Source organism: Catharus ustulatus, chromosome 7, assembly GCF_009819885.2.
Source record: "Catharus ustulatus isolate bCatUst1 chromosome 7, bCatUst1.pri.v2, whole genome shotgun sequence".
NCBI lineage: Eukaryota > Metazoa > Chordata > Aves > Passeriformes > Turdidae > Catharus > Catharus ustulatus.
Genome location: NC_046227.1, coordinates 9,654,358 through 9,715,305, shown reverse-complemented (window position 1 = coordinate 9,715,305; position 60,948 = coordinate 9,654,358). Strand labels below are relative to the sequence as shown.

At 40.1% G+C, this 60,948-nt stretch overlaps 1 protein-coding gene across 7 annotated transcripts; it reads right to left on the bottom strand.

Annotated features, from left to right (window-relative positions):
* Window positions 1-899: 899 nt before the first annotated feature.
* Window positions 900-35,048, bottom strand: SLC39A10 (solute carrier family 39 member 10). Of its 7 annotated transcripts, XM_033064128.2 has the most exons (12): window positions 34,891-35,048; window positions 33,523-33,677; window positions 20,659-21,732; window positions 19,431-19,632; window positions 15,317-15,486; window positions 14,156-14,380; window positions 12,741-12,861; window positions 11,114-11,482; window positions 9,231-9,311; window positions 7,356-7,546; window positions 3,942-4,110; window positions 900-3,050 (listed from the first exon to the last, which is right to left on the bottom strand). In XM_033064128.2, the coding sequence occupies exons 2-11, from the start codon at window positions 33,532-33,534 to the stop codon at window positions 3,952-3,954; spliced, it is 2,604 nt and encodes an 867-aa protein (XP_032920019.1). In that variant the 5' UTR covers window positions 33,535-33,677; window positions 34,891-35,048; the 3' UTR covers window positions 900-3,050; window positions 3,942-3,951. The 7 variants fall into 7 exon arrangements, with proteins under 7 accessions (XP_032920019.1, XP_032920017.1, XP_032920023.1 ...); XM_033064126.2 differs by having other exon boundaries at window positions 900-4,110; XM_033064132.2 differs by having other exon boundaries at window positions 900-4,110; window positions 15,317-15,369.
* Between the last annotated feature and the right edge of the window lie 25,900 nt (window positions 35,049-60,948).

The window sequence follows — 60,948 nt, the reverse complement described above, 5'->3', positions numbered from 1 at the left end:
ACACAACTGCTATTTGACACCATTCTTACACAGGTGTGCAAAGCCACATACCACCTTACCCTAACCTTCCACTGTTATCCATGTTAGTATTTTCACTTTCCCTCCCGAGTTTTTACTGTACTTTATTGTGTTGTAGCTCCAGTCTAGTGTAATGACTTTTCCACTTCAGAATGTTTTAAGGATTTTTTTTGGGGGGGGAGTTGCATTTTTTCTGTTTCCTGAAGCAGCATTTTGTGACTGTACAATCAGTTTATGTATCTCCTACTTCCTCCAGCTTTTATCAATTTTCAGCTCCTTGGTCAGTTTGTCCAGTTTGTAAGGCAGGTACAGTCCAGTGCTACCATGGTTCAGGAGAAAGAAAAAGGCACAGCTGTAGGCAACTGGATATTGTTAGTTCTAAGCTAGTAACTTTTACTGCAGTAAGAGAGGGAATTCTGCTGAGGAAGGCACTTGCAGCAATGCCACAGAATGTGAAGCAAGAATAATGAGAAGAGTTTACAGTTAGTAAAACTCAGACATGCTCTGGGCAGACCATGCTTCTGAAGAATGGGAGTCAGACTTGCCCAGGATGGGCAGCTTTCTCTGTAAGAGCTATGGACCTTTTCCCTGAGCAATCCAGAGTCTGCAGGATCAGCTAGAAGATCACAGTAGCTTTCCATGGAATTCCCCCAATCCACTATTCTTGTTTTCAGTATTGCTCCTACCTGACTGACCTAGAAGTTTGGAACAGAGTATTTATGTTGGCTTTTAATTGTTTAAGCAACTCTGTTAAGCAAAGTATTTTGACACCTTCCTTTTCAGAATTTATTTTAGGGGCTTGTAGTGATGTCTGCTGAACTGAAAGGAATATTAAAACACAAAAGTAATCACACCTTAGAAAAGTCAACAAAAATATCTGCTCCTTGAATAATTTTTTTTTATTTTCTGAAGGCTCCTTATGTATAAGGAACATACATAAAATGAACACAACACTGTTGACAATGAACAAAACAGCATTTGATAATTTCCAGCTTTATAAAATTTTTAAAAAATGATTTAGTTATAACAAAAAAACACAATAGCTCAGCAAGTTATCTTATTGGACCATTATCACATTTTAAACCATAGACTCAGTTGTTAATGGGGAGAGGAAAGAAAAAAATAATTAAAAAAATAATCACACTGCATCTAGCAACTACAACATTTTCTAAGCATAATCACAGCGGATTGAGTGCAATGTGATTTACATCAGAATTCATATGGGATGTCACACAGTGACAGCATTGTAATATACAAGTAACATTTATGCCCTCCAACAAATACAAGTTAAATGAGACTCTGGATTCAAGCAAAATGGAATGTTGAAGCCAAGTAGAAATGTAGTGGAATTCAGATTGTCTGTAACGTGACTCAAAAGTGTACATTAGAATCATCTGGAATTCAATACTGGTGGAAACATAGAGAAGTCACAGCTGTTACACTGCTCTGTTACATTTGCAATAAATACTAGAAAATAAAAGTAAATCTATATTCCATGAAAAATACAGTACCTACCTTCAATGACCATGTTTTTCCCTTGTCTGAAGATGGTCTTGGAAGGAAGTTAACTATTTTTCTACAGAAGCAGTGTATTGAGCTACAACCACATTCCAACTAATACAACAGTAAATATACTACTGGAAATTCAGAAATCTTCATTTAAAAAAGAATTAAGAGAAATAAACCTTAAAAAATGATTTGACAAAATATCAGTTCAGCTGCATAATGACCCCCTTATATTTCAGAATTAACAGAAAAGAAAAAACTTAAGTCAGTCGGTTTAACACAAAAGAAACAGGGATTCTTTAAACTCAGATCTTCAGAAGGTATCCAGGAAGTTTTGTCTCATTGACTGAGTATGGGCACTATGCAAAAATGTCATCCAGGAGTTCTACACTGCAGAAATTCAGCAATCTGAAGCTAACAACAGTGTGTTTGCTAATCAGGGTTCTACAATAAACATGTTTAAAGAAGAAAAAAAAGAAAACCTGAGTTCAGAACATCAAATGGCTGCATGTCTGAACTCTGGGCTTTTGGCTTCTTCACTGAAGAAACTGCACCCTTCTTTGAAATGGACCCTTAATACTGTTTCCTGATACTGCATTAGGAAGAAATACTGGCAACCAACTGATACCTTTAAAATACATGAGCTGCTCTCAGTAAAAGCTAAACTGACCAATGAAGCTTCCAAAGTAAAGGGCCACAGGAAACACAGGAACTTGAAATGGAATGCAGATACCCACTGGCTCTCATTAAAGGTGTTAGGATTAGTGCTTTAGCAGCTACACTGGCACCAAGCAGACCAGAACTTTAAAACTTACTGCACATAGGCAAACTACAGCTTTTACCTGGCATACACAGAAGAGAGACAAACTGGATGTTTTAAAAAAAAAAAGCTACTACCATGCTTAGGACTGGTACTACAGAATCAACTTGCACTCCCCACAAACTCACAATTCTTTTTTTTTTTAAGGAGATGGGTACAAGAAGAACTAACTCATGTCTGGCAATAAATGCCTGTCAGCACAATCTGATCTAGGACAGCTGGTCCCAGCAAGTTAAGGCCCAAATTTTCAGTCTATTCTTCTAAATGACACATACCATGGTTCTACCACATCTGCTTTTTAATAATCTAATTTAAATACCAAAATTGTAAAAAAATATCATAGAAATGAACTCATTTATACTGGAAGTAGAAATCTTCTTACATATTCTTTACTGCCAGAAATGGCTGGTGTCACAATGTCTGACATCAAGGCATTGTAGGAACAGATTTGATGCGCTGTTACAGTATTGTAAATACCCTACCAGTACAACATACGCAGAGCATAATTTAACCCTTGTGTCCAGCTTCAGGAACTAGCATCTTGCACCTTGGTTTAACATGAAGAGAAGAAAACAGTCCAAAATAATCGTTTAAAAAAATGAAGAAATTCCCACATGGATTCTCTTGTTAAAACAGTTTGCACAAATTCACAGCCACATTTCTTCAGTAGTTTATGCTGCAAGTGGCACACAATACATGTTAGCGTCTGTAAGAAAGAACCAGAAAGAGCTCAATAACTCCAAGGTCAGGGATTTCCCCAGGCTAACACTAATTCTACTGCATTTTGCATTTTCCTAATAATATCAAGGAACAAACATCAAATAAATCTCAGTTGGGGAAAAACATCATCGATCTGACCCTCAACAGAAGTTACCTTTTGCAGAGTACATGGCAGCAGCCTGCCTTCTTACACAGGAGCTTTGCAATGATGGAGTGCAGCTTAACACAGCTTGTAAGGATTTAAACAGTGTTTAGGCTTGGGTTTTCCTTTTTAAACATTTAACCCAGCAAAGTGGTTTCCATGTCCTGCTGTAAGATTGAATACTTCAGGCCACCACTATGCAGAAAAATCAGCACAGGATTAACAGGTGTATGTACAGAGGTGCCCACACACGTGTATGTGTGCACATCTGTTCTATCTGTATAGATCTAGACATACATAGAGACAGCAATGCGCTATTCAAGACTCATGTGGCACTAAAAGTTTCCTTGGGTTCCTTGCACAGGTGTGAGTTTCAGCTGTAACATCATCTGGGTTCTGCCCAAGTGCACTAATGGAATGGTATTTTCCCAAATGAGATCTTTCCCTGTACTTTTTCTTTCTTAAGCAAGCAGTGCTCCCTATACAGCACCCCGACCTTGGCCCTTATTTCTCAGATTTAACATTTCCTAAACGTCGCTCACTTGAGTTTAGGAGTTGTGTTGGGTAAGCTCATCTGATGGGATTAGAGAAAAGCAGAAGCTACTCTAGGCAGAAAGGAATCTCCTGTCCTTGTGTAAGCAGTGCAAGCACCAGGTGTCCTCTGAGCAGTGTGCACACAGCCACACAGTGCAGACTCAAAGCCAGACAGCAACAGATTGGAACCACAGTGATTACCAGCATCAGGTCAAAACTGGATGTCAAGGACAATTTTGTCTTCATAGAGGGCAATCACCAGCATGATGGCAAATCCAAGAAGCAGGCCTAGATTCTGAAGAATAAACTGCCCCACAGGACAGTAACCATGCTCTTCATTATCTCCATCTCCATGAAGCATTTCTGGAAGCTGAAAGATACAAAGCAATTTAGAAAGTTATTTCACCTCTACTCCATTTATACGTGGACAAGTTTACAGGATGATATTGTCAAGGATAAACACTCCAGGGTTCAGCTATAAAAGCAATATACTAAGACTCAGCTTAAAATCTACTGAACAGCCACATTCAATAAAAACATGATCATGTGAAGTATTTACAAAACAAATTAAAAATGCCTTTCCTTGAACTTTCACCCGATCATTCATGAAATTAAACATTAAGTTCCTCAAGATAGGGCACAGCCCAGTATTCTTTGAGTTCTGCTCTTTTAATTTTAAAAAAATTCAAGTAATGCTCAAATAAACATATGACTTTGATGAACTTAGCCATTCATCTGTCATGCTTACACATATCCACATACACATTCCTTTTAAATATGGGAATGACAGCTATAAGCAATTCAAGAGAAACTTTATGTGCAGATATAAGAACTTATGAAAGTTCTGTACTTTCTAGAAATTGCTCACCTGTGAGGAAAAGTCACAGGATGGACAAAATCAACTGATAGCAGTGCTCTTGGAAATGTTAAAATAAAATTTGGTGGTTTACAAAGCCACCCACATAGAACAGAAATAAAATATTTACAAGAAAATTAATTCAAGAAAGCAGGAGGTAAATGTTAAGATTGGTTACTGAGAGATGCTTCTGCCTGAATTAAGGTGCAAATGAGACCATACGCTAAAGTCGAGAGTCAGGACTTTGTTTAACAGCAAATATGAGGCACAGAGAGAGAGAAGTAGGGAAGAGAGAGGAGGGAGAGGAGAAAGGAAGACTGAGAGAGAAAGATGAAGCAGAAGACAGTCACCACCTATGGATCCAGCCAGCATTCCCCTGGTCCTCTTCACCCTGGCTTCCCCAGGGTGGCTGTCCTGAAGTCACTCAAAATTTCTCACCATTTACACGTTTTAGCAGACAAAGGCTCGATGCTCCTTGGCTACACAGTTCTTATTCTACTGGTTAAATGATTCTCTCACTTCCAAAGCCAATTAGTCCCATTCCAGTCTCTCTTTTCCTCTGAGTGGGTGCCTCCCATCTGGAGTGCTGGGCTGTGGTCTCCCCTTGCTGGGCCCAGACAGAGCTCATTTTCAGCAGAGCTGCTTTGCCTGGTGCCTACATTCTTCTCCCCAGCCTTGTTTACTTCTCCTTAGGCCTGGGATAACTGGACAATAGTCCCACCTTAACCTTATCTAAAGTCAGGACTATACTCAGCAGGGTGGGATTCTGTGGTGGCAGAGGAGCAGCAGTTCCTTCTCTGCACAGTTTGCTACAGTGGGCAAAGTCCAAAATCCTTCAGTGGTTTAACAGTGTTTGAGGCACTTGTGATCTTTAAGTCTCTCACTGCAATTCCTTCAAGGAATTACTAAGACTCACTTAGTACAAAAAATGATGATATGAAGGAAATGGAAACTATTGCTCTTCACTGGATCAGCTAGAACAGTTTTGGTTATTCCACGAACTTGAAAACTGCTCAATAGACAATGACGTCAGTGCTGCTAAAACCCCAAATATATTACCCATCTTGTCTTGTATTACTCTATTTCTAAAAGATACATAAACCTGATAATTAATTTGACCCACTGAGTATTTAAATACAAAAAACCCCCAACAAACCCCCTAAAAAGCCCCTCCAATTGGTGTGAAAAATGTTTAAATGGGTGTTACATATACACCAGGCAGCTCAACAGCAAGCATCACTCCAAATTACAAAGTGCTGTTAAGTCATTAAGACTAAAAGACTTCACCTTAGCATTACTGTTAAGGGCTTTAACACTCTGGATATTTACTCTGACAGCATGTGTAAAGATGACTGAACTTTTTGTTTTATTGGCTACTGATGTGACCAGTTTCAGGGACCACATGAAGAACGGTCCTGTCAATTAAAAAACCCACTCTTTCAAAGTTGAAAGCTTATGCTTGTCAGTATTAGAGATAAAAGGAACAAAAACTGCAACAGATAAATTTGTTTCCCAGTAAGATGAAATTAAGTTGGACTATTCAATGTACCCATTTAAACCAAAACAGGAGTGTCAGGAAGGAGGACATTATGATTACTCTTAAAAGTTATCATCAAATGAAATTTCATGAAAGAACATGGAAAACCCGGAGGATTTTGAAACACCTGAGTTTAGGTTGTACTGGAGAGGAATATCCTTATCATTGAAACCCATGTAATTAGACAAAGTTCAGGACAGTTAGATGCAAAAATGCCAAAAGGTTCATCCTCAATGGGCTGGTGTATGGAATGGATAGAAAACTGCACCTCTGTGTAGAAAACTGCACCTCTGTGAACCTCAGCTCACAGATAGGAGGAATCAAAAACTGTACTTATTGTGTGCCAGGTAACAAGGTCTGTGAGAAGGAGGCTGATGATGCAAACACCAAGACAAAACTCTGGTTCAGTTTCAAGTGTCTCTTGCAGAGCTTTCCTGCTGTTGTTGAGTCAGACCATGGGACTTTGACTCTTTGGTTACTACTATAACAGCTGAGGGAAAGAAAAAGGAATGAAGGAATGAAAGTACTGCCTTTCTTTACCCATGACATCAGTCAAAGGACAGGAAATAAGTATCGGACACAGAGCTTACAAGGAAGTGATATTTCAGGCATTAAAGGCTACTAAAGAACACCTAAAGTTGCAAGAAGATCACTCTACCCAGACATTCTATTTAACAATTCAACTGAAAAGTACTTGTTCACCTATTAGTAGATTAGAATGACTTTATAACAACAGAGTATTTACAAATTAAAGTCTCCATAATGTAGTGGAGAGCATTAAAAGTAACTCAAAACTGAAAAATTATCTCATCACCTTTGGCCTGAGAAAGACAAGCAGTGAGAAAATTGCCTTATTTAAATGAAACTCTGCACAGCTTAGAGGAGAGAGATCAGGACTGAATCTGGGCTGGTAACACGTGCACAGCCATACTGCTACCTGAAGGGTCTGATCTATGCTGTACACACACTAAGGATAATGCACCTGTGTGTTCCTGAAGCAGCAGCATTTTCTCACCAGGTAATTTTTTTAGAAGCTACTCACCACAACAGCTCTGGATTACCAGCTGCTCATAGTAAAAGGTCAGCCTGAACTTTCCAGAACTGTACCCATGATGATGAAATCTCAGTGGAGAACAAACCTGAACAGCAGGCTGAGGTGCAGCAGCACAGAAGTGCCGGGTTTCCTGTGAGAACCCCCCGAGCCCCGCCCCAGCAGCCGTACCATGTCGACCAGGGCCACGTAGAGGAACATGCCGGCGGTGACGGCGAAGATCCAGAGGGTGATGTTGTTGGCGTACTGGCCCACGGCCGTGCCGATCAGCATGCCGATGTAGGCCATCATGGCCGACAGCAGGTTGTACACGATGGCCTGCTTCACTGTCATCCCTGCCTTCAGCAGCACCGCAAAGTCACCTGTGGGGACAGCACGGGCTCGGCGTCAGCGCTGCTGCGAGCAGCCAGAGAAACACACCTCAGCAAACAGAGCTGCTGCAGGGGCTGACACACAGCCACAGCCCTGGAGGAACTGCGCTTATGCACAGAGAGCCCTTGACTAAAATATGATTTACAGGTGCCCGTTCATCATGCAGACTGTCAGAAAGGTAGCAGTGATTAATTGTGAAGGGTGAATGGAGGAGTCTAGGCCTGCTCTTCCCATTGGCAACACACCTGTGTGGCACACACCTTTACTTCTCAGTTCTTCATGGCACATAAAACCAGAGGTTTAGTTTGGATCAATACCTGTGAAAATTCCTCTTAGCTATACACTCCTCATTATGCAAATCCACGAAGAGGATAATGAGGTATTTGTCCCCACAGAAGGTGACAATGAATTTGAATTTGAGCACTAGCAGGAGTTACATTCACAAAGAATGACTTCACTTCCATGCTGAATCAGTTTTCTGGTTGAAGACATGCCAGGGTAATGTGTTTTATTCTGAATTCTGGACAGCTCTGCTAGATTAGGTGCTAAAAGTAGATATTGTGTAAAAATCTAGACTTCAGTCTTGTAATTGGATCTAACAGTTTTACTCCAAACTGGATTCTCGTGATTGTATGAAGTGTAAGATGATCTACAGACCTGAGGGCAATTAACACATGCCTGAAAATATTTGCCTAATCTAGAATCAAAACATACAAAAATTTTAAAAAATCAAAAAATATGTATAAACTACTCACCAAGGTGAATACACAAGTATACAAGGTTAATTTCATCATGCTATGCTGTCAAGTTCTAAGCACTGCAATCCTTCATATACTGCAGCAGCTTCACTTAACTAATGATTGTACAGCACAGGTGTCAAACCACAAACATCTGCTCTATTATTTCCCACCTGTGCCCATGATTTACCTATAGCTCAGGAGCTGCCTATATAAAATACTTTCCCTCATCACCTCTAAGGTTTCTGGAGGTACTTGCTTAGCCTCACTTGATCATTCAGAGCCAGCAGCTCTTCAAGTCAGCGAGCTGTGAGTACAGACATAGCTCAGTCTAGCACAGCTTCACATCAGTGGAAAACCAGAAGATTCCTCCTGTCTCTGGCTGCTCTTTCTAAACTCTCAGGGTGCAGTAAATTTTCATGCAATGTGAAAACAACAGGTTTCATCATGGTTAGCTGCCTCCAGGAGAAATGCTTCAATTAGGGGGGAAGAATCAGTGGCACTGGCAACAGTGCCTACAGGCTTTACCCCAAATGGCCACACCAGCTGAACTTGGCCACAGTTGGAACAAAGCCTCTTCTGAAGTGCCCCACTTGGAATTTCACTTATGTAAACCTGTGTTTACTTATGTGACTTAACTTTGTGTAATGCCACACAGAGTAGTGTGAAACTCAATAAAAAGCAGAGCTATGTAAAATGTATGCTCCTAAGAACATTTTAAAAACATGCTCAAAAAGCTTCACAGAAGTGCTGTAACCAGACACTACCAATATAATCCTGTAGCAGTACCTACTCTGAAGTACTATTTCTCCCTCACCCTCTGAAGTTCTCGTCACTGCTGCAGCTTCTGCACTGCATTGTGCTTATCACAGTATCACAACAGCTTTTGGATAAGGATTTTGTACAGATGGAGCAGAGAGTTTCTACACTTAGTTACCTAATTCATGGGGAAGCTCGTGACAAAATACTGCTATAGATGTACTAATTCCTCCTGTCAGTCCAGCACTAAAAGCTGCTCCTAGAAAAAAAAAAAGAAAAAAAATTAAAATTATATTTCACTATTTTCAGATCAGAAAATCAATTGACTTTGCAGAGCTGACACTCTTCTGTTAGAATGCACACTAATATTTTTAAGTATGTCTGTATCCTGTGTGTACATAAATGGAAAATATTGGAAGCACCCTGGATGTGCATTACCACTGCAGGCTTCATTACTCATTTATCTGAATGACAAAGCCTGGAGAGGAGAACACAACTGGCTAAAAATGAGACATAAAGGCAGTAAGCTAATAAATAGCACCACTTTTATACTCTTAGAACTCTCAAGTACATGAGAGCAGTTAGGAATGCACATGAGCAAGAGCTGGGCTCTCTCCAGCTCGGAAATCCAAGCTAATATTTAACCCATAACCTCTCTAGCTCTTTTCCACTGATTTTTAGAGTACATATCAGCAATATTAGTAAGCCAAACCTGGAAAATAATAGGGATAAAAACATTGCCAAAAATATCTTTCAGTACTTTTGCATAAGCTAATTGAATTCAGTCAACTTTAAGTTCATACCTTAAATAATTCTGAGATGAGAAAACTGGTATTAAATTTCTGTACTGTAGCAGAGAAAAGCACAAAAAGAGCCTGCAGTGAGCACTGAAAACAGGCAGCATAGAGCAGAAAGAGAAGACACAATCTGAAGACAGAGGGGAAATTTAACTTTCCTCTTGATTCCTCATAGCTTGTTATATTAAAAAGATGAGCATGCTTTTCTAAAATCTACATTTTACCAGATTCAGCTGTTGACCCAGGAATATTTAGAAATGGAGGTTCAATACTGTGAAGTTCTCAACAGAAGGTGTGGTAATTGTTTTTGGCCTTAGAAACCATTGTCTAAATGTCTTACCTGTTTAATGTGAAAGTGAAGCATAAAGTTAATTTCTAAGGAGTTTCTTTAGAAGTTGTCAGAAGAAAGTGAAGAAACTGCAGTAGATTCCATAGTTAACTAGAGACCCTGACCAATGCTTATCCCCATCCTTCAAAATGGGTGTGTCCCTTCTGCTATTGGTTCAGAACCCTGTGTACTCTTACTCTTAAGCAGTTACTTTAGTAAAAAATCAAGTGTGCACTTGAATCCTCTCACCATCATACTGACTTGTATATCCAAGTTAATACACTTTACAATTCCAATCCCATTTAGAGCACTGTGTGACTCCAAGTTGATTTAATAAATCTAATAAAATCTGTTTGTTACTTCAGTTTCTTCTGCACTTGGCTAGAAATAAATCCGTACTGACCATGAGCCAAAATAATACATTGCTTAAACAAAAATTAAATTATCCTAAGTAATACTTTTAAAATGTTATTCCTATAACCTGATTCACAGTGTTTTCTTTTTTGCAAATATTGTGTAATTCTATGTATTAACAATAATAGAAATAATATTACTATTGTTGCTAGTAAATACCATTCTAAATAACACTGAAAGGCATTTATTTGTAATTCTAAGGCAACTGAGACTCAAACAATAAATGTGGGTTACTGTGCTCCATAAATCCCAAGGTTTGTCTGCACCAATCTCTCCTTGGCAGATTGTGACTGTCACTGCTACTGATACAATAATTTTAGTGGAAATAGCACAGAATATTAACAGAAGGGAAACTATTACAATTGACAGTCTTTTAATTTCTGCTCTGCAGGAGACTGAACAATGGCAGTAACCACAGGTGCTAACTGCAAGCCTTACCTGTGATCACTGATAAATCAAATATTAGCAGAGTTACTAAAGGTAAGGAGAAACTGTTGAGAAATACTCAGTGCTTTTGCTTACCGATTGCTAAGCCATCACTAAAGTTGTGAATGCCATCTCCCATAATTACCATCCAAGCAATATTAGCTATCCCAGTATCTTTCAGGTCTTTTCCAGAATGACAGTGGCCATGGGAATGATGGGAATGTTTGTGATGCCAGTGGTGACTGTGTTTTCTAGCTATCATTTTATCTTCGCCATGGCTGTCATACTCGGAATCGTGCAGCTCGTGCTCTTGGGCGCTGTGGGAGACGTCGTTGTGAGAGTGGCGCAGGTTGTTGTCCTCTTCCACAGACAGGTAGTTTTTGGCAGGGGGCTCCAGCTGCCCATCCAAGTCAGTGAGTTCAGTTTCATTCAGTCGATCTTCGGACAAAACTGAGTCGTCTGCTCCTGCATTGAAACAGAGAGAGACATGGAGTCAATTCCTGTTTAACCCTTCAACTAAGGGTTAACTGCTCTGGGAAAGCAAAACAAGTATTTTAACACATCCCAGAGTCTAGTAACTTTGTGTCAGCATTCTATCCGAAACAAAAGTCTGTAATTGAGACATTTTTTCACAAATTTGCATGTACAATATATGAAGTCTCCACTACAAGGCAGCAGCAGTGCATCCATGGCACTCAAAGCCAGTTTCAGCCCAGCCCACGCTCGTGCCTGTAATTTTGTACTAACAAAGTTTATGGTTCAACACTGACAAAGGAGAGTTGCCAGAATGATGATCATGTCTTAGAGCTGTAGATGGGATCTGAATGGCTCAGGAAACCCTACCCAGCCCTGCCTGCACATGCCCTTACAGGTCACAGCACAGCCTCCACTGTCATGCAGGCATTTCAAATGTATGTTGCAACCCTTGCACTGCTGAAGGACTTTCCATGTTCTGTGTCACTGCGCCAAATCCCTTCTGAGATTGTTTGAATGGAGAAGGCTGCAGTCCTAACTCTCCCCTCTACAAACCAATCAAATTAAACTAATTTGTACAAATACAAACTCGTATCGGTTCTTCATCAACAAATTAATTCTGCAGTCATGCAGGCAACAGAACTGTAAGGTTATGAAGCAAAGCCTTTGCCCTTCTCTCCCCGTGAGAAGAAATATAGAGCATTTATTCTGGTACACACAGCATGAGCATTCACAGTCTGTCACGAACGAACAGTGTGCAGAAGTTGTTTTGGATACTTGAGGAATATTCAGGATACTCTGTTGTATTTATGGAAAGAAACAGATTTTGTTTATCTGTACTGGTCAGATGCTGGAGTCTTCAAAGTGGAATAGATATCCCCATTCATTGTGTGGGTGTGAATTTTTGCCAGGGCTGAGCTAGTCAGGCACAGCTTAACCAAAACACACCCTGAAAACAAACAAACAAACAAACAAACTCCCAAAGACCCACAGCCACCCAAACCACAACTGCTTCAGAAGTCTGAGAACCATCTATATGGCATATTAGGAAATGTTCAGAGTACTCTCAGATCTAAGGAAAACAAAACAAAAGAAGATTTAATAGGGAAAAGCCTATTAAGTCTTATTAACAATGATTTGCATAATAGCAGCAAAACTGTACAAGAGGTTACATGCTACACACCATGCCCCAGTAACATGCTCTGACTTTGGATCTCCCAGTCAGAGAATTCTGACAGTAACTGCCTACCTGCAAGGGGTTTCAGCTGAAGCCAGTCAGCATCTGGCCTGTTATTTAATTTGTGATCAGAAAGTTTCCTTCCAATTGGTGATTCTTCAGTCTGGTTTTTTTTGCACCATTTCTGCTTACTCTGCAACAGAAAACAGGTAACCTCTGGTTTGTAAAAGGACATTGATGGAAAAAACAGGATGCTGTCCAAAAACCTCTTCTAAATAGGCCAAGCTACTCTCTCTTACCTTGCATGACAGAAATATGTTACTTCAGAATATTGATCTTTATAAGGCTCACCAACAATCCCTATCCTAGCGAGAGTTAGCTACTTACCATGGAATCTCACTCCCAAACACAGAGATACATTTCATTTTAGTAAGAGGGCATATTCTGACAAGGATTGCTCTCACAGCCCACAAATACTTCCACACAGCTATTAGATTTGTTCAAGAAAGCAAACATGCAGCAAGAACAGCTCCTCTAATTTGTTCAACTTTACTTTTTTTGTTTTACAGTCCTATAACGTCCTTGTATTTGTTTCCCTTTAAGAAACCAAGTTTTCTTCTCTATCTGCAGCCGATGCAGCAGATCCCAAAGCAGCCTAGGGGATTTAATTGTTTTATTAATCTCAAGGAAGATATGCCCAATGTAACAGTTTTCATCCTTTTATCTGAAGGTCTAAGAAATGCCTCCTCCAACACAGAAAATATTTTGTTTCCTGTCCAGCTCAGACAGCAAGTCTGATATGATAACAGAGAAACTGAAAAGTTTTCACGGTCATTTTGGGAGAAGCCAGTTGGAGTTTCACCATGGTAATTTTCTCCTCAAAGCTGAATGACAAAGGCAAAGGCTAAAACTCAATTTCCATGCACACTCAGACTCCCCAGGGTACTTGCTCTCCTTCTACACTCCTATCATAAATACAGAATGCCCCCAGCACTAACAATCCAATAATTTTTTGAGAAATGAGTTAAAATTTGATGAGCAATTTACAGAAAGCAGGAGGTCTGAAAATTTTAGCATTTTTCTGATGTGGAAAACCTGGATACTTCTGTTACACTGGCATCTATTAGGTAAGAGCATACTGCTAAATTTCTTGTCAATTGTCTGACAATTAACCAGATCTTTCTTACATGATGCTTTCTCCTGTTCTTGCAAAAAAAAAACCCCAAAATCCAGGAAGCTTTAGAGGAAGAGCTACAAACTCTTTTACTTAGATCTACCTCCAAATGTAGCTGCCAGAAAGCTGCAGCTTCCTCCATCAGATTTCTACACTGTTTTCCCAAGTTACCTTGCTGAGAAAAGCAGCTTCTTTAGGAAAGGGATCCCTCACATAACACCAGACAGAATACAGAGCAGCAGCAGCAGCACTCGTTCACAGAGCAAACACAACTCCTCAGCAGTCACAAGGCAGCTTTAATTCCAGTACCTACCTTTTGTTTGTTGTAATGTTTGTACATTCTTATACAATGCTCAATGATGAAGAGAACATAAATGCCCCCAAGTGCCAAGAGCCCTTTGAGCACAGGATCGTTCTCCTCCAGAAAGCCCTCGGAGTGCGCGGCGTGCGCGTGGCCGTGGCCGTGCCGGTGCGAGCGCCGGTGCTCGTGCACGTGGCCTTGGCCATGGTGGTGGCTGTGGTTGTGGCCTCCGTGGGACTGGTGGGAGAGACAGCAGTGACACCACTGGGGCAACCAGGACACTGAAATGGCACTGGGCCAGAAAAAACAACAGAACCCCACCCCCCCCCCCCCCTTTTTTGGCTTTTCTTCACACTAACACATTTTGCCATGTAAGTTTTTCAATAGACTATTACCCTAATCAGTAAAAAATATTCCTCTGGGAAATTTTTTTTTTCTGAGGGGGTAGATAATGTGGCTTCAGCTTTCTCTCACAATGCTGAAGATCAGACTAACACTCAGAAATATCACAAGGAATTCTTACACTCCCAATAGCAACCAAGCTTTATGACATTTTTAACTATTACAGTCAATTACAGCCTAAATTCAGATCTGAAATGTGAATTTAAAAAATCCTAACACCATGACCAAAAATGTGCATTAGAATTACACAAAGAAAACATGTAAATATTAGTCTTTGTCCTAAGCAACCGAGGTAGCAAAATTTTAGAAAACATTTCCACTTTTAAGAATTACAGTACACCATCATGAATTAAAAGCTGCTTACCTTCCTTGGGCAATTGCCTGATTCAGTACACTAAGAGGTTACTTTCTCCCTCAAATCTAGAACAGGCAGGTTAATCCCCAGGAAATACTTTTAGGTGGTACTGATACACAACTATCAGTAAACAAGAGATAGCAATACTGCTAATTTTAAAATATTCTTGTTGGGCTCATGAGTGTTTTACAATAGCATGACATCAGTTCAACAATGAATACACAACTACTTTTCTCCACCTTATTTTTAGAGAAACACATTTCCTTCCTTTCTGTCAGCAGAAAGTCTTCCACAGTGGTGACCTTCACAGTCAATTCAATCTACAGGTGCACCAGTGAACATTTCTTTATTGACACTATCAAAAAATTCTCGACTCATTTACAATTAAAAATAAAAGGTAAGGAGACCATACTTACATGTGGCAAGAGATGGAGCAGTGCATCTCCACTCATTGTTCCTACAGCCAGAGCTACCAAGAAAGTTAGAAGAAATTTGAAGCACCATTGGTTAATGATGGGAACCAAGATCACACCTAGCAAGGAAAGCAGGCTAATGACGGTGATAGAGATGATACCACAAAACCAGGCTGTGGGAAGAAATGAACACAGAAGGGTTATCAGAACAACACCTGGAAAACTTTTAAGGCTGATTAATGACTTTCAACTATATTTTAAAAAGGTGACTTTCCTTTAACCTAAGTTGTGTGATTGTTCATTCAAAAGGTGCTGAAAAATATAAAGGCAGTGCTGAAGTCCACAGCAAAACCAAAAATACACAGGTTTATTCACAGCACAGTATAACGTAGTGAGACATCAGAAGACAGTTAGCTAAAAAAGAGCCCAGAAATTCTTCCTGATTGTTAGTTCCAGGCTTAGTTTTGTAGCCCTTCATGAAACAAAAAGCAAAAGGTTTCATACTGGAACCATCTCTGCTACTTAACTTACTGGGGCTCTACAAGCACTAATGTGTATGTAACAGTTGTTTTTAATACAGTTCTGATGCAAAATTTTTAGGGATTCTGTATATCTCCTCATTTTGGAGTCACGTGTTTAGTTTGGCACTATTTATTTCACCTGATTTTTTGTAACACACACTTATTCATGAGAAGATTCAACCTTTGGCAGAGGAACTCTAAAACTGAATGCTACAGTAAGAGCTGGAAAAGCTGAAAGCAACTTGCTACCACCAAATAGCAGCATTTATTTTCTTTGAGAATCTCTACTGTTGCCATTAGGAGAAGAAGTGATAATGGAATGTGGTACAACCAACATATTCCTGTTAATTAGGGAAGATGTGAGAATTTCTACATGACATTGAAAAGAAAGAATTAGAGAAGAAACAGATCTTGTAAACAAAGAGACATGGCTCTTGTAGACGGCATCTCATTTTAATAAAATATTTTCTTTAGATTTTAGCACAAAGGCGCTGATTTTCTTCCACGGGGTTTTTCCTAGCTCCACTTTTAATCAAAAAGTCTACACAATTTGCCAACTTTAATGTAAGTTACAACTCCTGATTCAAAATCACTGACATTTCCACATTTCAGAGCACAATTTGACTTTCCTTGCGTCTGTGAGGGTCCACAAATAGGGGAAAACATCCTGGAAAATGGGGCAGGATATGGGTGAGAGGAGAAGAAAAGAGTAACAAGTATGTTGTAGCTGCTCAGTGCCAACATCAGGGTGAAACACCACAAGAATTCAGTTTGTACCAAACTCACTATGGAGCAGGTTTGACATGACTTTGCCAACAGAAGTGTGGCTGCTGCAGGCTCGGTCGGGTTCCATACCAAGGCTCACATCATCTGCTGCTTTAAATTTTATTTTGGGATATTCACTCTTACAGCGTCTGTGGCTGTCATTCCACAACACTGCACAAAAGGAAACAATTCAACTAAAATGCAAGGGGTACAAGACCACATCCACTGGGAGAAAATGACTGGGAAAAGCTTTGGACTTTCTGAGGTGTGCACTGAGAGACATGAGTACTGAGACCAGAGAAAAAGAGAATTGGTGATAAGGCAAAGTCTGCAGTCAGATGAGGAACTGAAAGACTGAGGTTGGAAAACAGGAATACAAAAGTAGGTCAAAAGTTGAGGCAAGACCCTGATGACCAAAATACTGCTACAGCCTTGGCTGATCCCCAGAGCACTCTAGCCACCTGCACTGGCCTGACAGGCTCTGCAGAAAATCCAGGATATGGAGCTGTCTCTCAATGCTCAATCAAGCACGCATGCACAAGCAGCCCAAATAAAAATGACACAGCCACTGGGCAGGACACTGTCCAAGCTGGACACTCTGGTGTTAAGTGCCAGGTTAGATGATCAACAGCCTTACATGGAGAAAAAAGGAAAAGGCTTAAGTTTCATCTGTCACAGCAGGTTTGGCAGATACACCTCTGAGGGGCTGGAATACTCTTATGGATGATACAGGACCTAAACATGGCACCATGATTAAGATAAGGCACATGAGATTAGAATATGGAATCTGTGCCCCTCTTGGATCGAGCTCCAGGGAGCACTGGCATCTGCACAGGCAGAATTACAACTTGTATCTGATCTGAGACACTGCTAATCAACAGCTCTAAGCTATCTCCATCTTTAAACAAAGCACTCCCTGTTTACTTGTGTGACTTCTGTTGGCTTCATTCATAGCAGGGTGTGCCTATCCTTTTCAGTTATTTAGGGGCCTCAGTGGTGACAATGCCCCCTCTTAGAGCAGGTACACTGTGACAGCTCAGTTTTTAAGTTTTTGTCCATCACTTAATTAAATTATTTTGCTTTAGTAGCAGAGAGGTAATGGAAACCTCACAGGTTGGTATCAATGAAAGAAGCAGCACTGGCCTGGTAAGATTGTTTGAAAGTTTTAACTAAAACTGAAGTAAACCACAGAAAGCTCATGTTTAAAAGTGACTGCAACCTTCTAGCTTTGGTGAATACTTATATCTAAAAATGTTTGTATTAGCTCAGATGGGCACACACTTTCATTTTATAGGTTAAGTTACTCTATGACTGACATTTGTCCTACACCTCCCACAATCCCCATATTCCAGTTAGGATTTCATTTTTTTTTACTCATTTCCTTATGTAAGGAGGAACAATTACTATTACATGAACTGAAATCTTGCTGTAATTAATACAAGAGAATACAGGAAATTGTTATGAAGAATGATTTATCATTATCTAATCAAGCTGATCTGTTCTGCAGGTTACTGTTTGAGAGCCAAATCAATGAGTTAGAACCCAAGTTTTTACAACTAACTGGCAAAGGTGTTATTTATACTCAAGGTATCAGATGCCATAAAACATGTTAAACGTTCACAATAAGCTTCACTAGTTTTGCAAATTAAGTCTCTTAAAACATTAAAGGTCTTCAAGTTGTGTTATTAATGAACTCCCTTTCTCATTACAGAGAAATAAAATGCAATCTTTCAAAAAGAAGCACTCATCTGTAGAAGCTTCCTAATTAAACTAGTTCAAAGCATGTGCAACATGACAGTTTTGTATAGGATTTCAACATTTTAATTGGCAGAAAATGCTTAGAGTTACTCTAGCAATGCTCCTGGTAATAAGGCAGGGGTCAGCTCTTACTCCACTGAGACCACACCACAAAGCAATCTGCTGTTGTACAAAACACCCTCTGTATCTGCTTTACAGCAATCTCTGAACAGCTAACAAGGCAGCAGATGTATCACTAGAGGAGATTTATCTAAAAGAAGTGAATTATTTTAATGACCCTGGAATTGGTAAGAAAGATTACCAGCAATATATTCTTCCCAACAGTTATTAACATCTATGAGAATGCAGTTATTTCAGACATTATTTCTAATAATGCTAATATGCACCTATGTACTAATCAATATTCACATCACCAATACTTTTAGTTTCAAAATACAGACATTATACCCAAGATTTTTTAGATGTTTAATATTTCTATGCAACTATCATAAAATATTTTTATGCAAACATCAACAGTTCCATTATAATTTATAAAAGATAGCAGTGGTAAACATGTATTTGAAAAGTACATTCAGTTATGAAATCACAATGGATTCTACCCTTAAAGTAACAGCTCTAACAGTAGTAGAAATATTTAACTGAGAACTATGGTGATAAGAAGTCTACTCAGTTACAAAGGCACACACAGTTCCTCAAGGTACACACAAAAAAATTTAAAACTGGCAACAGAGGATTTTGATGGACCACTTCTTGTGTGCTTAGAGAGAAATAGTCAAAAAAGGGAAGTGTGAGAAATGGCAATTTAAATGCTCTTGTACTTGCTTATGCCATTTTTTAAGTTCACCAAAAATTCTGCATGTCAATTCTACAGATCTGTATCACTGCTAAAATACAAAAGTAGTAACACCTAAAATCTTATTTTCTAGTGAATGAATTGTAATGAAAATATTGTTCTCTATTCCTGGACTGATACGTCCAGGTCAAATTTATTAAGAAATTTAGTACCAAAGTAACACTGCAACTTTCCAACTATGAGATAAACACCTCAGTCCCACTAAGAAAGAGACACCTACCTGATGCACCTATTTTATCTTTATTCTCTGTTGATGCATTTTTATTTCTTGCCAAATCTTCCAGCTCATCATAATGTACAATACAAAGCCTTCTCTCAATCTGGTAGAGCAAAGCAGGACACATGTACACGAAGAGCTCAGGAGATATTAGGGAGCTGGCTTCCAGACCATAGTATCGTAGCAGCTGTGTGGCATTTAAGCACTGCAAGAAAATTGTACAAACAAATTAAATATAAAAGCGTCTATTTTCACTTAGGGAAAATGCACAGTATTTTTTGAGAACACAAACAAGGCAGAAACTTTGGTCCAAATGTTCCACCAGTGCTAAAACATGTCTTAAACTGATCTAAGTGGTTTATGAGAGAAAGAAACAGTAAAAATATCTGCACTGCAAACTCGAGTCTCCAAGCACCTACATAACTTTTGGTAAATGTCAATGAAAAGCAGTTTCCATATTCTTTACACAGTACAAGCAATGAAGAAAGAGTAACAGGTGAGGAGTGGGAAAATGCAAATCCAAAATAGGTTTTTCAACACTTCTGTTTACCTACCAACCTTTTGTGTTTTGAGTTTCACTTTTCAATATAGTTTGAAACCTTGAAGTTCGCACTCCCTCCATCCTTCCAGTTTAAAATGATGACTTTACAAGGTCCTGCATTTGTGGTTAACTGTAAGGGGAAGGGATTTATGGTGCTGGCAGAAATAACACATGCTGAAGGACAAAACAGAAGAGCTTCCACTGAGCACAGTGCTACTGAAGCTACATCTGCAATTGCTTTTTAATCTCTTAGGACAAAGATATCAGAAGTGGGCTGAAAAGATGCAGGTATTTTAGGAAAGAGTGTCTGTCCAGTTTTCAAACATGTTTATCATCTCAGATTCAGAGAGAAGTCCAAAAAAGGCATGTGTGGTGGCATTATTCCGGAATATTAGGAAAGGAAAAACCTCACCTATAAGCAAGGCATCTCAGAAAGCTGTACAGATCAACTTCATACAGATAAATAGGCACAACAGTAGGTCTCTGAGAAAAGATGGGTGATGGGCACACAGAAATGATAACTCAAAAGTAAGCTCAGAACTGTGGCAGTGACCTCTAGTACTGTCACTCTGCTTACCTGTATTACACTACGGTCCCAAACGTGCCTCTCTGTTATTTGTGGGTATGCATCTTCAATTATTATGTGACAGCACTGAAACTCAACTTACCAGCTCTCCATTTCCTACTCACCTCTTCATGCTTGTGCTCGTCTTCGCCGTGATCCTTGTGACCACGTGCCGCAGGAAGAGCGTGTTTCCTCACACTGATCTGCTTGTGCGAGGCCTCTCGCTTGCTGGTGTGGCGGTGCCCGGCGGCACTGCCCAAAGCGCCCTCCTGGTGTCCGTGGCTGGCAGAGCGGTCACCGCCGTGCTCGTGGTGGTGCACATGCAGGTGGGAGGTGTCATGGACATGGTCGTGTTTGTGAACGCGATTGTGCTCGTACTGATCGCCGGGATCGTGCTCCGGGGCGTAATCCCACGTGGCATCTCCTGACGTCTCACTGATCTTCTTCTGCTTCTTCTTCTGTTTGCGTTGTTTCCGTTCTGGCTGATCCTGAGTGGTGTTCGTGTCTGTGGAGGGCTCGTGGCTCTGCTCGGTGTGCTCGCTGTGACTGACGGAGTCATTGCGCGAGTGGCGCGTGCCGTTGTGCTCGTGCCGGTGCGGGCGCGAGTGGTGGTGGTGGTGGTGGCGGCGGCTTTGGTTGTGAACGTGTTTGCCATCCTCCTTCACCGAGGGCACCGCCACGTCTCTCTCAGCGTCACATTTGTGATTTCTCTTTGCAGACACACCAGCCGTGGTCTGGTTTTCTGAATCTGAGTGGCTGTGAGCATGGTTATGAGGATGAAAATGCTTTCCTTCCTGTACTTCCAAAGCATACAAGTGAGAAACATGATCATGGCCAATATCATCATGATTTATCATCACTACTTTTACCTCTCCCAAACCAAGGCTTATTAACAGTTTTTCCAGGCCAAAAAAAGATAATCTTCCATTTTCACCATAGCGATCAAAAATCTTTTCAATGTAGTATTTTTGTTCATTTTCTGCTTCCAACGTTGAAAATTTACTGGGCATAGATTCTGTTCCTCCATTCTGGAAGTATGATTCATTTGAGATCTGATAGTCATTATGGTCGTGTACACGATCCTTTTTGGGACCACTGTTATGTCCATCTCCATGGCAATGATTGCACTGATGAAAAATAAATGTCAGCAAACAAATGATGCAAAATTTTGTGTGCATGTGTACCTTCATCTCTGTTTCCTACGAGAAACACAAAGGGAAGCACTTAGCTGTAAAAGCAATCTCTGTGTCAATTTATATGGCATATCAGTGTGGTACTTATGCCAACTGAATCACAAAACTTTTTAGATATTTGCAATAAAAGAATAGCTATTGCAGTAGTTTTACTGCAGAAATCATATTAATGTACTTTTCTCATCCAACACTAAGACAGACTCTGTATTTCAGAGATGTGGTTTTACAAACCCTACTTACAGGAGGCAATGATAAGAAAAAGATTAACAACATTTACAGTCAATCATATCAGAATATTTTTGTGCATGTTTTCAGAGGCATCTGTACTTATGATAACTTATAGTATTGAAAATCTTGATAAAACACAAGCTACAAAAGAATGAAAATTATTAAAAAATAACAATGCTGTGTTTTCCTGTTCACAGGGGTGACACAGGTAGGTAACACAGTTGAAAACCCATGCACCATTTGTTCTCTTCTGTGCTGCTAAAGTGCCTCCACTAAACACACTCTGCACAATTCTGAAATCACCCATTACCAATGTAAAAATAAGTCGTCATTAACCAACTTCAATATGTTGCTTAAATGTTCTTATTTTTAGTACTTTTCACTTACATTGTAGTACTGACTTCAAAGATCTACGTGGACATCCAGATAAAAGTAGGGTTATATGGACAACACCTGCTTATGTAACTCAATACTGTTAATGCTGCCAACTGGTGAGCTGAAAGCAGCTAGTGCGGATATTTAGAAATTATTTAGAAATTACTGAGACCATGTGGTTTTCAATTTATTGCTACATGTAAAAAACTTACAATTCAACACCAGGTTATGAAGGAGACACTGCAAAAGCTGATCTTGTGTTCAGAATTGAAAACAATTCACCATTTTACACTGCAGCAAATGCAGGGATGAAAGGGGACAGGAAACGGTCAGCTGTGCTTTAAGCTCTTGACACTGCCAGTGGTTTTAGTTCCTGATGTGCTCCTTGACTCAAGTTGTCACTGGCCCTGCACTCCCAGACATGAGTGACCTGCTCAGCACATCCTGAAGTGCCACTGACTCTCACATGAGACAGGAGAAATTTGGTTGTCCTTCCCAAGCCCCCCACAGCTGCTCACTAAAATGTGCTTTGTGAATCCAGCCAGGAAAGTGCTCTGCAGCAAACCACAAATATTTGAAATTTCACTTTCCCAGAATACCAGCTTGCTCTTCTGTGCTTAAACACTTGTGTCCTGGTAACCATATTACTGCATACACACACGAAAAAAAAAAATCTATTGGAAGCTCCTATACTTGTAACAGGTTGGCAGGGAAAAGGAAGGAGCTTCTAAGGACTTCATATGGCAAATGTGTCAACACAAAAGACTGGGGAAAAACCTTTCTCCTGTTAACCTTTACAAACCCAAAATATGAACATTCACTTTACACTGCAGCTTCAAAGACCTGCAGAATTTTTTAAAAAGGCAAAACTCTCTTTTGCAATGCTGTCCCATTTAAAAATATAAGCCCAGAAGAGTATCTGTCAAATGGAGGCACCTGCATCAAAATTGATTCCACGGACATTAGATAGGTCAATGGCTACTCACTGTACATTAGTGGTTTATTTTTATAAACAACTATTCAATCATCAGTCTGGACTGACCGTGGTTTGTCTCCAGTTCAATCCCCTATATTCCAGTTACTGATTTCAGGGCTGTGATAAACTTTTTCAAGTAGTTCAGTACGCTAAGTTTATCCCCAAAATTTACTGAAATATTATTTTCGTATATTAATATATATATTAAGTAATACTACTTTTGTAGGTAAGACACCTTTTCTCCCCCTTTGCCACACAATGGTAATACAATCAGAACAAGCAAAGTTAAATTCTCATTTAAACAAGCATGATCCAGACTAAAATATCTCCACCAGGAAATTCATGACTAAAGCATGCTCATAATCCTTTTCACAACCTCATGATCTTTTCCATGTGACTGTCTCATACAATACTACTAATACATTACTTGGAAACTTTAGTCATGCATCCCTAATTGTGGTGTTTAGCTTTGAATGGTACCTTTTCTCCATGCCCTAGTGGTTAAAATAGTTTGTAACCTATGACTGTGATTCACTGCTGAAAAACAAGAGCTGAACAGTATCAGACCAGTTTCAAAATAGATTACTTTGTCTTTTTTCAGTTAAAAAGTAATAACCTTAGCACATTATTTTTTATCTTGTATAATATTCTGTATCTTCCATTGAAAATCTTGTTACAGAACAGATACTTAAAAACCAAATGTACTGGTAATAAAAAGTTTCCAAAGAACAACCCGAAAGAATTAATTCTTTCTATCTTTTTTAATAAGTTTCATTATTGTCTAGGCAACTGTAAATAGCTGTCATGTTTAACCTGTCAGGCAGTACTCATATGTGTATAGTACTGGAAAGCTGAAGTTCTATACACTTCAGTGGCACAAAATTGTATATAGCTGATCTCATTATAGGAACATTAAGACTCTCAAATCTCCTCAAGAGACCATGGAAGAGCAGCCTGAGGACAAGGTTGCACCAAATTTGGAAAAGATTCTGCCTATTACTGCTGTCAGCCTTTGCTTAATTCTGTTCACTGATTTGATTCCCTGCTGCCTCCCCTTCACAGGGGCAGGAACACGATCCTGGGCAGACAGGAGGGGAAACAACTCCAAACTGTGGGTTGGTAAGAAACTACAGCACCCGTACAGGGCAGGGCTGAAATAACAGCACCTGCTGCACTTCCCTGAGCTTCAACAAGAGCAAGCTGAGCCCTTCCTGACACCTCAGGCAACGGGACGAGCCCACCCCAAGCCAAGCTCCAAAATTAGAAGATGTACATTTGCAGGGGCAAAGATGAAGTGTGTCCCATCAGAGGGCATTTCAGAAAGGCATGGGGTGCTGCCCAGGGCACCCCATCCCCTCCACATGCAGCAGGGCAAGAGATCATTCCCAGCAAATGGAGAACTGATTGAACATCCACATGCACACAGGCTTCAGGTGAAAGCACCTGGGCGTAAGTACAGTTGCCTGCTCTGCATGGAAAACTCAGCACATCTCTGTGCAAACCAGTCTGCTAGACTGCTTCAGCTACTTAAGCAAAGGCACCTGTGATCAGAGTTGGGTTTGGTTTTGTTTCTTTTAAAAATCTTTATTTCATTCAATTTCCCTTGGATATTTTGTTTATTTATCACCAACTGTTTCACTGAGACTAGAAAACTAGTTCAAGAGTTAGGCTTTACTTAAAACAACAAACTTGGATTCAAGTAATGTGGTCATACAAAATTCAAATTCAAATGAAAGCCACATCTGTTATTCCAGCATTTGCAGCCCACGTAGCACAGCATTTTTTCAGTGTACAGTGCTGACTAGAATATTTCAAGTGCCCAACTTTCTTCCCCCTAAACCTTTTTCTTGTCTACTCCCAACAATTTTAATAACCTGAAATATTTGTAATATAAATGCACTGATTTTTTCCCTTCCCACGCTCCTTCCCAAGTAATTTCAGTTTTGTTCCCTTGTTGTTCAACTTTCTTATCCTTGTTTTCTCTGAAGAATGTTCTGCTCATCTACGAAAAACAACTTTGACTCCTCTAAGTTATTCTGCTTGAATGCCACAGAGAGCAAAGTGCCTTAACAAGATTTCATACGAGTTCCACAACAAACACATGCTCCAGCTAAGACAAGGGAGAACCCAGAGAGACAAGAGGTGCTAAAAATAAGGGCAAAGCAATATTAACAAAGTAAAGCATTCTCGCTGTGAGGCACTGCAAATTCAGCACTTGTGTAATTCATTTCTGTTAAGAACTTCTCAGAGCAACAGCTCTGTGAGAAATGCCAATTTCTTAAAAAGAGAAAAGTTTCTTGAAATAATTATTGACTACACAAAGACAGTTTTTCTTACAAGTCCTAGAAATTTAATTTATTTGCTATATTCACTCCAATGCAGAGACTTGTATGCAGTTTCCCCTCCATCCTGAACTGAGCAATACTTCATGCAAATATTCAGTTAAAAATAGGCTGAATCTGAAAATCCAAATGAATCTACTCTACATTTTTTAAATTTCACATTTTTAACAAATAGTAGAATACAAAATCCTATTAATCTAGCACACATTTTTAAGGTAAGTTTTTTTTTTAATTATTGTGAAATTAATATATGGTTGTTACTGAAAGACATTTTAAGAAAGCCATAAAGCCATTTTAACTAAAAAAATAAAAAACTGGTTTTGTTCTATCAGTCCTAAGCTGACATTAGCTTCTGCTAATGGAAACAGGAAAACATGCAACAGAGCAATAAAGTTAAAATTAACCATTTCAAACTTTAGTTCTCACCCATCTCCTGTATTTTCTTCCTTCTTCAATTTCAGTGAAACAGGTTTGTGGATTTCAGTAAAACTCATTCATTTGAAAACCTATAGCCCAGTAGGAGGGGCACTTTGTGAGAACAGACCATTAACTAATTGATCCAAGCCCTATTTGCTAAGTTAATACCAGATAAGACTTAAAGAGTACAGAAAGCATTTATGCATAACTGAACACACCGTGAATACTTCCTAAAAATGTGAACTGTGAAGAATTTGAAAAGCCAAGTCCCAGAGATAATAAAATTATCTTGAATTAATACAGTAGCAATCTACCAGCTCAGTTATCCAGAAAGGAGCATTTATTCTGAACATAAAAAAACTGGACAGCCTTCTCTGAAGGGTCAGTTATTTGTAAGAAATTGCTGAGTACAGGATCCTTCTCAGAGCTCAAAAGAATATAAAACTTCAGAATACTTGGAAGTTCTTTAAGTATTAGCTCTGCTCACGAAAAATTAAGTTGCAGTCTTTCATGTATAAATTGGATGTAGTCCATGAAGCACCTATTAATGCACAGAATTTATAACAGAGCTAATTTGCTTTTGTGCCAATATTCTGTATTGAATATGCTGTTCAATTAGATCCTATTAAGCTACCAACCAGTGCTTTTAAGACTGAAATACTTGAAAAGATGAACCAGTTACAGCTGCATTTTAATATTTCATTTTTCTTCTGAAAGTAAGCAAATTGTTTTGGTTAGAATCAAGCCTGAAGTTCAACAAATATTTTAAGATGGTGTTGCACTTAAAGCAGCAGTGCTGCCCTCCCCCACTGCTTCACTCTCTCCTTCCCATTCCCACAAAATCATTTTGGATACCAGCACATTTGTTTGCTGATCTGTTCACTGTGCAGCTGTACAACTAGATTCTGCTGAAAAACAGCCTAGAAAAAGAAAAAAAAAGATTATTTTCAAGACAGATTGCTTTTCCTATCTGGTTCATTGTGCAGCTGCACAAACACCGCAGTCCACACAAAAAAAGAGCCACCCAGCTTTAGGTGGGAACACCAGTTACTGATCTGGTTGATCTGCAGTCTAACAGTATTTTGATAGAGCACAAATAAAACAACTGGTCACCTCAGAATGCACTCAAGTAACATTGAAACATATTTCCTATTGAAAACCATTTGAAAATAATTTCTCCAACTTTCCCTTCAGAACAGAATATTTCTAATAAAGCTTCTAAAAATTAATAAGTATTTCTAAAAGCACTTGCAGTACTTTTATTGTCCTTTTAACTTACACCACTATAACTATTTTGTCCTTGCACTACATTGTAGTACTTGTGGTATGTTAGAAGGCATTAAAGGCATGTCTTTGATGAGTGTTTAATATCTACATCATTATAATAAATCTCTCTCCATCACTGCTACAATCCAAAAAGGAATTATGCATGCCTACTGCTAAGCCAGTGACGTCTCTCACTTGAAAAAAACAGAAAAACAAATTTATAAAAGTTGTCAATTATGGAAGTCCACTTAAAAATGTGCTAGGCCAAATTAGTGCTCAATTGTGAAGGTCATTGCTAGAATGAAGAGGTTTCAAATTATACACCACTGAATCAAATCTCTATTTTTAAAAAAGAGATTTAGTTAATGGACTAGTATCAGCTCTGCCAACATGCCACTCAAATTCTTAGCAAAGTTTCTCCATCAAGAGAACAAACCAGGAGAACTGCTGCTCCTAGCAGGCAGCTACTGGAACCAGTAACAGTAGTGATGTCCCAAATGTGTCTCTGGTCAATAACTGTGGGAGACAAAGGAGTCTGTGAAGACGTCTTTGCAGATTCAGAAGTAACACTTAACCAGTCTGAGACAGGACATAAAATAGTTGTACATATTTCAACAGGCAAATCCACCAAGAAGATGTCCAGCTGAACCAATCAGTGTCATTTTCACCACATTCCAGGTGACACCTCAACAGAATTTATACCATTTCCCAGCCATCATTGATTTTAACCAAAATTATTCTGAAAGCATTTATTTTAACCAAAATTATTCTGGTTTCTCATTACAGGTTTTTGTGGTGATGGAGGCAGCCATTCAAGCTGATACAAATACTGACTGGCTTTAAAAAATCACTCACCACAAACTATAAGCTGTTGAGAGTATTAACTCGGAAGGAACACAAGTTTAAGGTGAAATAATGAAAATTTTAATACCCAATATTAGTGCAAGATGAAGAGACAGAAGGGGGCAAGGAAGCACCATGTTACTGGTAATATGTGAGGCAGGAATGTTAAGGGTCTGGCATTGTTTATTGTCAAGGGAAGTAAAAGTGAAGCAAACCGTAAGTGCATGTCCAGAATAAAAAACTGCAGTGCATGTGAGGCATCAAACTGGTATTTCACTATTACTCAATCACTGCTTGATTGAATACAAGGAACTCCTGTATGACACTTTTCATAGAATATGGGAAAAATTCAGCAAAAATTGTGGGGTTTTCCCACTGTTGATATACATTCCTTTTACATGTAGAACAATGTACTCCTCTAGGTGTTTCACTCTGAGAATATTTTGCTTATAAAATATAATTAATCCTTTGTCTTTTCCAATTTACTGTTAACAATTAAGCTACAGTAAGGGAGAAAATTCCAGTACATTAGCTTATTTATAGAAACTCTCAGGATTTTCCACAAATTAGTGGCAATTTGCCTTTTTCAACTTTATTCCGGTTTTAAGAACTCAACAACAGTAAAATAACAGGCTGGAAAATATTTTACATCACTCACCGTTAACTGTTTACTGCAATTAATCTGAATCACAAAACTTGATACAAGAGAAACAGTAAGAATTTGCTATACTTTCTGCATTTTTATTAAAGCATCTCATCTGTTCTTTTAGGAGCCTGCATTAACCCCTCACATTCCTCTCCCTACTACTGAACAAAGTTAGTTAGAAAAAGCCAGTGTAAGAATTTTTGCCTAAAGCCACCAAAAAATGAACTTCTGGGACTCTGTATCACACTCTGCAAGACACAGATGCATAAATTTAGACTACACACTTTACAAAACTCAATCTCTTATCTGGAGTACAAAGACAGCAACTCAATGAAAAAATAACTAGTTATGGGCATACTACAATGGAAAGCAAAGTTTTGTATATACATCCTGCTGCAGCCACTGTGTATTTATTTACTGAATGTATGGTCTGGGAGCAAGTGAACCCTGTTAATATAATGCAATGCCTCTGCTGGACAATTGCCTCAAAGGACAGTTCAGAGCAGCAAGGATGGAAATCCATCCTGTTTATGTATTGTAGCAGACATCAAATAAATAGGAATATTTTATATTTAGCATAAAAACTTAGTATTGCAAGGCAACCACATCATTTGGACTGCAGCCAAGTAGCATTTCTCAAGTTTTCATGTATGCTACTACAATTTTGAACTGTACTTTTTGGCTGAGATACTGTCTTCTAGAGGTGGATGTTGCAGGCCAGCACAAAAAAAAAAAAGCTTCTGTTTTCTGCACTGGACAATATATACAGCGTAATATGATGCAGTTTGCATTTCATGGAATCAGAGCGCTTATCAGGGTAATGGAGCTCAGATGGAACTTGACAGGAATGGTTACAGAAATTGCACAGAGCCCAGAGAAGAAATGTAGCCATGGTGTGAAACGGAGTGCAATCTTTCACTGGACACTGAAGCAGCTTTTCTGGACTGCTCGTACAAGATACAAATGAAGGAGGACTGAGAAGCAGCCCTGGCTCACTGCTCCCCCTTGCAGGAACCTCACTTGGGGCATTACTAGTTATTTTGCAAGAGGACTTGAACCGAACTGCCAGCCGTATGACAATGGCTATCATGAACAATCCTAGATGGAATTCAGTGCTACTCAATCCTGTTTAAAATGCAAATCAATATTAACAAAGACATTACTAAAAAATAATCAACGAAAAGAATAATGTTGAACAATGTCTACTGAAAGAGACTACCTTGAAGATTACATACATTTTCCTTTGTTTTTCTTTGATGCTCCAATCTCAGTATGGCTGCATGCTATTATCAGCAATTAGCTTGTTTAAAGAGTAAATATATGACATGACCAGCTGTAAATAATTTATAATTTACAGTTATCTTTAAGAATTCAAGTTATTAGTTTTGTCCATTAATAAACATCACCCTAGAGAGCTATTTATGAATGTGATCTAAGTCAGGTAATCTAGAGATCTGCATTTTATATAGAAATTGTATGACAACACCTGCCTGGAATTCATGTTGGGTCACAGTGGTCTTTACCAGGAGCTGTGATTGCTAACTATTTCTAAAGCATTTATAACCTATATGCAGAAACACAGCACAAAGTCTCTTTTTATTGTATTTACAATTTTATGCAAATTCTGCATAAAACTTCCTTCATACATTTTTAGCCTGAAGAGCATTTTATCTCACGTATGCAACCACAATATAGATTGATGACTTTCAGACATGATCAATTATACATCAACTTCCAGTATTACGCAGACCTCCCAAATCTAGATTGGTTTAGCTACCTCAGTGACTTCAGAACTGTGTCTTTATCACTTATTATTCAGACTTACTCACACTTACTCAGAACTGTACTAATCACTTAAGCACCAAGTTGAACGCTTATACAATTTTCTGTACCTCCCAACAGTCCAGAAACTCACTCTCTCATTTTAAGTCCTCTGTTAATATTGTTAATATTCCACATTTTGTATAGACATGCTACTTTGTTTAATACTGACTTGTGACTGCCAACACAGAACAAAAAGAGGGGCAGATTTCTCTCACAAACTTCATGAAGCTACAGAGGTGGTGACAGCCAGATGAGAATGATGCTCCTGGGTCACTGCGAGAGAAAGCTGAGTCATTCCTCCTCTGCAGCAATGGAAAAAGCAGCCAGGAAACGTAAAGAGAGATGATGAGGCAGCACAAAGTGATAGGAGAACATTTCCAGTCTAATGAATCATGTCCCCCAGGATGGGTACAACACCCTACATATAATTCCAACATCCCCTTCTTCTCAGAAGCTTTTGAGACTGACATCAGCGAACATCTTCCAAGTCTTTTATGCTGCTTTCCGGGTATTAAAACCTGTACAGACTTTGCACTATCACAAGAGGTAACAAAAGCGACTTCAAACAAGTATTTTTTAACTTCTTTACTCCTCGGATTTTTATTGCATCCAAAATGCCTGGAGCAATGGCACTGATTCAAGAGCACCAAAATACTCTGAATAGGGGGACTGACGCAGCACATACCTTTCTCTCCTTTAGAAGGTTACACTGTGGCAGGACATGGTTTCCAGTATTTCAATCAGGTTTTGAAATTTAGAAAAAAAAATGGTTTTGTTAGCTTTGCCTAATTGGTACACATTTCCTTACCAGACCTTATTAGGTGTACATTCAAGTAATATCTCAGTTGCAATTAAAGAATGATGTAAGTGCAGTCTTAATTCTTTTTCCATTAAGTGTTACTTCGGGCCTTTATCAGCAAGATAAAATTACTAGTTTCATTTAAGATAGCTTCAGTAGCCCACCCCCAAAGATAATATATTTCAGATGATAAAATTGTTTTAAATAATTGCTATCTAAATTAAGTTGGACTCCCACAGTAAACCAGGAAGTTATACAGATTTTCTTCACATTAGAATAGAAATTGCTTCCCGAAAGGCATAAATTCTCAATATTCACAGAACTCACCCTGCACCTAGAGCTCAGTCCTGTGAAAAGCATACCTGCCTAAGGAACAGAACTGCCATTAAACTTGGCTTCACAGAAACATCTACTGGCATTTTTAAATGTGTTACAAAAAGATACATTTGACAATTCTGAAAACAATATGCTATGAAATACCAAATGTTCTGACATTGGTGATCATCAAACTGAGAAGAGAATTGAGTGAGATTTTCTCATTCTGGTCTCATTTTCACTGCTGGCAGATGCAGTTATGTCTGTCCATCCCTCCTACTGTCCAACAGCTGGAACAGATGCCACAATCCTTCCACCAAGATTCACTACAGTAAAGAACCAAATCGTAACTTACAGAAAAACCTTCATGGTGTTTGGTTTATAAGCAGCTTGTGTAATTTCAATCAGCACTGCCACCTGATGAAAACATGTAAATGTTCTCAAACTGATTTACTTTATCCCTGATTTATCAAGTGCCCATCATACATTCAAAACAAACTTCCACTTCCGTAAAAAACTGTGACAGAGACAGGAATAAGTCTTTACAATAGGCACAATCAGGATCAAACGACTTTGAAACTGGACAGCTAAGGCAAACAAGTCCAAACACACTTCCTTTAGGACCATGTACAAGTTTGAAGTCCATGTGATCTGGGCACTACTTAAAAAGTCTCTTCAGACTTCAACTGGCCATGGCTTTGCAGAAAATCTATTATGAATAGAAAGAGTAAAGTACAGTTGCTTGACTTACTTAGTGAAGACCAGGCAGGAAACCTATACCATGTTGGATATATTAAGTTTGCCATATGCATGTATCTATCTCGCTTGTGCAAATCAAAATAACGACGGTCAGCACGTGCTTTTTCACATCAAGTAAACCTTTTAGAACTTGTCCAAATTACCCTGTTGGTCCAATTTCATTATTTTCTTGCAATGGGAAAAACATCCATTAAGACAAAGCCGGAGAGCATATCTGAGTAACTTTAAACCACAACTCTGCTGTAATTGCACTTTTTGTGACTGACTGGATATATGCTGCAAACTTAATATCTGGGTTTTATGTAATCCAACCTGGAAAGCACAAAGACCTACACAAATACTAACTGAAACAAAGCTCATTGTTTTGGAGAATTTTGCTTTTAACGTAGCCAGAATCTCATCATAGGGCCTATTCCAGATAGGTAACAGGGTATAACCCTCTACACCCACTCATGGATACTGAGGTAATGCCATATGGAACTGCCACCATTAATCCCATCAAACACACACATTTAATTCACTGTCAGTCTATCTATCTAGGTCCTATTCTGCTTTAGAAATAGACTGCATGGCTGCATACTCTTTTTCTTTGAAGTACGAATTAAAAGTAGTTTAAAGCAAAAATGCTGCAGGACACCACCACTAATTCTACTTTAACCATTAACTTAGCACAAGGATTTAGCTGGTAAAGTATAGTGACACTGGTCAATGTTCTTGGGGGCCACAGAGCTTTTTCCAGTTACTGTCTTACATTACCATGCCAGACTATTAGCCTATAGAGTGACCATCAGTCTCTCACTTTGGAGTTGCATAGCATGCCTCAGTCCGAACTCCTATTTCTCTGCATGTCTGAAGCAAAGCATGTTATTCAGCAAAGGAAATCAAGAGTGCATTCTCTGTTAAAATCAAATTTAGAAAATCTCATGATACCTTTTTCATATAGAAAGTTTTCTATTTTTATGTCACTGTGTCAGTTACTACTACCCAAAGGGATACAAGAACATACCCGCTGGAACATGCCAGGAATTACTTTTGTTAACTAGATGACAACTGCTTCCGCTCCTCTGAAAACTAACCAGGTCTTCCAGTGTGCATTTCTCAGTTCTGTACCAGGCTCGAGGTTATCACACGTTCCCTTGGTGTTACGGTACAAGATCCTACCTTAATAAAAAAAAACACATTATGATTGCTACTGTCAGACATACAGCATTAGAAGTGCTAGAAACCAGAAGTATTTCTACTCAGGTAACTCTTCTCAGAGTTTTAACAGCTAGCAGGCATGAACACTTCTACAGAGAGGCCCAAAAACGACAAAGATAGCTAGAGATTTTAAAGAGCAATTTTATTCCGCAGTTTCAACGTTAAGTCTGTATTTCCAAAGGATGCAGCATAAGCAGCAGAGATGGTTGAGAACAGGAAATCAGTGTTTTTCATTCACCATTTCTGTGTCTGTACAGTACAGTGACAAAGCCTCCTGACCCTTCCGCCCTTACCCCGGTTTAAGGTTACGTGCCGGTCACAGCCCCAGTGATTTTTCCGCAGCTATTAACGCTAGATCCCAACAGTAAGCCCTGCAAAATTTAATCGCGTGGCTCGCTCATCACCCCCCGCCGCGGCAGTGCCCCCCGACGCCGCCAAGTGCTGCGGGGCCGCTCGGAGCCCGCCCGGAGCCCGCGGGGCCGCAGCGCCCACGCCGGGCGGGCAGCGCCGCCGCTTCCCCCCGCACCCGCGGCCTCCACGTGGCCGCACCGAGGGCGAGCGAGCGAGCTCGGCAGGGCCGGGCGCGCCCAAAGCCGCACTCCCGGCAGGAAGGCTGCCACAGGGAAGTGGGAGAGCGGGCACCGGGCAGCTCCGCGCGGCTCCAACCCGCCGGGACACCGGGGCCCACCGCGCCCCCCACCCCCTTTCTCCCTCCGCCCGAGCAGCCCGGGCAGCCGCAGCCCCGCCGCCGCGTCCCGGGCCCCCCGTTCCGGGCGCGGGGGCGGGAGGATTTACCTGCCGCATGGTCGCCTCCCGAGCAGAGGAAGAAAGGGGGTGGGGGGATGCGCCAGGGCCGCGGCGGCGCCTCGTGCTCCGCCGCCCCGGGGGGAGCCCGGGCGCGGCCCCCCCGCCCGCCGCCCCCCGGCCCCCCGCGCCCACCCGCGGCCTCGCGCCCGCCGCCACGTGATGAGGCGGCCGCGCCGCCGCGCGCCCCTCTCGCTGCTCCGCATCGCGGGCGAGCTCCTGTCCGCTGCCGCCGCTCGGTCCCCGCTGCGGCTCCTCGCCCGCACCGCCGCCCCCCCGCCCCGCCGCGGCCCGGGCCGGCCGCCACCCGCTCCGCGGCGCCGGGCGGCTGTGGGGGAGGGCATGTAAACAAATGGGGTTTTATAGCTACCTCACTCGAGTGCCGTGTGCATCTCCCTCTCCGCTCGGTACCAAACCGCCGCGGCGCCTCCTCCTCCTCCTCCTGCCGCTCCGCCGGCGCTATTCACAGAGCCGGCTACGCCGCGCTCGCCCTGCACACGCGGCCCCGCAGCCCGCGCTGCCCAATGCGCAGCCATTTCCTCCAGCGCTACGAAAGTGGCGTAGCGGCGCTGCCCGCCCGCCCCTCGCTGCGGCGGCTCCGCGCACGGCCCGGCCATGGCCGCGGGCCCGGGCAGCGCCGGAGGGAGCCCCGCGGGCCCGGGGCAGCGCGGCCGCCGCCCGTGTCCCGGCCGAGGCACCCCGGGCCGGGCGCCTCGGGGGCACCCGCGGGGCCGGGGCCGGGGCCGAGCTGCCGCCTCTGCAGCCGCCTGGGGAGAGGGTCCGGCAGCACCAGCGGGGCATTTCGTACCTTCCTACCGAGGTAGCGTTGGAGGCCGAGGTGGGCACTAACCCCCGTTTATTTAACTCCAGAAACTCCCGACAGCTTGCTCGTGCCACCGGAGGCTGTTGGGGCAATAAACATCTCCCCGTGCCGAGGTGGAGCCCCTCGCCACCACACACTTCATTCCTGGACAACAACTACAGAGCTAAATAAAGCCCCCAAAGCAAACCTTAGGTAATCAAAACCCTCGCTAGCTCAACGCCGAGGATGAGGGAGCATTTTGGTTTATAACGTAACACCTACAATATAGTGGAGTCTTTGACAACAAACCATATTTTAGAACAGATCAGCAGGTTTTGTAATGGTTATTTATAGAAAGCATGTTCAAAGGCAGAAGTGCAGTTACAGAAGTGCAGTTCAGGTAAGTTTTAGGCTGTTTCGTTTTTCTTCTGGAGAAATTTGCATACAATATTCATGGCATTTCCCTCCAAAAATAACTAGTGTTTCCATTGCAGGCTTCCGTCTAGAATAGTCCTGCTGTGTATCTAGAATATGTATGTAGAATGTATCTAGAAGCAAACTGACCTTCCCTCTATTTGTTAAGGATGCACCCATTTTTCTTTTAGATTCTTATATTACTGAATTAAGCTAACCTAATTACAGATGATTCACACCACCACTACCTTAAGTCTGGCTCGGCAAAGCCAGAGATCTGTCCTGTCCTAGTCCTGTGTGAAGTCCAGGGCATACCCCATGGTTATCCACCCCAAAAGCCTCCCAAAGTTTTATGATTTTTTCCTTGGTAACATGTAAAGGATTACTTCTGTTTGTTTAGCAACCAAAATAAAGTTGTTACCTGTAAGAATCCAAAAACCACATAAGCATTAAACTGAAGTCACAGTGCAAGAGAAAACCAGAACAGACTTTTCTAGATATGATAAATGTTCATTCTAAAGCAGGTCGTGAAGCAAACAGCCAAAGCTATGTGCACCTCTCAAATGACCTAAGACCACATCAGCTGTGTGCATTACACTACACCAATTTTTTGGTATGTGATTCTCTTCTGAGCTTTTCCAGTTATTCTGTTATTTGCCTGTGAGGTTCATGTCTCAGTGACAGAATTTACAATTTCATATCTCCTCCAACATCTTTTTCTGTCTTTACTATTTATTTTTAGGAGAAAAAATTATCACAATCCCTCCATCATTTTTTTTGCTATATATCTTACCAAATCCATCACTAGAATACAAACCATACTAGTCCAAAGTCAATAGCTCCCATCAAGTTTCTGGGACTATTACAAAGTGATTATAGGGTAGTATACAAAACTGTTGCACCAGATCATTTTGTATGTTGATTTGAATGATTTTTACCTTGAAGCAGGTCCCTTATCTCTCAGAATTTTAGCACAGCAAATAAAATACATGTCTGATTATGACATTGGTTATTAGACATTTATCACAATGCTGCTGTCAATCACTAGATGTGACTGATTTGTATTGCTGTTTGCTCTAGAAATAGATCCACTGTGTGGAAAAAAAAATTAAAATTTAGTTTTCTTTTTCCATCAGAGTTTACTCAGAGGGAATTGTATTCATTAATAAATAGAGCATATGGGCTTTGTTAGCTTTTCTGAGTAAAATTCAAGAAATGCAAAATCTCCTTAAAATAAATAAAGAACCCTAATAAAACGAATTACTGATGCTACACAGTGACTTCCCAAAACCTCACCCAGCTAAGGTGTACCAATAAATAGATCTCTGTTAGTGAGTTCTCCTCCCCTCCAGCTGTTGCCCACTCTAAATGTATCTGTTCATTTTAAATCCAGAAGGGGCCATTAGCAGGCCTGCCAGCACTCTGCTAACATTTCCTGCTAACAAATGAGTCTCATTTGTAGTTTGAGTTAGGTTAGAACCTTCCCACTCAGTCTGCTCATGGCTCTCTCCAGATACATTGGAAAGCCTGCTTGAATCTAGAATATTTTCCCTATAGTTGTATGTTATATCTTACATTTAGGCTGCTTCTCAGTAGTTTTAACCATACACTTTGGTGCAAGAATTGCACATCAGTATTTAAGGAAAAGAAGGTAGGACTTTCTATAACACAGGTTCAGAAACCCAACCCAAAAATTATTAGATGAAGCATTTACCATGAAAAAAGGCTGAGGAGTGTGTTTCCTTGGGAAGCCCGTGGAGCAACTTTCTGTGCTGCAGGGAAGCTGGAACAGCAGAGCAGGGCAGCCAGCACTGCAAGAGTGCTGAGACCTTGAGAAAACACAAATGTATGCAACAAACCCAGACTGACTCTTCAAGCTTCAAAAAGAATGTTACATACTTCTAGAACAGAACTAGTTTGAGGTACCCAGTTACAGGTGAGGGGGTAGAAGGTTGACATATATACAAAAAAAAAAAAAGTTTGTTTAAACAAGTTATTAAAAATAAAAAACCAACCCAAAACCCCCGCCAAACCTCAAAGTTACTCATATTCAACTAGGAATTCTGCACACAGATTTAGTTCTTATATCCTGATAGTGCCTCTGACTGTGAACAGAAGTAAGAGTCTTGTGAGTATTCCTTGGAGGACCGGAACAGTAATGCTGAAAAATATTTTAACTGGGAAAAATTAATTTTGAAAGCTGGTAGTTGAAGGTGTACACAAATCTTTTTATATAAGTGGGAGAAAAATGTCACTTCTTGTTGCCAAAATGAAGCTTTGTACCCCTCTGGCAATTCAGCATTTTTTGGTTGAAGAACCCAGCTTAATTTTCTCACTTGTGAAATATTGGTGTCTCATGAAAAAGCTAAAGTAAAGGCTTGAAACATCAACTTCTTCCTTTTATTTTAAGTCAACTTGTCTAAGATTTAATCACTTCTTAAGGCAGTTTGAATGCTAACATACCTGTGTTTGTGGCACATGTTGCACACATATTTTCTTTCCTATTCTTTAAAACATTTTTTCCTAGTTTCTGTCTCTGCCTTTCATTCATTCTGGGATCCTGAAACAAAGTCAGAAATACCATTTCCTCTGTGACAGTGACCAACAAGTATTGTTCAGTTTGCTAGAGAAATTCAGTGGCAGAATTAACGTTGAGGAGAGAATGGCTAACAGGGCACAGCTGTTGTCCATGCCAAGCAGGAGGATTTTACCCAATTCCTTAGGAGCAGAAGAGTTTTGCTGCAGGAACCTTGCTTCCAAGTACACTGACAAGAGCTCTGAAGTGAAATACCAGGGAATCATAGAGAAATCATAATTTCCTACTCTGTGTCTTAAATGTGACCTGCTGAGTTGTCTCTTCTGCTCTGAATTTACTGCTGTGTTTTCTGTCTAACCATCTCTGGTTAGTTGTGTTGGACAGATTTACCTGTCCTTTCACTGCTTGGCAGTTTGAGCTGTGCTCTTCCCCAGGCACTGAGATTGGTGCTGAAGCAGCAGAGCTTTTGCTTATGGCAAGGACAGAAGGGAGGTGTTTAAGCATCAGGGGGAACTTAAACAAGGAGGTAGTGATACTGTGATTAAAGCTTGTGCTTGGAAATAGGAAGTGACATCCTCTGAGGGATTTCACTGCCTCAGGACTACTTGGTTTGTTTGCAGTGAATTTAAAGCCCAAGTTTATTTAACTCCATAGCCATATATATATATATATAAATGCACACATATATATAAAAATACTTCTATTAGAGGCTATATATGCTCTTTTTTTTTTCACCTTCCTGCCAAACTGGGTGCTCTCCCTTAAGCCTTTGCTCGGCTGGTTTCTTTAATTGGTTCTAATTGGTTTCAGCTGTGTGAATTCCAATGGTAAATCCAAGTAGAGCTGACTAGTTTTGCATGAACTAGTCAGTTTAATTTGAAAGTTACTTTAGTTTTAAAATGGGGAAGAAAAGGGAAATCCACCTGAATTTTTTTTTTGTTTGTTTTTAGAAACCATTCTTACCCTTCTCTTACAGCATGTAGATACCCCTCTGTTCAGGCAGTATCTAAACATGTATGAGCATTTATATAGGCTTGGAAGCAAAAGTATCAAACTCAGTGATACCATCTGCATAATTTTAAATATGCTATCAGTGTAAGTACCAATGGGAAGTTTGTTCAAACAGAAATCTAGGAATTTTTTATTTATTATTTTTTAACATGCCAAAGCAAGATACCGGTTTCCAAGGTCTTTGTTTTAGAAGTTTTTGAATTGGACTCTTTGTGGGGAAGGGCTGGGCTTTTTTGCTTTGTTTTTAAACATGGGCTGACATTTTTAGAAAAAATATAAACACTTTTTCATTTGCTCTAGACTTAAGGTTACATAAATATTAAAGGACATAAGCAGAAGGGTGTGATGCTGCAGCAGAAACTGAAGTCTTTGCTGCACTCACAGGTTTGTCTGCAATTTGGGAAACAGCCAATATGACCTTTGGCTAATTTTGCAAAGCTAGCAAACACTGGTATACTTATCCACAGGAAAACTTGCTGGCAAACTTGACTTTGTTAAATGACTCTCCCTTTGTTTTGTTATTATTTAAGCATAACTGTCTAGTCCTGCTCTGTAAAGCAGTCAAAAGCCCTTTCATTGGATCTAAGACAGGTGGGATTTGCTGGTTGGGATAAAATTCAACGTGGAAGATATTAGAAAGTGTGTCACAGCCTTCTTCCTCTCCTGCAGACTCAGGTTTATTTATTTTTCTCCCTTCCTGCCTGCCTGCTGAAAACACCTGTTTGCTTGTGGCATCTTGTCTGTAGGCAGTGGTTGCAGGGAGATACCATCTTCATTCCAAAGGAAGTGGTGGGTGGGAAAGGCCAGTCAGCTGCTTCCTGCAGCACGAGTGGGGTGAGATTGCAGAGCACAAAGAACTTCTGGTTGTATTCACACAAGACCTCTGTATCAATAAATATGGATATTATCTGTTGGAGCCAGGCAGGGTTTGAAACATTAAACAAAGCTGTGCTAGCTGGCTGGGTGGGGTAGAAATTCCTCTAAAGGCTTTCACTTAGAAAAGCAAACGACTGATTCCAAAACTGACCCACCTGACCAAAGAGAAAATATTGGCTTTAATGTAATCTCTTTACAAGCTGAGGAATTTCTTTTACACCCTCTTCTCAAACAGAATGGAAAAAAATTAATGAGACTGGCCCTGTCATGATTTGAAGAAATCAATGAGGAGCTTAAAATAAGAAAACAAAGGTCAGCATCTTTTTATTATCAGTCCTTGTCAAATTTTAACTACTAATTTGGTGAATTGGCATTTTATATATATGACCTAGACATACCTGAGTAATGGAAGCATAGCCCTCTAAAGCTGGTTCTTAGCAGGCAGCTGGGGTGAAGTTCCCTGTTTCTTTCACCTCTGTTACACATGAAAGTGGAAATGACAAATTTTGAACTCTTGCAATTCTGCCATTATCAGCAGGAAGAATCACGAAACCAAGACATCCTTAAGCTGCTGGCTGCCTGTTTGGGCCTCGGAGCCATTGCTCATCTGTGAAGTTTTGGCAGTCGAAAGAAAAGCCAATATGAGCTTGAATGAATGGTCAGGGATGTCACTGAGCCTCATCCCATCTTTAGTACAGGTCCAAAACCTCAGAGACACCAACAGAGATCATGTGGGACAAGAACATGCACTGGCAGGGAAAACAAAGGTTTGCAGAAATAAAGCAAATTATGGAATGGGTGTTTTGTTTGCTTGTCTTTAAATAAACTATACCAGTAACAAAATCTAAAATCAAGAGAAAGACTCTCAAAATCAACATTATCAAAGGCTGGCCCAGAATTTAGGGAAAGAATTAACTTAAAGTCAGCTGTGTTTTTCCTTCTATGCCTGGTAATTCAGAACTGGGAGCTGAAGGGAGCAGTAGGATGCTGGCCTTTAGGGCACTATTAACACTACATGACCTTTGATGTGAAATGCTGGTATGCACCTAAAGTTTGATCATTTTCCCCCATAATTTACATTTGTAATTTTTACACCTGTATTTCATGATTTCTAGAAAAAATTAATAAGAAGACAGCAGGAAGAGTGTGAATGCCATTAGGAAACACTCAATTTCCAAACCTTTAAGTACAACCATTTGACAGTACTCTTAGGTGTTGCAGCTTTATTCTCCATGTTGCTGCCCCAAGAGCCTTTGCATAGTTGGATGATAATTCTTGGTTTTAACGATGCAAGAAGGAGTGTGAATTTAAGCATAAAGAACTACAAAGAAGGGAGTAAACTTCAGCTAATACACAACAAGATGAATCATGGGGACACCTAAATATGGTCTAAATGACAAGAAATCTAAAAGCTAGAGATGAGTATCTGTGGAATTACAGGGAGACAGATCATGGGGATGTTGCACAGTAGAACTGGGAACAGAAGAGAGGAATGGAGAGGCCTGTTACATAACTATTTCTGATCTGCATGACTTGGCAACCTCACTTGATACTCCTGTAAACCAGTAGTAACTCCTCTGAGAGCAAGTAGAGCAGCAGGATAGACTCTCAGAGTGATGAATACTTGCTGTTGTTGCTTAGAAAGGAAGTTTTGAAGCATTTTCTCAAGCGTGGGACTGAGGAGACTGCTCGTGACAGAGGGGATGTGGTCATGTGTCTGCTGACCCATCAGGTGATGGATTTGCCATGTGTTAGAGAGCCCTGAGGAGACTCAAGGGTGGCAGTGGAGTAAGCAAATAGAAGTTAAAGCATTTCTGCAAGGATTGGGCTGGACTATGCTGAGGTGTTGGACTGGCATCCAGTCTGTCCGTCCGTGGATATGTCATGCAAGGAAATGAACTCACAAGCTCAAGGAAAGAAAATCACTCTGAGACAAAACTCAATGCCAGTGAAAGAAAGAAAGAAAGAAGGAAAGAAAGAAAGAAGGAAAGAAAGAAAGAAGAAAAGAAAGAAAGAAGAATAGAAAGAAAGAAAGAAAGAAAGAAAGAAAGAAAGAAAGAAAGAAAGAAAGAAGTTACATTTTAAAGTGCTTGATTTCACTCACACTGTTAATGTCTTTCCACTCCTCTCAGATAACCTTGCCTTCTATTTCTTACCTCTCTTTTCATAAATAGAAATAAAAAATCATTCCCATCTACACAAAAGGTAAATTCTTAATGGTCTTCTGTAGTAGCTCTAATGAAATTATTGTGCACTTCTCCAAGGAAAACATGAGTACATGCCTTTTCAAGGTTAAGGAGAACATCCCAAGAATGTTCAAAATAAAGTGTTGAAGAGCAAATCCAGTTTGTTCTTTATAACAGATTTACATTATTGAATATATACCAAAATGCACCACAAGCACACAGTGATGTAATTCAAGACTAAAAATTAATTGAAAAATCCCCCAAATACTACTGCCTTTTGGACAGGTAGGGGCAAAATTAAAGGACTTGTGAGTGAACTGATATCTGTGTATTTTTTCATTTAAGCATGGTGCCATCTCTCAACATCTCTCAACATGTCTGCTCATGGAACTGCTTCCAACAGGTGGCTTTCTTTAAACATATGAAGAGTGTATCTGTATGATTTCTGAAGAGTTTTCCTCTCCTGCTGAGGTTTGTTAGTTATTTCTCAGAAGAAAAAAAATTCCCCATGGAGGTGCCTCACCCTGTTCACCCATTAAAGTGAGTGGGTGGTGGCTCTCACTGAGAGCAGCCTCACAGCAGCTTTTGGCTGTCAGGCCACTTCGGTAGTTAGCAGTACCTTAAAACAGCTCATAGAATCATAATCTTACTTTGAACAGTATTTACTTCAGAGAATCAGCATTCTCTATTTTTTGCAGGTAGTTTAGTATAAATCTTTGTAGCCAGGTAAACATTATAATGTCATTTACATTTTCGGTTTAGTTTTCTATTAATTATTAGATGTATGAGAGAAATCGACCGGATTAATTGCAAGTGCAATCTGAAACTTGAAAGCCTATGATCTGTCAGATTTCCAGTATACTAAAATTCTGAGAATGTCTCCAAAGCACAATATAATATCCTTTGGCAAATCAATACACATAATGGAAAGAAGGAATTGGTACACTGGAGCGTCAAGAAATTTCTTCTTAAAGATAAACAGAAGCTAAAACTAAAGTCAATACTTCCTAATGATTTGGAAGGAAGCTTGAAATGAGAATATTTTAGTTAAGCCAGGTACTTGAAAAGAGACTGCTTGGGGCTCTCCAGCTCACATGTACCTAAGCTGGGCTGGCTCATTGCCAGATCCTAGCAAATTCTCTCCCCAAAATCACCTCACAGAGTTCTACTTAGGTTTATCTTAGATTACAGAAAAGTACTGAGTTTGGACAGTGGGATTTTGGGATAACATTATTTATATTATGGGATGTGTCAAATTGATAGCATAAGAATGACTACAGTTTGTTCCTGTTTTTCCAAGGGACTTTGGTTTTAAGGTCTTACCCTCAGAGATGTATACAAATGTTGGCCCCATTATCTCTGAAGATATTAAGAGTATCACAGGTATCATTAATTCGACAAAAAATAGCCTGGGTTTGCAGTTTCTAAAAACTGTGAATCAGAAAATGAACTGCCAGCACCTGAAAGTCCTGCAGGCACCCCCTTCTTGAGAGCAGCACGCACACATTACAGATCAGATCAGATCAGATCAGGCCACTTACACGATGCTGAGTGCCAGCTCCATCATTCAGGACAGCAGTGGCTGAGTCTTGTCATTTCTCTCTTTCTCCTCTTCCTCATTAACAGGAGGGAGCGACTGCATGGCCTTTAGTCATTTCCCTAAACAGGAAGAGTTGCTGTCTGTGCAGTTTCTTTTTTAAACTACTGTGTTTTTAAGGAGATGTTTGAAGAGAGTTTTGTTATTTATTATTGTATTGGAATTGAACCTCGAGCTAGTAAAAACAGTATTATGGTGGTGCTCTTGTTATAAAACCAGAGCTGCTGTTTTCACAGGAGGATACTTCAATTGCTGCCCAGAACCTTTGACTGTTGAGCGCTGAGGGGTTTGCAGTGTACAAGCCCCAGTTATTGAGAACAGCCAAGCAGCAACAGACAGCTTTTCAGAGGTTATTGCTGGCAGTTTAATTGTAATCTGAAACATAGAAAAAAGTGATTTTTTTCGGGAAGGGTGGGGTGGATCAATATTACTGCAGTGCTTTCCATTTTTTAATGCCACTTGTTGTACTGCAAAGCAGCACAGAAGCTACATTTGTTTCAAAACTCGGTGATCTCCTGAGGCCAAACGACAGAGTCACTCTTTGTTTCAATTTAACCTGATCAGCAATCACTGAGAAAGCTGAGTGAGGAGGAAAGACCAGGACTTCAAGAGTTTGGCAGAGGCAGATGGAACTGCCCCTCGAACATCTCTGTCTATTCATTGCACCGTAACATTGTGTCTTCCTGACATATCCCAGAGCTTTCTGTCTTATGGCTCGTGTTTAGCCCTTTGGCTGGAAGCAGCAGTGAAGTCACCCAGCCAGCTGTGGATTATAGGTTATAATGCTGTCTAAAGACAACACACAGCTCTACTCCCTTGTCCTCAGAAAATCTACTTTCCTGAAGTGTTACACAGTGCGAATTGCCACAGAGAGCTTTTCAGAGATTATAGCATCATGGAATCATCAAGGTTGGAAGAGGCCTTTGAGATCATCCAGTCCAACTATCAACCTTGCAATACCACTAACCATAAGACGATTCAGTCTTTATAAGGCAGTTTGTATTTTCAAGAGTCTGCAAAAGCAACCGACCTTCTTTTTCCTAACATGCCTGAAGTGTCCAGTTTCACCTGGGCAGAGGCCCCAAAGGGACATTCTGGCTTCCAGTTGCAGGAAACCAGGCCAGCAGTTCTGTTTCTTCTGGGGGCAGTGCTTCCATGTCCTTTTCTGACAGTGTATTCTTCAAAAGAGCACAATCTACTAGCCAGTCTGTCTCACCTGAGTGCCTGGCAGGATCATGGAGCAGATTCTCCTGGAGCTATGCTAAGGCATATGGAGAATAAAGAGGAGAGTGGTGACAGCCTGAGGGCATGGTTTCACTAAGGGCAAGTCATGCCTGACAGTGTGGGGCCTGCTGGGATGGGTTACAGCTGGTGATGGATCTGCCTGGAGCTGTGCAAAGCACCTGACACTGTGCCCCACCACATCCTTGTCTCTAAAGTGGGAAGACATGGATTTAGTGGATGGATACTTGGCGGGTAATGGATTGGTTAGATGGTCACACTCAGAGCCAACAGCTCAATGTCCAGGTGGACACCAGAGATGAGTGATGCTCCTCAAGGGCTGGTGTTGGGATTGGCGCTTTTAACATCGGTGACACGGACAGTGGATTGAGTGCAGCCTCTGCGAATTTGCCAACATCACTGAGCTGTGTGGTAGGCTTGACACACTGGAGGGAAGGGATGCCATCCTGAGGGACCTGGACAGGCTGGAGAGCTTGGCCCATGAGAACTTCATGAGGCTCAGCAAGGCCAAGTGCAAGGTTGTTTGAAGGTGTTTTGAAGGACAGGAAACACAGTACCTAAACTAGTGCTGATGGTTCCTCTGTTGCAGCACTTGCCAAGGTGGAATTGTAACTGAATTGAACAGGTACAGAGGGATGAATAAGAAAATCTCTTGCTGATAGGGGCTCAAAGGTAACTATTCAGGTAACTATTTCTGCTCCCTGCCCAGTCACTCTTCTCACTGCAGGCCCTTGAAGTATCTCACCAGTGACTGCTGTCACACAGTGCTTCTCTCAGCCAGGCAAGCCCTGGTGACACAGAGGACATACTATAGATACATGCATTTGGTCCTGAGATACTGATGAGGAATAATCTTCCCAGGATTCAGTTTTATCCTTCGCTAACCATGTAGGAAGAGACAGCTTGAGAACACATTCCCATCTGACATTTGCATAGTGAACCTACCCTGGAGCAGACTTTCACAGCACCACTGAATTTAATGCCTGAATAAAAAACAACTTCTCCTCAATGGACTTTGTTTGCTTTAGCCTGACCTTTTCAGGGGATTAAAATATAGCAATAATATTTTATGGTCTTGAACTCTCTTCTGTTTTCGGAAAAAAATCATGTTGTTCAGAAAGGAGGCTGAATTATTTTTTCCTTTAGTTTCACTTTGTCACATTCAAGGAGGAGCAAAACCACACACACCAGAACCCTCCCACAAAAAACGCTGACTGATAGAGTTTTTTAGAGAAGTTATTCCCACATTGATTTTTAAAAAAGTATATATATAAAGTGATGTACACCATTTTGATACCTATAGCTCTACTACTTGTTGAGACTTTTGAAGCTAGTCTTAAGTACTGCAAAGCATCCACAAGGTTTTAATCTTTACTGCACACTCCAAACACGTACATTATCTTTGGCAGAAAGACAAAGCTGTTCGGAAAAATTGACACTGGTGTTCAGTAGGGAACAGGGAGTCCTGTGGAGACAATGGGATGTAAGACTTTCCTCCCTCCACCCCCCATTGTGCTTGTGGCTGGTCAAGTTCCAAGAGAACGTGGAAAAAAGATTTCTAAGGATTTCTATTGCCCTGAAACAACCATTTTCAGAAGTCACCTAATGAACCCAAAGGAAGTCCACTTGGTTTAATTTTTTCCCTGAAAACTATCATAAAGCAAGTTTATAAAAGAATACAGTACTTACCCTGCTTTATCAGGCTCTGATTCAAGAGTTTAAAGCATTTTGCTGGCTTTACACAGCCAAGCAAGTATTTACCCCAGTTGCTTAGTAGCTCCTTTCAAATCAATAGGAATATAAATGTGCTATTTGCGAGGCACATGCTTTACTCCTGCTGAATCATGTCCTTTGCATGTCACAGTCATTACTGAAAAATGTGGTTGTGACCATACACCAAATTTGTTATGGAAAGTAGAGCATGCTGTGACATCAGGCTGGGGTGTGTGTGAGTGGTGGGGTAGGGGGATGATGAATATTTTCAGCTGTGAGACTACTAAGCATTTAGATATTTAGCAAATTCTGCCATTTCCAGAAAAATCCTAAAAGATGCTATTTTATCCATGGTACTTTATGTACACTGCATACACATTTAGAAAAACAACAACCAAAACAACACTTAGGTTTCTGGCAGGTATATGACACTGTAACAACCACCACAACAACATAACAAATCTGCTTTTATAAAGAAAGGCTTCACACACACTCAATTCAGTATGGACCAAGATGACAGTGTTTACTTCTCTCTTTGAAAGCAACATTTAGGACCCTCTGGTATGCAGAGAAATATTATCCCAAATATTACATGGCTGAATGAGAAATGTAGTGTACCAAGAAGCTGATACAAAATCTATGAAAATCAATATACTCATTTCAGTCAGCTCTGGAATAAACTTCAGTGTTAGTTTTGTTTCTCAAGGTCCAGTTTTGAAAGAGATTTTTTGGATGAAAATGGCAGGAAAAAATAGAAAAGATTAGCGTAACGTTTGCAATGAAGCAGTAATTCTCAGCTATCATTAAGTCATGGCTTGTTTTCTTTCACATAGAAATCTTTGCACAGGAAGAAAGCTTCCCTTCCCTGTCACTCCTTCATGAAAACTGTATCAGTTTTTAGTTTCCCAAAGCCATCACAGAAAATTTCTGATTTTGTTGTAAGGAGCAAGGTGTTTGTGTTTCATTGCTTCCAACTGCCAGAAGCGTTGCAGAAAAGTCTGCAGCATTGCTATTCCAGAAATTACATACTGTCTGCCTTGCTGCATTGCCTCTTTGCTTTACCTTCTTTTGCTTATGTTCAAATGACATAATCCTACATATATGTTCACATATATATCTCTATTAGTCTATATCTGTCTATCTATGTTCATAGAGATGTCCAAATCTAAAAAGATTTAAGAGATGCAGAGATGGAATCACGGTAAGTGGTCCTGCAGAGGAATGAAGCAAGCATCTTGCTATTAAGAAAATAAAATATTTATTGAGGTCAGAGGTGGAAGTTTACTAGATTAAGACAGCACAGTGGGAATAGAAAGCTAGCTGTGCCATGAGGATGGGTTTGTAGTGAAGCAGGGAAAGGGATGCTCAGAGTGCAGTTAGCTCAGCCAAACCTAATTAGGTACACAGCACTCAGCCTGTTCATACTCTGTCTCCAATGATTGACACTTGTCTTATGATCAGGTTTTTTTTTTATTAGAAGGGTTGGGGGTTTACCAGATGATTTTAATGATCAGTAAGTTGAAAATAAATGACAGGTTCTTGATTTACCTGGTATAAATCTGGAAAATACATGCATTGTTCTTTGTATTGTCAAGCATAAATTACCATGTTCTTTCCAGAGTGTGGTATCTGTTGTGGGAGTAACTGGTTTGTTTTAGGATTCCTCACGTTAGATTAAATTAATGATGATGTTTTTTTCTATTTCCTTATTCAGAACATTTATCAGTACAATCAACTCTAAGCTTAGCGTTTTCCAGGGGAATTTTTGGACACAGAATGAAATACAGGAACAAGAAAAACCCTTTCAGGCAGTAAAGCTGCATTTTTAATCCCACCAGTGATCTGTCATTCCCTGTTAAAGAGAAGATGCTGGATGTATTTTTAGACCAGCTTTATTCCACTATCTGCATGAGGTTTCTCCTTGCAGTAACAGGAGTAGTGCTTGGCTGTGGAGAGTTGACACCTCATCTGTGCAGAGGCAAAGTGCTTTCTTTTTTCTGTGAGAGAGGACGGTTTAAGGTTAAGCCAATAATTATACCAAAGCTACATGGATTGAATAGTACTAGGTCGACAGTAAGAGGAAATGGATTTAGAACAGCATTGCAGGGGACACCTGCAAAGTCCTTCATCTGAGGAGTCAGCCAGAGATTTGCTTCTCTTGAGCTAGAGTTTTATTTCTATTATCCCTTCTGGTTACTGAAGACTTATTCACGTGCAGATTTCCTGGAGGTGAAGTGTGAAATTGGCCTAATTTAACTCTCCCCTTAGTCCTGCCTCTTACTGTTTTCCTCAGTTAGCAACCAGTGATAAGAAATCAGAGAAGGGTATGGGAGTGCATACCAATAGAGATAACAGTGAACAAATTGTTGAGGAGGTGGTAAGCATCTTTTGTGCAGATGGAATTATAATAATGATTGCTTTTTCTTGGCCAAGACAAGACAGATACAGTCATAAAAAGCCATGAGTTTTGAAATTCTGCTAATCTAATTGCTCTTTTGAGCCCCATCTGTGTATGCTGATGGGTATACTTTTAGAAGTCAGAATAAAAAAGGCCAAAAAAGAACAACTAATGTTCCTAACCAGATGCACTGCCTTGGCCTTAATCCTCTCCTGAGAGGATGAAGGGATAACTCTACCAGCTACTCCACATCTGACCTGGAGTTGGGTTCTGATTAATCGGAGGTACTACTCTAGAGAACGCCTTGGTGGGGGTGGGAGGTGTGAGTGTGGGTGTGTGTTAACTACAAACCCCAGTTTTGGGATGCAGTTCAAATACAGCTGAAGATGGACAGCAGGAGTCCTCAAATTGAAATATACAATTAAGATGTACAGCATTGGTCTACTTTATAGAGTGCTTTAAAATGTAGTCCAAGATCATCTCAGGGTAATTAAAATCAAAGGGTCAGAATCCGTTTCAGACAAAATTAAAGAGGTAGAAAACGCTCATAATTATATGTTCAGTGCTTTAATAGAAAAAAATAAAAGGCTTCACCTGAAATGTAAATGGAAACTAATCTTCAATATACAAGTGTCACTTGAGTCAGGTGCCTAAAGGAATTGGCAGTGTCAAAAAGCTTTCTGCTCCCACCTTCCCCTTTGCAAAGGTGGGATGGCCAATGCAGTAGTATTAGTAGTATTTTAGGGAAAATTTAAAAGCCATTGCTGGCTTGAAGAATGCCTGAAAGGAAGTGTTTGAGAACATTAAGGTATCTCTTCTGACATACTTAACCAATTTTCCAAGGGACACAGGTTATGAAAGATTTTTTTAATCTTCAGTTTCAGCAATTTCCAGGCTGTATTATACTCTCCCTGAAGCTCTTGGAGAGCAGCTCTAACTATTTATCATTCAGAAGCCCATCCTCCCACCTCCAGGCTTTGAGTAGGTTAAGACTCCAGATCCAGATTTCTCTCACTGGGGAAAAGTCTAAGAAGTTCGTTTAGCAATAGAGAATTACCTCAGCAATAGCAAACTCTCTAACAGTCTTAAAATTCGAGTGTGACATACATGGAGATTCCCATGAATATATGCTGGTGTGAGATGATCTGGCCAGTGATACTTTTATGCTTCCCAGGAATCTTGAGGTCCCAGACAGAATCTTTTTTGAGAGAATGAATGCTTTGGTGTATTGGTCCCATTCTCAGTGGAAGCCTTCAGACTCCTCACACACAGTTATTGCAGATTCATTCAGTTGTATGAGGGTTTTCATGCAGGACTGGTTTTTATCTGGAAATCTGTGATATTTTACTGCAGCTCATGTGCAGGAAGTTGATATTCCCTATATTTATTATGTACACAGAAAGGGGTGCCCTTCTAAAGTCATAGCTTTGAGCAGACAGGCCCTTCAACCTGCATAAAACCTCAGAGATGTTGTCTTTTCACCTTAATCAGAATGGAGAACTGAGCCTTGACTGACAGGGACATAAAGGAAAAATATTCTTCTAGAGCTCTCTTTCAATGATGTCTAAAGGATCATGTTCTGAACATTAACTTGATGTTTCAATTTAGCATTAACTGTATTATAAATGATGACATAAAAAAAGAACAGCACACAGTCATTCCTGGTGCAACTCAAACCCTATACAGAGGGACTAAAAGTGACATAAGACCAGTGATGAGAAATGCAAAACCTAGAAGCCATTTAATATATCTGGTATTAAAAAAATTTACTGTCTTTGGTTTTTAGTAGTTTTCCTGTATGCACCAAAAAGCACACTTAGTGTTTCAGTTAGACACAATTAATTATCAATGTAATTTCTACTGGTCTGAGGAACAAGGCTTGTAAATGAATGCAAAGAATTAAACTATGCTAGACAGAATTAAGACAAGCATTGCAATGCCTAAGCTTGGAGCTTGAAATTGGAAGCACAAGAAAATCCTGGTAAGTGACACACCAGGAGAGATGCACAACTGGAAACACAGTACAGAGTTTTTGACAGTTTCACCCTGGCTCTTTGCCTCTAAATCATAATTTCCTTTGGAAGGAAGGAATACATCTCATGGCATTACTTTGAAAGAATTTAATAGCCAGCATTTCTTTAGCACCTGGAATGAGATATTCGTGTTGAAATGGGAGCTTAACAGAAGTAGTTAGAGGGAATAAGGGGAATATGCCAAATGAGGAGAAGATAATAATCAGAAATATTAAAAAAAAACCCCAAACCAACCCTCCCCCCCTTCAAGTATGTCTTTTGGACCAAATAAATTATAAGTGCAATACAAGAACAAGTTTGATAGACTGAAAGGTTAAGTGGTACTTAAAACCTTAAGGAATCTGAACAGGCAGGACACTCGCTAAAATTTATCAGCATTGATTATTTTGTAATATTCATTCAGTCCCAAACAACTTCAGAATTCCTTCCCCCTTCCACTGAGCACTCCTTTATCCTTTAAAAACGTTCATTTCCTTTAGGCCTATCCAGGAGCAACCATCACCTGCCTGGACAGTAATCAGATTATGCTAATGGTGCTCCAGACACCCAGCTAAAGTTTTAACCTGTTGTGATGTAAATCACCCTTTCTTTTGGAGCAATTCAAGACCCAGTCTGATGCTGTTACCACACAGTTTGTCATGCAACCTGATATTTCATGTGCATATGCAATCTGCCAGTCTGATTTAATCACATAACTCAGTTTACCTGCAGTTTATCCAAGATCAGACCTTACATGAAATCAAACACTGCATTTTGTAGAAGTGCATTTGTGAAGATTATCACTTCTGTTTCCTGAACCCTTTCCCTCCAAAAATTGTTTTTGGGGGACACTATGATATTGCCACCCCTAGATTTGGTATCTGACTTGAGGTGGCAGCCCTTACCTTTGCTTGATTTTAGCTACAGATGATGCATCACTGGCAAATTAAATTTTTTAATTATATAACACATTTTTCAGTCTAACCAAAATAAAAAAAGGAAGAAAAAATCACTTTTATGTACACTTGAAACATCCCTTGCCTCATCAGAATGTAGCCTGTTTATTAACAATCCTTTTTAAATGCAGGTGTTTGACGAATCAATTTGGACAACTATGTAACCTTCTGCTCTACCAGTTTCACATTACTGCTAATTGTTTAATGTCTACAGCAACCCTAGAGAACAGTTCAAGAGGAAGTGATGTAATTTGCTTGTTTCTTTTGGAGCTGTTTCTGAGCACATGCCATTGACACTTTATACATGAATGATGGGAAAATAGTCATGGTGTGCCGTTAAAGGCTGGTGATGAACACATTGCCAGCCCATTTCTCTCATTCATTACTGCTGCAACACAATACAGCTGATCCAGCTATGTTCTCTTATTCCATACATGCCTACCTCCCTTTTTTTTTTTTTTTTTTTTTTTTTTTTTTTTTTTTGCAATCATCCAGCAGGTCTTCACTTACCAAGCTCCCTATTAGCAAAGTAAATGGCACATGATGCTGGGAGCCAGCCTTGTGCTGCTCATTCAGCTGCTAAGTGCATTTAGTGTGCAACATGCTTTTACCTCACAGCTCTAAGCAAAGCTTTAACACCCAACCCTCCCAAGTGAAGATGCTGCAAAATTTAGAGCACTTTTGAATTAATACAAGAGATGGTCCCATATATCACTATTACATCTGATAGCATGTTTCCCACCCGTGAACCAAGTTCCTGAAGAATATTTCATGCCCACAACAAATTTTAATCCAAAAGCATGAACTTGTATTTCCATGTTTATTGCCTTTCTTTACAAACTGAAGGATTACTTCTCTCTCTTTGCTCTCCCTGATATTTCAGAATTTGTGGGACAGGACAAGCTAATTGATTTCTGGTAGCTCCTGATTTATAAAGTAAGCCAAATTTTAATCCTTGGGTTTACACCTATATCCTTAGAGTTAAGGATTTTGGAGCAAACTCAAATACTTGCTCTGCACCTGCAACTTTCTTAAGAATTCTGTAGTTTATGATGTTTCACCATTTCATAATCTGGTAACATACTGTCTGCTCAGCAAGGATAACAGAAAGAAATTAGATATCCCACTATACTTACTGTCTGTCCTGGAGATGACTGGACTCCTTCACAGGGAGGGAAAAGAGACGAAGGATTTTACTCTAACAGATGTAAAGCATTCCCTAAGTCTCTCCATCCACAGCAGTGCCACAGAAAACTACTGGGACAACATTTTATGGAGAAGGAGGTCTAAAACACGTGGAGGATGTTTACATGATACTGTTACCAGGAACTGACCATGAAACAGGGCACTTTTGGGAAAAAGCTTGTCATGAAAACTACTTAAAGTTCCTGCCAGCGTGGCTTAGTGGATTCCCCTGAGATGATTTACAAACAAAGGACACCAAAGTGTGTAAAGGACGTGGTTATGTAATTGTGAGGCAATTTCTACACTACAGAAATAAGATTATAGTAGTAATAAATTATTTCCTTTTTTTTTCTCGCATCAGACAATAGAACATCAGCTACCAAAGAATGATGAGAGTTAATTTCTTTCCTGTTGCTTTTACGTCAGTTTTGACAGGAACTAATTACAGGTAGTTTGCTCAGACATGATACTAATATTCTTTGTATATCTGCTGGAAAAGCGGCACTTTTAACTAAATAGAATTAGTATTATAAATGTAATAGAATTAGTGTGATAAACATATCTGAGATACTAAATATCCACCAGATATCTGTCTGTCTAAATAAGCTGCTTTAACACTGCAAGCCAAGTTTAGCACATGCATTTTGCTGTGTTAAATATGCTATTGAAACCAGGGCAACTGATCTGTAGATTAGAATTATTTGTACAGGTAACCGAAACAAATTAAATGCTCCCCATTACAAACCCATATTTGAGTGCTAAGTATTTAATCATTCAGCTGGGGTAGAGCTACATGCTTAGATAAAATGCTAGAAATCTGATGCAGCTGTTTGTGAAGACTTACTACCTTTCTCCTGGGCAAAGATTACAGATCAGCATTAATTTTCAGGACCTAATTTAGATGATCGAGGTTACCTTTCATTTTTGCAATACTGTATTCTCTGTATAATATAATGCTTTTTATTACAAGAAATTATGTGTGGAAAGACTATTAAATTGTGTGAAAAAACAATGTGAACATAGCTACATAGAGAATATTGTAGTACTCTGAGAAGTAAAATTCATCATGATTACTGAGCAGTTAGCAGAACTGCTCAAAGATTATCTTTTAAGTAGATTTCTAGGACAGAAAACAACAACAAGTAGCTTACTACCAATTCATATTTAAATATGAACTGTCTTCTGGATTACAGGGTTAAGGCTAATACAGTCTAGGCTTGTAGACCTGTGAGTTTTCTATCTAAATAATTGTCAAAGTTCTTACAAAATAGTCAGAAACCTTTTATTTCTTGCACAAAGAACAAACAAACAAACAAACAAAACAAAACCCAAACAAAACACTCCCCACAGCCACCAAGTTGGGAAACAGAATGTTCTGAATACAAATACTCTGTCAAACTTACAGGACTTCAAACACAATCTAATTGCAAAAACTGACTGACTGAACTAAGAAATAGTTAAGGGGTACAAATTCAGATATCTGCTACAAATGAAATGTAATTTTATTTTTAGGCGATGCAATAAGCAGAAAGAATAATACTGCTACAGGAGATACAGGAGGCTTTAATTTATGTACAAACCCTGAGTTAATGAGTGATACACATTTTAATGCAGATAGATGTAAAAGAGTTAGATAGGACCAATGAATAGATATTTACTGATAAGAAGGAAACAGATGTGAGTGCAGGGCAAGTAAAAATAGACACATTTTTAAAGAGACACCTAAAGCAGCCAAAATAACTTGGGAAAACACCACTGTCTAATGAGGGTGGATTCCTGCAAAGAAATGCCCAAATTGCTTTTCACATAGTAAACATAAGCAGTGGCTTGATTTTTTACTTTTTAAGATCTCCCTTGATACAGCCCTTTTTCTGAGATACACCACAAACCAGACTCAAGATATAAACGTATTTCAGAACGCTCAGGAAGAAAATCAGGAGCTGTGCAAGGAATCCTTTACAGCAGAAGCAAAGCTGTTACTGAAGGCCTGAATAGTGAAGACACATAGTATTTAACTTTTGCTGTAATCCCAGTCATTTCAATGCCTTGACTTGTTGAATCTTTCCCTTCACTGCTGTAACTCAGTTGCCCTTGTAACTCACCTTGCATTTTACCAGCTGAGTTCTGTAAAGGCTGTTTAACAAAACCCCACATACTCTAAAAGTACAGCCCTGGAAGCCAGTTTTTAATTGTCTGGAGGATGGTCAGAGAACCTCCAGTTTCACATAAGAAGTAGCAAGAGAATTAAATTGTTTTCATTAAGGTGAGATTTGGAACATTTAGAATTTGATACGTAACATGTCACTAAAGAATGAGAGCTCCAAACAGAGCTAAACATTAAGGAAATTAATACCAAAGCAAACTTTGTTTTAATAATTTCAGATTTGCTTGGGAAGCAAGGGGAGTGATGGCTAGGATCTGCCATGGGACATCCTTTTGTGGAGAATGGAGTGTTCTTATCTGTTTTTAGAATGCATTTTAAAACTCTAAGGGTCTTTGGTGATCAATAAAATCCAAATCGCTCAGATTTTGTGAAGTAAATAGGTGGGCTTAGGCCAAGCAGAGTGGGAGAGCTAGCAGCAGACAGCACCATGGTGCTTATTCTGTGCCAGTCTTAAACCAATACCTGTGCTGGCTGTAGAGATTTCAACTACTGGCTTGAGGTTTCCTTCCTTGGAATCAAGATCAAAGCTCTGATTATATGATTATATAGTGGCATTAACAATTTAATGTCTTTTTTTTTTTTGAAACAAGAGAGGGCCTGTTACTGTTTGTGATGTTCATCCTGCCAAAATCCAGTTTGGGCTGTTGATCGCTCCCTATGCAGAGCAATTTGGTTTTGTTGCTGCCTGTTTTATTGGAAAGAACACCATGCTGCAGGGTATGCATTTAATAGTTAATATACTTATTATCAAGTGCAGCTTTTGCCATCCTCTGCACTTCACAACCAGGTTGCCTGGTGTTGAAGGATCACAAAATTGTAAGTGTTCTCTGTTTTTTCATGTGGATGCCCACCAGGTGAAGAAGTGAGCTTGAGCAAGATCCCAAGTTGTTAGGACAGTCTCCCACCAAAGTCACTATCAATGGCCACCTAAAGCCACACAGTGGCTTTAACTCAGTCACACAGTCTGATTAAAATCTATCTAATTAAAATCTAGCTATTTTCTGAGGACAAAGTCATCTCCACAGAGCCTATACCTGGAGCTGCTTTACTCAGCAGCACTGCATATGAATTTGGCTAATTAGCACTGAAGGAAAGTAACTCATTGCATATAGAGGAGTCAAAGCAGAGTGCTGATACCCAGCAGGAGCAGCACCACACCGAAATCTGGGGCTTCAGCAGACTGTCAGGGAGAGGAGGTGCCACCTCCTCATCCAGCAGCTCTCTGGTTTGAGCTGACAGTCAGCAGCTGTCTCTGTAACAGGCAAGTTTTTGACAGAGAAGCTGTCAATGTGCAAGGCTATTGATGGTTTGCGGGAAATGTGTTTTCTGAATTGTGCAGGTGTTAATTCCAATATATTTAGAATTAGCTCTCCAGACCAGACACACTTCCCTACTGTAGCGCAAAGCCTATTTCACTCCTATTCAGATAGCAGCAACATGAATGTCAAAACTCCATGCTCACAGTGTATTTGAAACCTAGGCTTTTGTGAGCAAGGAAACAACTCCCATAAATGTGGAAACGTTTGTTTTACTGTTTGGCATTCCCCCAAGCATTTACCTAAGCATTTACCCCGAAGCCACTTACCTACTTTACCAATGAGCAGCTAAAAGGGTGATGATAGATAAGAAATATTTCATAAGCAAGGATGCATCTTTTTGCTTTACTCAGAACTCTGAGGGCATCCAGTTCCCAGTCTGGAAGTCAACAGGAACCCAAGAGCTGAGCTTAGCCTCCTTTTTGGCAAGAAAAGCACCACCTGGTGAACCACTTTGAGAGGCTGCAAGGAGTAAACTGGTTTGCAAACACGTAGAGAAGCCCTTTGTTCTCACAAAGAATCAGGTGGAGATACTTCCTGCAGTGACACCAATCAGAGAGGGCCTGAGGATGGCACGAGGGGCAGGGTGAAAGGAAGGGATGGTGCTCATGGTACAATGCCCAGCTCCATGTGCTTCCTGCACTGCTCCTAGCCAGGTTCTCAGGTACTGAAAAATGATTTGTTTGAAGGTCACCCATTCTTCTGTGCTTAAATAAAGTTTTTGGTAAAGTGTTAGTCATTCACAGAAGAATTAAACTATCAGAGCTGTAGTTTCATGCCAAGAAATCATAATATGGTTACTCTGGGCCCAAGTCCAGAGTGAAGGTAGTATGCAAAGCCTAGTTAAAATACTTGTATAGTTTAAGAATTTTTTAGGTTCTCTTCCATCCTTAAAATCTACACCCATGTATACACAGCATCTAAGTATGGGTCTGTTTAATTCTCTTTAATCATCTGAATTAAAAAGCATTCCTGCAAACTGCATGTGTTCATAACAACTTCATGGAGGTGACTAGATTTAGTGGCACTGTATATTACCTTATCTTGTTTTTTTTCTGAAGTAATGTATTCCTGACAATGTTTCCAACTTTTGAGTTAGGAAAAAAGGGACAAAGGAAACACATCTGGGACAAAGGAAACACATCTGGGACAAAGCAATTGCTGATCCTAAACTGGACAAGCCTCCCCTTTAAGATGAGGCAGTGTGATGATTTGCTGCCTTATCTACATGATATGCTGGAACATAGTGCAGAGATCCTGAGGGCAGTACTGGAGCTGAAGGCAGAGCAGCTGGCCAAATGTGGCTCTGTAGGACTGGTCATAATACCTGTTCCTCACTGCCTTTGGTTGTGACTGGATGTAGGGCACAGGGAGGATGGTGCAGGCAACAGATTTGAGTTGTGGCTACTCTGGTTAAAGACAGGAAAGAGTTAGGTAATTTCTGGTAAAAAGTGAAAATATCTTCCCATGGAAAAGACATTTTCTTCCACTCACTTAGAAACCTTTCATTATGCCCCCCCCCCAGCTGTTTCCCCAAGTTTATGATTATAATCTTTATTTTATGGAGTATGTATTTTCTTATATTAAGCCCCAATATCTGCCAATAAGAAGGTCTTGCCTGTCCTGCTAAACCAGCTGGAGCTAAATCAGTGTCATGATCCCGGAGAAGCAGTTTCAAAAGCAGTAGAAGCCTTGTTGGAGCATAGAAAATTATGCCAACAGTTCTGCAGAAGAAATGCAACTTCTTTAGGCTCTCAATCCCCTTCTAGCATGTCAAAAACAGAAAGAAGGTAGAATAAAAGTACTAGCTCTGCTGCAGACTGGAGGGAGCTCTAGGAAGCTTGTCTGCAGTTTCCAAAGTTATTATCCTGTGCTTTTGGAAAGGACTGTTTTGGAAAAAGCTTCGAGAGAAAGAGAATCCATCCAGCTTTTAAAGCTATTGATCAGTTTAAATGTTTTAGACTTTCACCTCTACAGACTAGAAAAAATTTGATAAAAGCAGTCTCCTGATTAGCCTTTGCTTTGTTCTCTTTAGCTCTTAAGTTGAACTCTGCTGAAGAGTCTTTAATGTTTGCTGCATGGGCCTCCAAAGCCCTCTGTACCTTTCAGATCCAAAAGCACAGGTTTGGGATTGTAAGGAAGAAACAAAGAATGAGGGAAAGCCAGGAAGTCATCAATCTAGGAAAAAAGTAAAAGTTTTAGCTATGGCTCCTCCCAACAACTGATGAAAGGCTAACAGCAGCTTGGCTGGAAGGACTGCTTCCCTCCTGAGCCCCAAGGTAAGCAAACACTGTAAATGCTCTGGGGAAGTGGCAGCAGGAAAAAAGTGGAAAATTTCTCCTAGCATGAACTTTTTTGAGGTGGGCCCAAATAAAATCTGAACAGCTCTTCAGCTGTGAGGTACGCTGATCTTATGGATTGGAGCTCCACAGCTCATGACCACGGTTAGGTGAGAGTTTTATGTGGAATGTTGAAACATAAAAACTGATGTAATATGGCATATGGATGTGTTTGCCAGACAGCAAACATGCACAGGATCTCTTGATGCAGGAACCTTTACCATTCAGAACAGTTGGCTGAAGAAAAGCATTCAGCTTAGAACTGGGCATCATTACCATGTGGAAGGTACCTGTGAGTTGGGCCCTAGTGCAGCATTGAAAAGACTGCATTACCTCTCTGCATCAGTGATCATAAGTGGGAAAAATGCCAGCTTATAGTGATGTTGAACTGAAACAAAGTCAAGTAAGAACACAGAAACAGCTTCAGTAAGATTGTCATGTGTACCAGCATCATCTGGATTTAACAACTACAGATTAGCAGGATCATTAAAAAAAAAACCCCAAACAAACAAAACTGAAACACAAGCGAAACAAAAAAACCCAACTCAAAACCTCCAAGCCACACCCCCAAAATTACAAAGGATAAAACTATTTTCATTGGTGAGTTTAGAAGCTGTGAGTGGCTATATTGCCAGGTTTACTCAATATATATTATGTATAATTATTAAGTGACATATATATGAACTCATTTACAAGAAGCTATTAGAAGAGCTACGGATAGAATACTTGGAATAATGATGCTAAGAGTCCAAGCTAACTGTAGGTCCATACAAAGCTACTGAAAACCTACAGCTAATTACAGGCCATAAACAAAGCTGAGACCAAGCCAGCAGCACTAACAAAAAAAAAAAAAAAAGAAGAAAGGAAACCAGCCCCAAAAAACTCCACCATAGAATAACTAGGAATGGCAGAATAAGTTATGAGGTAAAAGACATCAATAACACAGCACCAGCATCACACAGTAACTCCAAAACAGAGGAGTACAAAGATAAAGATATCCTGGATAAAGAGTACAAAGGAAACCTTTGCCTCACACCAACTAGGAAAGCGAGGTAATGACATGACTGAGATGTTCAAACACTGACTGACCATGGTTATCCATTCTCTGCAGTATCCATAACACAGCCTGACCACCAGGCTGACTGCAAAACCCCCATCCCAACACAAAACCCCCAACCCTTGGCAGGCCTAGATAGGAGTATGGTACAACAGGACACATTCTGGTGCTAGATATGGAAATCTGCCCTCCTGCCAAGTTCACTGTATTTGAGAAGAGCTTAATAACCTCAGGGAGATGACCCAAAGGCTGGAGCTGCCACTTCTGCACTGATCCTTTTCAAGAGCTGCAGCTGATGAGGGGTGGGGGAGAAGAGGAACATCAAGGTGTCAGGAAGATGCAATGCTGGCAATAAATTTTTGAGTTCTATTTTAAACATCACAGCTTCCTGTCATTGCAGTTACAGCCACAGTAAAGTCAAAATGTGTCTTTAATTTAAAGTACTGGAAGACAACATGTTAAGCTAGTCTTTTTGTGAAAGTGTTGCATTTAGATTTCAGTAGGCATTGGACACCTGGGATTTACTGGACTCAAAAATCTCAGCCTTAAATTTTTGCTACAGAGGTTTAAGGGAGAATTTTTGCATGTTATTGAGAGTAAAGTTAAGTGGATTTCGGAGAGAAA

What these genes read in the sequence shown, in the direction of transcription:
- SLC39A10 (XM_033064126.2), bottom strand. An exon ending in ACGAGCACAAGCATGAAGAG is followed by an intron (nt 19,633 to 20,658) that starts GTGAGTAGGAAA and finishes ATTTTCTTGCAG; the next exon opens with TGCTTAAATGCCACACAGCT. An exon ending in AACATTACAACAAACAAAAG is followed by an intron (nt 12,862 to 14,155) that starts GTAGGTACTGGA and finishes TTTCTGTTGCAG; the next exon opens with AGTAAGCAGAAATGGTGCAA.